At 51.9% G+C, this 65467-nt stretch overlaps 2 protein-coding genes and 2 long non-coding RNA genes across 10 annotated transcripts in view; 2 read left to right on the top strand and 2 right to left on the bottom strand.

Annotated features, from left to right (window-relative positions):
* Positions 1-4757, top strand: part of MTHFSD (methenyltetrahydrofolate synthetase domain containing) — a 25491-nt gene extending 20734 nt beyond the window's left edge. For all 4 annotated transcript variants that reach the window (XM_017543670.2, XM_017543667.2, XM_017543669.2 and 1 more), the window contains one exon: positions 3163-4757. In XM_017543670.2, the coding sequence (XP_017399159.1) occupies positions 3163-3633 (471 nt within the window). In that variant the 3' untranslated portion in view covers positions 3634-4757. The remainder of the gene's footprint in view (positions 1-3162) is intronic.
* Positions 1-5417, bottom strand: part of LOC108314673 — a 15405-nt gene extending 9988 nt beyond the window's left edge. Inside the window, exons 1-2 of the long non-coding RNA XR_001829593.2 lie at positions 5214-5417; positions 2193-2196 (exon numbers count right to left, since the gene is read on the bottom strand). This is a non-coding gene — a long non-coding RNA (uncharacterized LOC108314673). The remainder of the gene's footprint in view (positions 1-2192; positions 2197-5213) is intronic.
* Positions 5418-15503: 10086 nt separating this feature from the next.
* On the bottom strand, positions 15504-19341 carry FOXF1 (forkhead box F1). The gene is made up of 2 exons (XM_017543666.2): positions 18306-19341; positions 15504-16992 (listed from the first exon to the last, which is right to left on the bottom strand). The coding sequence occupies exons 1-2, from the start codon at positions 19279-19281 to the stop codon at positions 16832-16834; spliced, it is 1137 nt and encodes a 378-aa protein (XP_017399155.2). The 5' UTR covers positions 19282-19341; the 3' UTR covers positions 15504-16831.
* A 1808-nt stretch (positions 19342-21149) lies between these two features.
* LOC108314670 lies at positions 21150-59491 on the top strand. Of its 4 annotated transcripts, none has more exons than XR_005202652.1 (6): positions 21150-21186; positions 38411-38658; positions 46890-47004; positions 52692-52972; positions 54248-56064; positions 59008-59491. It is a non-coding gene; the product is annotated as an uncharacterized LOC108314670 (long non-coding RNA). The 4 variants fall into 4 exon arrangements; XR_005202654.1 differs by lacking the exon at positions 59008-59491 and having other exon boundaries at positions 54248-55016; positions 55555-56882; XR_005202653.1 differs by lacking the exon at positions 59008-59491 and having other exon boundaries at positions 46893-47004; positions 54248-56882.
* The last annotated feature ends 5976 nt before the right edge of the window (positions 59492-65467 follow it).

The raw sequence follows: 65467 nt of genomic DNA, 5'->3' as shown, positions 1-65467 counted from the left end.
GCAACCTCCGCCTCCTGGGTTCAGGCAATTCTCCTGCCTCAACCTCCTGAGTAGCTGGGATTACAGGCATGCACCACCATGCCCAGCTAATTTTTTGTATTTTTAGTAGAGGCGGGGTTTCACCATGTTGACCAGGATGGTCTCGATCCACCCACCTCGACCTCCCAAAGTGCTGGGATTACAGGCTTGAGCCACCGCGCCCGGCCCCAAGTTTCTGCTTTTTGAGCAGATTTCCGACTTTCAATCAGAAATCTTGAGAGTCAGATTTCGGATTCATATTTGAATATGAAGGGACAGGTTTTTTAACTTAAAGTTGATTTTTTTTTTTTTTTAGAATAGGATTAGTTATAGAAAGGCAAAACTGTTTCCTCACCTTTGATAAAGAAGCAAAATGTTTCACTTCACATGGCAAATTGACAGAATATAACAACTGGTCCTCATTGCCAGCCAGGAAACAGTAGCAGTGCCTGGACTCATGTGACTGTGGCTGTCCAGCCACCCCGTGGCACACAGGAGGCTCTCTGTCAGCTGTGGCAGGGACTGGGCCGGCTGTCCAACAGGCTGCAGACATGGCCAGCAGCTGGTGGAGTGGTGAGGCCGCCCACAGCCATGAAGATGGTTTCATTAGCGCTGGTGGAGGAGGGAGCCGATGCGAAGCCTAGTCATCCTTTCCCCAAAGCACTGCTGATGAGTAGAGCGATTTTACTTCAATGGAACACGCTTCACATTTCCATTCTGAAGACCCCCCTGTGGATGCCAGTGTGTCGGTGCCGTGGCTGTCCACTTAGCTCAGCACGTGTGGTTAAAATGTTTTCATTATTCCTCAGCAGATTGTACACTTGCTGGCAGAATACAAGAGCTCTCTGCAGTGCACATGGAAGGACATATTTATTTTCCCACGCATGCTTCAAAACATTTCTGCTGCAAAACCCAAGTGTGAAGCCTCGACCAAGAATGAGGTGCTACAGGACATAGATGGGAGGGGAGGTAACTCAGGGGGCAGGTGACGGGGCTGGGGCAGCTCCTGATGGACCCCGTCAGAAGAGCACTGTTTACCTGGAGGGTGCAGCCTGCCCCCAAACCCCTATGCCTCACTGTACCCCCTATCTCACCCCCACCCCACGGGATGCCCTCACCTCAAGGATCTTGGCACTGTACTCAGAGCCACGTAGCTTTGAGTTCTTCCAGATAAATGCATAGCCACACTTTTTCTCTCATCGTCATTGCAGCTTTAAATTTTATCATCTGTTCTCAATACTAAATCTGGTAATTTAAAACATTCTTCAAAATCAAGTGATGACCACTTTATTTTCAAATGTCTCAAAAGAACACAAAAGTCTGAAGTTTCTGAGAAGGTGGAATAGAGGTGAGGAAAGAGGTGGGGTTGGTTGGACTCGGGTTGTCTTTGAGCTTCCTTGGGCCCCAGAGCTTGTGTGCTACTGCTCCTTGAGTTGTCAGGATGGCAGAGGGCCCTGTGGAAGAGAAGTGCCTCTGGGTCAGGAAGGCACATTGTTGCTGTGCTCATGGCATAGACATGTGCTGTTTTCCCTTGTATGTAAACAGTGGGAAATGTGGGAGAAAGTCTTTCTTTGTAGAGCCTTTCTATGACAGCTAACAGTCTGTTTGCCGTTCAAGACCAAAATGAGGCCACGGGCCTGCCACCTGCCAGGGAGCACAGCAGCATGCCGCCATGAGACTCTTACCAAAGCAAAGGCTTTAACAGGAAGGGCAGGTTACTTTCCACCCAGCACTGGGAGACAGAGCCAGGTATGAGATTGCAGAGGACTGAGAGCCTTTAGGTTTGCAGGAACGCACTTGGCTGCTCTTAGGTGTGTGCGTATCCTTATCACTCGAATGTATTGATGCTTAACTTGGGGCCTCTGCACCTCTTGCAGTTTGGAGGCACATGAATGGTCTTTATCGACCCTGGGAAATTGTACAGAAAATTGTGGGTGAGTCATTCTTGGGAGGGGACCCCAGCTCCTCGCAAAGGTTCCTCTCTCACCCTGCCAAGGATAAGAACCATGGCTCTAAATTGCATGTTACTCTGAATGTCATGAGAACACTGATACTAGCTGAATGATTTAGTCTTGTAGAACAGTTGGCAGTTCTCTAACTCGTGCTGCCCCATACTGGGACATACTCACCTCTGTTGGAGGCCTGCAGGTGACCACAGCTCGCCTCTTGGTGACCATGCTCATGTGAAAGCTTGGTGCCCAAAAGAAAGATAAAAAGCATCTCTAAAGAATGAGAATTGTCCGAAAGGACTACGCAGTGTCTCTTTTCTGCACAGGGCATGGTGGTCCAGGTGTCACCCAACCTGTCCTGACCCATAGGCAGCTCCCAGTGCAGACTGTCCCACAAGGACAAAGTCTTCAGGTCTTCCTGGTTTAGGCTGCATCCAGCCAGTTCCAGTCTGTTCCAAGGGGCCCGCTGCAGTAGCTGATTGATAAGAAAAATCTAGATAAAGCCAACAATGTCCTTTGTCTGTAAGTCCCATACAATTGAGACTTAAGCTTTGCATAGTATTGCTGATTTCATAGCTGAATGACCCATGCCTAGGAAGTATTTTCAAAGCCGTGTTTCAGATTTGCCTTGTTTCTGCATTTTTGGCTCTGCATTGAAGGGGTTGACCCTTAAGTCATGTTCTTTCAGTGGAGAGGAGACCCTTGTACACCTCTTAAATTCCTCATCCCACCCAAAGGCACAGGTAAGGGGCAGACATGGAGGCAGTCCATATTCTTCCGGGGGAAGAGGGCCATTAGGGGAGTTGCCTTTTGTGGCCCTGTAATCCCAGTAATAGCAACTGAGGCACCTCTTCTGGGGAGGAGGCCTGAGCAGAGAGCCCCAGCTTCACTTTTCTGCTTCTGGGCCTGGAGAAAAACGGAGGCCCGATCCTGCAACCTCCATAGCATGTGGGCAGATGCTCTAGAGAGCCCCCGTGAGTGCTGATTTTCCTTAAGCCGGGGGTGGGGTTTGGCAGAGCTACAGACTGGTTGGCATGGTCTGTGAGACAGTGGGTGGGATGGTGTGAGTCCCATGTTCCTAGGGCTGAGTTAGACCATTCTGCATAGCTTGTGTGTGCAGCACAGCTGGCAGATGTGTGGCAGGTACCCCTGTGATTCTGTCCCTGAGAACACCTGCAACTGCTTTACTTTTCAGATCAGCCGGGAGATGATGGAGAAAATCCCAGTACTGAGGAGACTCCGTGCCCGAGAGCAGCAGGCTGGGAAGGATGTCACCCTCCAGGGTGAGCACCGGCATCCTCCGGAACCAGGCCGGCAGCAGACGGTGCCCTGGAGTGCTGGCAGAAGGCCCCAGGACACACCTGGGCCAGAAGCCAATTCCATGGAGGCAGCCTGTGGCTCCCCACTAGGGGAGGGTGCCCCGCTTGCAGCCGATGTTTATGTTGGGAACCTCCCCCAGGATGCCCGTGTGAGTGATCTGAAGAGAGCCCTGCGGGAACTCGGTTCCGTGCCCCTGCAGCTCACGAGGGAGGGCCGGCGGCACAGGGCCTTCCTCCGTTACCAGGACGCAGCCGCAGCCCAGCAGGCCATCTCCTGCTTGCAGGGCCTGCGCCTGGGCACTGACACCTTGAGGGTGGCGCTGGCCAGGCAGCAGAGGGACAAGTGACCTCATGGAAAGCCACAGAGCCCACTGCTGGTTCGCCATCCGCATCACCTGCCGCACCGGTTCCCGTGGCACTCGAGGCCTGTGTGGCGAGACGTGATGGAGCCTCTGTGTGAGCTGCTCGGGTCTCAGTGAATTCCCAGGACCTCCTGTGAGCTGGGAAGCCAGCTCGCAGTGCATCTCACAGCGCGCAGGAGGCTGCAGCCCCCTGTTCGTGCAGGCCTTGAGCCAGTTTGTATTTCCCTGGAGGGACACAGCAGATGGGCCAGGGACTGAGTGAGCAGCGAAGCAGGTGTGGGAAGTGTGAAGGTGATCTCGGGTTTGCAGGGTGGCCTCAACAAAAGATGGACAAAGGAGCTGGCTTCCTAGAGGCCATGACAGGGACCTCATGCTGGCACAGAAGGGTGCCCCTGGGCTCCAGGCTCCTGAGCTGGCAGCACTGCAGGGAGAGCTCCATTCACATCAAGCTCCTTTCCTTGGGCAGGAGCCCAAGGAGCTCCGCCCCTGGGTAAAAAGCATTTGCTGCAGCTCAGCTCCATTCTCAGGCCACACTTTGGGGAGCCAACCTCCCCTGGTCACCTCCCCAGCCACGCTCCTCCCTCTGTGGACACACACGCCAGGTCCTCAGCCAGCTGCCTGCACGGGAGCAGCTCTGTGCTGTGGAGAGACTGGCTCTGGGGGGACAGGTTTCATCCCAGCTCACATCACATTTGCCCAGTGCCTCATGTTTTATGGGTTTTGTTCCTCCAGTTCTGTTTCTGAAACACCAGCTGGAGTTTGGCTGAAGGGTCCTTTCTCAACAGAAGGCTTTTTGCAGTTGATCCTGGGCACCAAGTCAAAATAAGCATTTAAGCGGAGATTTTTTTTTTTTTTAAATGTATATGCTTTGAAAATTGAGTTTTTAGCCAGAGGGTTTTACTGAATGTTATTTTAAGCACCTTATTATGCCTCAAGAGGGGAGCCCTTGCGTGCAGTTAAAAGAAAATGTTCTCAGGACACTTGGTCTTCTCATTGAAAGGGCATTTTAAGGGCATTTTCTCATTGGTTTTACCATGAAAATCCTGTGGAGACTTTGGAAAGAAAATGCAGCCTTAGATTTGCTCATTAAATACCGGTTTCCTTTCCAAGCTGTCATGAATGAAGTGAGGGAGTGGAAGCGTCTGACAGTACCGCCCTGGGCCTGCTGTGTCCTTGGCCCCACCCCTGCCCGCACGGCTGGTCACGTTTGTCACTGGGCATTCGGCTCAGTGTCAGAGGCTGACTCAGCGCCCAGTTCAGAGGAGTCAGCTGGTCTCACTGAACTCCTCATCTTTTCTGCCTTTTTTTTTTTTTTTTTAAGAATACTTCTTTTATTGAAAGATTTTCATTTGTTTTTTGTTTACTTTTTCCCTGTGGATCTGCTGCCATTAGAATAGCAACTCCAGGAGAAGGGCCAGTGAGTCAGCCCCGCCTTGTCCACTCCCTGCCCTGCCCACAGCAGGAACAGCTCCTGCAGACAGGAGCAAGGCAGGACAGACAGGACTTGGGAATGGACCCACGGGACCGGAGAGGGAGAAGCTGGGTTCTGACTCTACCACTGGAACTCCTGTGTCCACCCCACCCTCAGACGGCGGCGTTCTACCAGTCAGGGAAGCCAGACTGCTGGGTTTTTCTGTCACTTTAGCCAGAATAATTCAGGCGTATTGATATACAGATAATCTGAAAGAGTTCCTCATTTTTCTATTTGTGGAACATTGTCTAAGAAAAACTAGAGTAAGCACCTAAAATAAAATCCCCCACACACGTCAGCCTGCACACCTTTCACTGTCCTGTCCTTCCAGGGAGGCCTGTGGGGACAGTTCTTGCTTCAATTAATACTAAAAAGGAAGAAGTGCGTAGAACAGCTTGTTTCTAGCTTCTGGAAAAGCATTCTCAGCTTCAGGAGGAAGCCCAAACCCCTGGCTTCCACCTTTCATGGCTCCACCCTGCAGTCCCACCACGCTGCTCAGGAAAACATGGGACACACCCGGCTGCGGACCCCAGGGTCTTCTTACCGTGACTCCACCCCTCAGGTGAGCGGAGGGCTGTCACACAGGTGCTGGTGTTCCAGGAGCCTGTATTAACATTTGTGTGGTTTTTTCACACGTGGTTTCCATGTGAAGTCAAGTCTGAGTGATGTAAGTAGTTCCTAATCGTTTCTCAGTAATGTAACAGAGAAGTGATGGGTGATGGAATAAGCACCCCTGAAACCTGTTCTTCAACGTGTTTGACACGTCTAGTCCTGCAGTTTGTTGAAACTGATGTTCGCATAGGGCCCCCTCTGTGCTGCAGGAGGACTCGGAGCCAGCAGTGTGGGCCGGCCAGAAGGCGGCGGCAGCAGCAGCAGCAGAATCGTCAGACCACCTTCACTAAAGCACCACTGGGATTTCCGTGGCATCTTTTCTAATGTTTGCCATTATGCATAAGTGAGTTTTTTTCTTTTTTTAGTATGACTTAAATCATTTTTGGAACAATAGGATAAAAACATTTTATAACCTTTGTCTCCTACTCCTGAAAGCAATTTCTAGAATGCTCAGGGTGAAGGCTTCATGTTCCACTTGCACAGGCAAATACGCCTGTTCTTGAGTCTGGCTCCACAGGCTGGGTAAGCAGCCCCCAGCACACCCTCTCAACTCTGTAGGGAGGAAAAATGCTCTCTCCAGTTTTGCCAGTGAAAAAACTGAGATGCTAAAGGAGGAAGTGACTTTGCCCCTGCCTGGTCCCACAGCCAGCTCTGGCAGAGCTAAGCCCAGTAAAGGTGACCTGCCCAAGCATACAACAGCCTGGTTCTAGCTTCTGGAAAAGCATTCTCAGCTTTAGGAGGAAGCCCAAACCCCTGGCTTCATTTCTCTTCCACCTTTAATGGCTCCTCTCTGCAATCCCACCACACTGCTCAGGAAAACAGCTGGGACACACCTGGCTGCTGACCCCAGGGCCTGAAATAGGGTAATCAGGGTAATTCCTCATCCGCTGCTGTGCAGTCTGGGGAGATCAGTTTTCCAGAAACAGATTTTAAGGCCCCCAACAGCATCTGCGCCAAGTGGACAGCAGGTGGCGCTGCCTCCTTGCAGAAAAACAGCCGAGCGCAAAAATCGCTGGGGCGGGTCACAAGCTGCGCTGGAGGAAGGACCCTGGTGCTCGGCTGCCTCTGCCCTTCTTGCTGGCAGGGCCACATGTCCCAGGCGGGGCCCGCTCAGCCTTTGGAAAAGGATTCTGTGACTGTGGCAAAAGGACACGGCTGTGCTCAGGAGGCCTGAGGGACTTGTCAGGGCCCCAGACCTAAGCCGGGGTAAAGCTAAGACTTGGGCCCCAGACTCTCTGCCCCCAGAGCTGTGCCTGCCTGTCTCATTACTTCTTTCTCAACCAGCCAGATGGGCAAAGCTGGCGCCCATCCTCGCAGCCCACTGCAGCCCCTCAGCTCTGGCAGCAGCTGCCCCCTGCACTCAGGGGAAGTGTCCTCTGGGCATTTTTGTCCCCGCTAGCTCTCAGCCAGTGGCCCCCGCATACCTCACCTCAGACACCCACATAGAGAAAGAAATGGATGGAGACACAGCACAGCAAATAAGAAAGGCAGAGAACAGCAGTCTGTCAGAATCACCAGGAAAGGGCCAGTGCAGAGATCACCATGAAGACTTACATTTTAGCAGAACGCTGGTGGGGAGGATGAAATGTCAGATGTGAGCAACGTTTAAAAGGCAGTAAAATCCAGGTGTAGGCATGGTGGCCAATTTAGCGTGAACATATGGGCCCCTCTGGCACCCGCAGCAGACATCAGTAGTGATCCCTGTGCCCCGCTCTTGCTGGCTGAGCCGCAGTGACTTCCACAACGTGTTAAGGCCCATTACCTGCTGACATGGACAGATGCAAAGCTTTCTGCCTTTTACCAAAGGAGCAAAGATGAAGGCTCCCTCCCATCCTCTCTTCCCGTCCTCCTGGGGTGGCCTGGCAGTATCCTCCCCCACAGGCCTTCAGGAAGCACCTGGCTTGCAGCTGACTCAGTTTCCAGAATTTTCATTCTCACAGCCCCTCCCCCCAGCTAAAATAACCACCTGAGGCTTGCCAAGCCCACTTCCCTCCATCCTGCTCCCTGTATAGATGTGTAAAGTATATGATGTGTGTATGTATAAAATATATTATTCAAGATATTAACTGCATACACATTTCACATAATCCTTGCAGTCACTTTTCAGAGGCCTACTTCGCAGCCAAGGTAACTGAACTGCGGAGAGGAGTCCGTGTGCCCACCGTGCCCTCGTGTGCAGAGAGAGAAGCGCAGACTGCCACGGCAGCTGACCACATTGAGCCAGCAATGCCCCCATGCCCGCCTTCGCTGGGGATTGTCCCCTGCTTGCCACCTGAGGTAGGAATAGGCAGACAAACCCAGGGGTGTTTTCTAGAAAAGCAGGGCCCTGTGGAGGGGTGGGCGGCTTCCACCGGATCACACGGTGCACAGGGCAGAGGCGCCGCGCTGGGGCCCAGGGCTGCTCGGTCAGAGGCCCCCGGGAGTCCCTGTCTTTTCAACTCAATATCCCTGATGAGACCGATGTTTAGGCCCCAACAGCATCTGCGCGAAGTGGACAGCAGGTGGCGCTGCCTCCTTGCAGAAAAACAGCCGAGCAAAAAAAAACGGATCCACACTTGTGGCCAGCCCACCATGCAACAGCCCCACACAGGCCTTGTCCTGTTGCTGGAAATAGCCCCGTATTTGATTGCATATGTAGATGGAGAAATTGAGGCATAGAGTATTGGCAGCTTGTTTCCTGGTGCATTTCAGAGATGCAGGTTCAGGGGATCTGGGAGCCCCTCTTCTGTCCCCCTCTCCCTGCCACCCACTGCCGCAGCAAGTCCCCTTGACTCTGCCAATCTCAGTGGTCATCCTGTGTTTTTACTGGAGACCATCTGGACACTTTTTCCCATAAGCAGAGATGTATGTCCATAAATTGCAAAGGTCGGAATGGAGCTGATGTGTGACCGCGTGGTGTGGGCATTTGGCACTCCAGATGGTTTAGCAACAATGAGCCCAGGCCCTTGAGTGCTGAATTGTGAGCAAATTAAACATCCCCACCCACGTTGGAGGGCAAATTAGCTCACTTAAGCCTTAGAAGAGTCCCAGGAAGCATGTACTACTGTTTCCATTTTCCAGATGGAAAGGTGTGTCTCAGAGAGGCTCTGTGACTCCCTAGGGTCTCACAGCAGAGTCGGCCTTGGCACCAAGCCCCTCCCTGCTGGGTGGGGGAAGGCTGTGCTCCTTACAAACGCCAAGCGTTCATCTCCTCACCACAAGCAGGGCCTCAGGGGTAACTCGAAGCCACCACAGCTTGTCAGAACAGAGAGCTCATTTAGTGGTTGAAGAGTGCCGTGTGGAGCCAGGCACACCAGGGTTTGCACCGTGTCCTGGCTGTGTGGCCTCGAAGTGCTTGCCCTCTCTGTGCCTAGTTTCTTCACTGTAAGCTCTTCACAGATCATTCACTGATTTAACCCTCACAGCAATGCTGTGGGGGCCTGCTCTGACCATTATCCCCAGTGTACAGATGGGGAAGCCGCGGCGAGCAGAAGAGAGACACCTGTGCTAGCGCACAAAGTTAAGAAGCGGTGGAGTTGGGACTCTAACCCAGGCCCTCCGACTCCAGTGGTCTGATCCACTAACTATATCCTTTATCTGCTCCTCCTGGAACCACGGGGTCTCTAAGTGTGCAGGGAGACCTGCGGCCAACAAGAATGGGGTTGGGAGTCAGTTTTACTTCTTTGTATCACTTTTCTAAAGTTTTATTATTTTTTTAAATTTGGAATAAGCCACATCATTTGTGTAGTTAGAAAAAGACTACAGTAACTGACCCCCTGACCAAAAAAAAAAAAAAAAAGTCAGTTACCCATTAACAGAGGTCAAAGGGTCTGAAACAGGGTAATCAGGTTTATTCTTCGCATCCGCGGCTGCCCAGCCTGGGGAGATCAATTTTCCTGATGAGACTAATTTTTAGGCCCCCAACAGCATCTGCGCGGAGTGGACGGCAGGTGGCGCTGCCTCCTTGCAGAAAAACAGCCGAGCGCAAAAATCCCTGGGGCGGGTCACAAGCTGCGCTGCAGGAAGGACCCTGGTGCCCTGGGCTTCCTCTTTTGTTTCCCAAGGGGGTCTTTGACCCTGAGCTCTCTCTCTGGGGTGGGCATCGCGGTGAGGGCCCCTGGTAAGTGAGCTGGTACAGCTGTCCTCCTGTCCCCGTAGACCATGTTTGCTGTGGCCTCACCCATCCTCCCCTGCCTGCCTCCCCTTGCCCTGCCCACTTTGCCGAGGGTGCAGCTCATTTAAGGTGATAAGCTTGCATAAAGGCTGCTTCACTTATGTAAGCCTCTCACATCAATGCTTTGGGAGGCTTCTGTACCTGGACAGAGACGGCGGAGACTGCAGTGAGGCAAGTATTCACTTATTTAAGCTTCATTGCTGTAATGCTTAAAAATAAGTGAAGAATTTTTGCTCACCCAAGCTGGTGACCCTGCGGAGGATCATGGCAGAAAGCCAGGACCGGCCAGTGCTTCCTGCCTCACGGAAACGTCATGCACTGATTGATCTACGACATGTTTGCGGGGAAGTATCCAAAACAGAAATGTTTCTGTCCTCTTCCAGGGACGTTTGCAGACTCAGCACACTTCCCCTGTCCCAAACCCAGACCTGCTGAGGAACATGGAGTCGGGGTCACAGGGGGGTCCCTGCTTGCTTCCGGTGTGCTGGCGCCGGTTCCCATAAGATGACTGCAGTGGCTGGTCACAGCACTACAGCACTTTGAAGACCCCTGTGTGTGGCACTGCTCTTCCCTAAGCTGCCAGGCCACGGGCATAGAACATTGTCCAAAATAAGCCAGAGAGGACGCCTGCACCTGCCCCAGCGACCCTGCCTGCTCTTCCTCTTGGCTGTCTCCAGCAAGTGTCCTGCGCTGTAGGGTGAGAGAAGGACCACCACAGGGACCCTGCAGACGCTGCATCTGGCCAGCTTTCTGAGTCTGCGCAGGACATTTGTGGTCGTCCTGGCCTTGGTGTCCTTGTCTCTTCATGGTGTCCACATGACTTCAGGTGTCCTGACGCTGGTAGCAGCCAGATGGTCCCATAGGACATGACCTTGTGTATTCAGCTGCTGGGCATCGTATGGCTTGGGCATCTGCTCCTAAAAGGACCACACACTTTCCCACCTCAATGCCAGCCACTATGCAACCACCACGTGCTCCCTGCCAGGGGACTGGGGCAACGGGGGACTGGCTGGTCTGTCTGTAATGACAGGTGTATGTCACCATGTCCATCACAAATCTATAGCTCCACGAGAGTTCCCCTCTGTCTGTCGTTTCATGCTGACGATGTTTAAGAGTTTAATTGAGCAATGAACACTTTGGAATCGGACAGCCTTCTAGCCAGAGTTGGCTCAGAGACGCCTCACTCCCGTGATGTTTCATGCTTGCAGGCACTCTGCCCCTGTCCACCCCCAAAGCACATGAAGGTATAGAATTGTCAAAGGCCTAGGTTTTGTCTCGGCCCCACAACAAGTCAGCGTCCCTTCCTGGATGGATGTGACTCCCTCCCTTGCTGTCCCACCCTGCCGGCCACATGGCCCAGAACATGCCTCAGGGCTCAGACACCGGCAAAGGGCCTTTCTACTTAAGCAGAGTCCAGAATGCTGAGGTATTGGTGCCCAGAAGTTTGCATACGCAGAGTGTGGAGGTGGCCACGGTGCTGTGTGGCCAGCCTTTCTCACCTTGAGCACCCATTTTCATCTGAAGTTTTTCTCTGCTGGTCTAAGGGGACCCCATGAAGCAAAGGAAGCTTCCACGGCAGGCCATGGTGGAACCCATGAATCACAGTTGGAGCTCTGAGAGGGTAAGTTGTGGCTGGCTGCTGGGCCAGCTCCCTGCCCTGCCTGCAGGCGTCCTCCTAGCTCAGCTGGAAGGCAAGAGGGGGTGTGAGAGCATGTGTTTGGAGCCCCCGAGCTCCCGTGGTCCTGCCCATTGCTGCCCCTCCTCTGGAGGCTGGAAGCCAGCAGAGGCTAAATCATGTACCCCGCGTCAACTTTCCTTTTTCCACAAGGCCTTTTGGATGGAGGCAAAGGGGTATCCAGGAGCTATGTAGTGTAATGGTGAGGGAAACAGGCTTTAGGGTCAGAAAGTACTGGTCTGAGTCCAAATTCCACGTCCTACCAACCGTGTCTGGAGCAGACACTGACCCTCCCTGAGCTCAGTGTCTGCCTCCGAAAGTAATAAGCCCTGCCCTTGTTACTCTGCAGTGTCTGTAGAGTAACAAGGACAAAGCTTGGCCAGGAGCGAGCGAGGGTGGTCTGGGGTAGACTGAGATGCCTGCGTGGGAAGAACGCCTGCTCCGGTCCGGCGTGCATGTGGTATGCCTGCAAATGTGGCCATGATGCCTGTTTGCCTGGCCTCCAAGTTCTCCCAACCAGCTGCTGCAAAGACACGGGGGCCTGATCCGGCAGGCGGGCAAGAGGGGGCAGCAGAGGCCACTCATAGCAGCCTTGGCCACTGTGAGAGAAGAGACCCAAACTAGTGCTCACCAGTACCGCCTGGCTACCTGAGAACCCCGTGGACCCCTGGGTCTCCCTCCAGAGATTCTAACCAGGAGCTGTCAGGGACCCCTCAAATCTGCAATTTAAACAGACACCCCAAATATGTCTGATGAGGGTGATATCTGGGCTGAACTCTGATAGTTACCATCAGAGGTGAAGCCACTGGGCTCAGGGGGCCCCTGACCTCCCTCTACCCCACGGGGCCATCCACAGGACTCTCAGCAGGGCTAGGAGGGTCAGTGAGGTTGGGGGATATTCTGGTGGCTGGTTTATGTTGGCGCCTCAAGCCCTAACCCACTGTGAAAATTCTCTCAGCATTGTGAGCCATCTTGCTTCTCCCTGGGAAGAGAGGGAAAGTCCGTGAAGATGGGAATTTAGCTGTCTCCACACTGGGATCAGAAGTCCCTGAGCAGAGGACTTTGTAAAATATGGATTTTTGCACCTCTTATGGTTTCCACACCCCTCACAAGCAGACACACACACCACCACCGCTCCACACTGACCCCAAGAGATGTGCAGGAGAGAAAAGCCGGGTCTGACTAGCCACTCCTTTCTGGGTACCAAGGAACCAGGCCACCCCTTGACTCCTTAGAAGCATCTGCCTTATTAACCCTGGCGCCCATAGGTCCACCAGGGCTGTACTATAAAGATCAGGAAACCGAGGCTCAGAGGTGACTTGGCTTACCCAGGCTGGGGTGGCCGCAGAGCAGGAGCCCTAGCTCCTCTTGCCACTGCTTTGAGCAAAAGCCGCCTGCTGGTGGGTGGCTGGGAGGCCTGAAGCCACGCCGTTGTGGCTAGTAACCCCCTCCGGCCCCAAAGAGAAAAGAGAATAGAAAGTGCACACCTCGGTGGCCCAGGCGCCACCGCATCAGAAGCTCACACCCCAGGCGCCTTCCTGCCAGGCGACTGACGCTGCTCGCCTGTCCTGGCCCTGGGGGTGAACTCTAGGAGGCTAAATCCCGTTTGCCTGGGGCTGAGGAGTTCGGAGGCCGCGCCCAGGCGCTTCTACTCCCTGGGGCTGCAACGGGAAAGCTGCTGAGGCTCGGGTGCGTCCAGGGCGTCGGCCCTTCGCGGGAACCAAGGCGTCCGCAAACGTGTAATCCACCCGCAGAAGCCTGCGGCGAGCGGCTCCTACCTCTGTTCCGGGGCTTTATTACAGCGGGGATTTCACGTCAACAGGCATCTTGGCTTCCCTGTTTCAGCGCAAAACTCTTAAAATATATGAAGAAATTGTGAATTAATTCTATGTTATTCCAGGACAAAAACCCCTAAGATCATACCGAGCTATTATGAATTTATTCTACATAGGGCGCCTCTGTGCTAGTGGATCCTTAGGGGTCCTTTACGCACGCACGGAGCATAATTTCGCACCAAACTCAGGAACCCTTTGCTTTTTAAGCTTGTGACTTGCACATAGTGGGCACGCTTTTGTGGCATCGCTCAGCGGTGGGAGCTTCACCCACGACCCCTGTGCGAGCCCAGCACTCAGTGGACCGGGAGGGAGATAACCCAGCCGAGCGCAGTCTCGGCGCTGCAGCCGCGACGGTGCGAAACCTCGGACTCGGGTGCAGAGGCAGTTTCGCCTAAGTTATCTGGCCCTTCCGGGCTTGCCTGGAGCCAGGATCTCCTTGCGGGAAGGCTGGACTTTCCCTCTCATTCCCAGGCCTCAAGTCAGGCCGGAAGACCGAGGCCGATCACGGTCCCCGGGCAGTCTGGGCCAGTTTTCCTGCACAAGCCTTCTAGATCTCCACAAGCCTCCCGCTCCGCTAGACCTGGACACGGGTGCGCTGGGAGATCCCCCTTAAGCGAAGGCAAGGAGACCAACAGGAAACCGGGCTTTGCCGTCCCCCAGGACCCTAGTCCAGCGGCACCAAAGCCACACACAACCAGGCGCATGGGGGACTCTGGCGCGCCAGGGCGCCAAGTGAGTGCGTGCAGGGACTGGAGACTCCGCAGAAGACAACCTGGGAGCGGGCAGTTGGGCTTCTCCAAATCAGCCCCACTTCCCCGGAGCCTCTGTCCTAACTGGGCCGCAGCCTCTGTGGGAGAGAGGAAGGGTCCCTAGCTCCTCTATCCTGCGAGGCAGACCGGACGGTGGAGCAGCGTTCCCGCGCTAGGAGGCCGAGGGAATCTTCTCTGCACTGGGTTTCCCGGCTCTAGTGAGAGGCGGAGGGTGCAGAGAAGGAGCGCGGGGCCAGGCGTGTGCGCCCAGCAGAGCCTAGTCTGACACTTCGGCCTGCCAGAGACCCCAAGGGATGGAGTCGCCGACCTTTTCCTGTTCCCTTTATCTCGATTTTATAGACAGCTGTTAGTTAGGGACATCAATTGCCCACGCTAGTTTATTGATAATTTTGATGTAACAGAGCACCGGAGAAATTACCCCCACGTCCAAAACGTCAAGTGTGAGAAGAACCAGGTTCAGAGACTCACGACCCCACAACGCAAGACACTGCGGGGGGTCTGGAAGGGCCGCACCAACAATGCGACTTACTGTGTTTTTTCACCTCCTCGGAATTGGAATAGAAAGAGGGTGGTCAGTGGAAGGCACAAGCGTTAAATATTTTTCCCCCGGAGGGGAGGAACTGTGACTTAGGAGATAAATGTTACAGGGTTGGAAACATGCCTGTCACTTTGCCCACCAAAGGCCCTTTTGCCTGATTCAGATTTTACTCAATTTTCTATTGGGGAAAACCAAGAACAAGGCGCCAAAAAACCAAACCAAAACAAGACAAAACCAACAGTTACAAAAATACCCTTAAAGTTGATTGAAGATTTATAACAGCTACAATAAGAGAATGAGAAAGTCTGAAACCCAAAGTAAAACTCTCATTGGTCTTGTAGTGGCAAAAAATATATATATTATGTACATGGACACATATACATATATGTCCATATACCCATACACAGATCTGTAGAGTATACGCGCACATATATGGTTTACTTGGCGTTCCCTAGGGGAAGGAGGACTACAGAGTTCTTTAAACGTTTGATTATTTCTTTAAAACAAGCAATGACATTTAGAGGGGCAGAGGGCTCTTCTTAAAAAACAGAAGCCAAGAAAAATAGTTCCTCTGGTCCAGATTTTACTTCAATGTGGAATGAAGAGTGAAAAGAGGGGGATTCGCCAAAAAAGAAAAAAGTATTCAGAATCACCCCGATTGTAAATTTTTAAAAGCCTAGAGATCCAAAGCCTGTTTTGTTTTTTTCTTTATTTGGGAGTCTGGAAGATATTTTGCAATCCCAATCCCAATAAAATACTCATGCGATTTTATTTCTAGTTGACACAATTTTAAAGGCCATGTACAAATGTTATACATTTTTATTTTTGTTTTTTTTTTTTAGGAAAAAATACACAAAAGGCAAAACATCCTCAAATGGTCCTTTTATACAGTGCAGAAGGAAATTAAAAATTTCAAATACGTGTCACAAATGCTGCACTCTAGCAGCGGAAATGCTAAAAAAAAAAAAAGGGTAGTCCTTCATATTATATATATATTTATATAAAACATATGGAAATTTGTTTTTACACAGATCTGTCTTTGTTTCAAATTTACAATGGATATCTAAAAAAAATTCTACACGGCAAATATTGCCAACAAAGTTACACCATTAATACTGATAAACGGAGGAGCCTATGCGGTGTTTCGATTATTAGGGAAAGAAAGTAGAATAAATAAACAGGAGCCTTGCTATAATTTTAAAAAGTGCCTTAACCTTTCTGCGTGCCCGCAATCCTGAATCCGCGCGGTCACCGGCCGTCCCAGTCCCTGCATCGCGCTGTGTTCGGCTCGTTCTTGGACCAGAAAGTTTACCGTAGAGGTTGAGAGAGAGAAAAATACCCACTGAAAAAGTGGAAATAAAATTCAAGACAAAACATAACAGAAGAGGCTGAAGCGAAGGAAGAAGAGGGAAATGGACGGGGTCAGAGGCAGAGGCCCGGCGGCCGCTCGCTTCGCGGCTCCTTCAATTTTCTGTTTAAAGACAAAGACGGACAGTGGCTTCCAAAATGCAACTTGTTCGCACAAAGATCCACCTGTGGTCCACGGAGGAGACTATGGAGGTGGGGAGGGAGATCCGGAGGGAGATCCGTCCCCTCTTGCTCCCCGAAAAAGACGGCTCTAAAGGGAGACTTGCACAGTCCAAGACATTCTTTCCAAAAAAAAAAAAAAAATTAAAAAAAGATAAATACTCAACCAAAAAATAAAAGTATTTGATAATGATTGGTCTCACATGTTTGCCTTTCTTCTAAAAATCTCCCCCGACTTCTGCCCTTGGCCAGGAAGGAGGGGGACCTCAGCAGAATTTCTGTGTGGATGAGGAAGGCTTTCCCCGGCACAGCACCGTCTCAGCCGGGTTCAGCAGGATCAAAAACGTTTATTATCGATGGCTGCAGTCCGATCAGACCCACCACTACCATTTCTTAACATTTTTGAGGGAGTGGGGAAGGAGATGCCAACCACAGCGCTGTGTCTTTGCGTTGGGGATTCCTTGCCAAAAATTCCGGCTGGGGAGGGGTCGAACCCTTTTCTTCTGCTGATGGTTATACCTCGAGAATAAAGCAGTTTCTTGTGCCGGTCCAGGGTCCCTGTGACCCGCCTGCCTGCACCAGGAGGGCTTGCAGCAGCAGCCTCACATCACACAAGGCTTGATGTCTTGGTAGGTGACCTGCTGGTGGTAGTAGGAGCCCCCGCCGGCAGAGTGCATGGAAGAGGACGCCATGGCGTTGAAAGAGAAGACAAACTCCTTTCGGTCACACATGCTGGGCGACTGGGAGTGATATCTTGGGATGCCTGCAAGGTGAGGTGACAGGAGGGGTTGAGGGAGCAGAAAAGCCAGAGTTCAGGTGGAAGAGCACAGCCATCTCCCCACCGTGTTCCCGGAGTCTCGGCATTCCCACCGTGCACCCCAGAAAAAAAACCCAGAACACTTGCCATGGCCTCCCTCCCGGCAGTGCCTGCCTGTTGTGTGCCTATCCAGCCTTGGACACGGTGCATGGGCCTAGGGCTTCTAGAAGCCACAAGGGAAGTGGTGAGGGAGGCCAAGCTCTGCCTGAAGACTCCAGGAAGGGCCCCTGACTCCCATGGCGGCCACCATCAAGGCAGCCACCTCCCGACCTCAGGCTTGGATGTCTGTGTGGAAGGAGAGGCCAGCGCCAGGCCAGCAGCAGGGGTGAGAAGAGGTTTCTCCATAGGACAGGGCCAGGAGCGGCAGAGTCCCCCGTGGAGAGGCCGCTTAAGTCCTCCAGGCCTGGCTCCTGCCTCCCGCGGCTGCTGACAGCTGACCCTGGACAGGCCCTGGTGAAATCACTCCAGCTCTCTCTAGAGCTGGGCCTGCAAGCTGTTGGGAGGGCTGAGGCAGAATCAGGGGGCGAGGCTGCTGCACCTCCCTTGGCAGATGCTTCTGCTTGTTGGGCCTGTTGGGGTATCAGGGGTGCTGGAGGTGTGGGTATCTGAAAACTTGGATTCTAAGAAACAAGAAATCCCCATGGCCCGGCTTGCAGCTCTGATCCTCCTGGGCCTGGCCATGGCACTGCCCTGCCCCCGACACCACAAAATGCCAGTAGACTCAGCTGTGGCTCTGCCAGGCCTAGTCCCCCGACAGTCTTGGGCTGAGCCTCTGAGTGCTGGCCGGACGGCTTCGGCTTCGGCTTCGGCTTCGGGCCTAACTCTTCCGCTCTGCCCAACCCCAAGCAGAGGCAGCTCTCCAGGCAGCCTGAGAGCCACCACCAGGGAGGGAGGGTCATCTGGCCAGGGCTAGGAGCCCTGGGTCCACACCAGCACCTTTCCAAGGTGTGAGGGGACTTAAGGGATGCAAAAGGACTTAGGGCACTGGGTCTGGGACTTCTTGCTAAGGAAGGGCCTACCTGGTCAGGCTCGGGGCAGCCCGCAGCTGGAGTTGGAACAGAAAGAGAAACAGATTGTCCCAAACTAGGGTCAAGAGCGCTAGTGACTCTTCAAAGGGGGAAAGGTGGGGCCAAGAGGCATCCTGGGGAGCTGGTGCCTCCCCTCAGCCTTGGGATAGAGGGGATCGATCCCGGCTGGGTCTCGCTGCCACTCAGATTCGTCTTCCCAGGGACCAGGGCGCCCTCTGCTTCCCCACTCACCTTGCAGCTCGGCTGGGGCGTTGTGGCTGTTCTGGTGCAGATATGGCTGCTCCAGGGAGTGCGTGGAGAGGCTGCCGGACAAGGGGTTGGCCGCGGGGTTACAGGGGGACAGGGGCTGCTGCTTGATGTAGGAGGCGCCGCTGTTGAGCGCCGCAGAGGCGGAGGGCGGCCAGGCCGCTGCAGAGCCGGAGTATACGGCGTGCGGCTCCATGACCCCGCCGGCGCCTGTGGGCAGCAGCGGGGAGGCAGGCACCGAACTGTCGTGGTGTGGGTACTCGCCGGCCGCCGTGCCGCCGCAGCTGCCCATGTACGAGTGGCCGCCGTTGGAGGGCAGGTGGGGCACCGAGTGGCTGGGCAGGGCCATGCCGTCCACATTGCCGGGCAAGTGGCCGTTCATCATGCCCAGGCCGCCCTCCAGTGCCAGGCTGTTCGGAGGGCACGAGAGGCCGCCGGCCGAGCCCTGGAAGCCGTAGGTATCCGGGAGGTGGTTGAAGCCGAGCCCGTTCATCATGCTGTACATGGGCTTGAGCGCCTGGCATTTCCTTCGGAAGCCGCGAGGCCGCCGGCGAAAGGAGCCCTCCTCGAACATGAACTCGCTGGCCGGGTCGATGGTCCAGTAGTGGCCCTTGCCGGGCCGCCCGAGGCCCTTGGGCAGCTTGATGAAGCACTCGTTGAGCGAGAGGTTGTGGCGCACGGAGTTCTTCCAGCCCTGGTAGGAGCCGCGGAAGAAGGGGAAGCGGCTCTGCAGGAACTGGTAGATCTCGCTGAGCGTCAGGCGCTTGGTCGGCGAGCTCTGGATGGCCATGACGATGAGCGCGATGTAGGAGTAGGGCGGCTTCTCAGGGCGCCGGATGCCGGCATTAGTCTTCTTGGCCTTGGACGGGCCAGACGACGCGGGGTCCATGGCCGCGCCGCCTCCCCCGCCGCCACCGCCGCCGCCGTGCGGTGGCTGCTGCTTCTCGGGCGCGGAAGACATCGGGTGGCTGCTGCCGCCGCCGCCGCTGCCGCCGCTGCTCTGCGCCGCGGACGGGCCGGGAGGAGGAGGAGGAGGAGGAGGAAGAGGGCGAGGGGGGGGAGGAGGGCGAGGGGGAGGGGGCTGCGCGCGCGGGGCTGGCTGCACCTCTGCCGTCATCGGCGGCCACTTCTCCCGAGCGAGCCGCGGCGCGCCCGCCCCCGCGCTCCCGCCCGCCCTCCCGGAGGAGCTGCTGGATCCGCCGGCGGTTGGCTCAGAGCCCCTCTCTCTTCAACTCCCGCCTCCCCCACCTCTCTCCTCCCTCTTTCTCTCTCGCCCTCCCACTAGGAAAGGAGCTGAGGCCGAGGGCAGCCCGGGCGGAGGCCGTGAGGAAGCTACCCCCGCCGGTATTTTTTGGGGGGAGGCACTGCCTCCAGGGCTTACGGTCGTGCGCCCCCGCCGGGAGCAGCCCTTGGTCCCCAACGGCCGCAGCGCTCGGCTCCGAGATTCCGGCCGAGGCCGCCTTCCCTGCAACTCCGCTGGGCAGCGTCTAGCCGGCCGGCGCAAGACCCTCCCGGAGTTCCCTCCCTCTCTGCCCACTTGGGCCCCCGCGTTGGTGGGCGCTTAAAGAGTCCCCACTCTCGCCGCCCCGCGGCGGCCAGCGGAATCCGCCCCGCCTCCACCAACCTGGCGAGCAAGTGTTAAGGCGCCCTCCTCCCGCGGTTCGGCCCCGGAGCGCGCTGGCCCCCGCCTTCCCTGCCCGGGCGGCGCGGAGGGAAACGCGCCCTGGGCCGGGGCCTTCCCCGACGCGCACAGCCCGGTGGCTAATTGCAGGCGCGGCAGCCGCCAGGTCGTGACCATCGCTAGCACAGCCGGCTCGACTCCGGATCCCCGCGGCCGGCCGGCGTAAGTTGCCGCGAGGGACCGCCTACCCAGTCTCCCCGCCCCGGGAAGGACTGCGCCGCGCCCGGGATTTTTCGGACTCGCCAAGCGGCGCGCGAGCGGGCGGGCAGCCGCCGGGGCAGAGCATAGGCGGAAAACGAAAGCGCTGGACGAGTCGCGGCCGCTCTGTCTCGGGCGCGGCGGGCCTGATAGGGGCGAGTGAGAACCCGCTGGCCCAGCGGCGACACAAACCCCACAGGCTCCGGAACAAGCGGCGCGCTCAGTCACTCACCCGTACGCGCACACACTCGTGCTCTTGTGTACACATTAGCACACACATACATGTCTTGATGCACATGCAAACCCGGTAAATTACGCAAACAGATGTGCAAACACACACATGCGTGTGTGCACACTCAGCTGCAAAGGGCGCGCAGGCGTGCGCATCCACTAATGCGCTCGCTGACACAGAATAGGCCTACAGGAGCTTAGGTTCGCAGTCATTCCCACTCACTCATACACATGCCACACTCGGATCTGAATTCACTGATAGTTTGTTGGCTTCCCCCACCCCCAACACACACTGAAAACCCGCCTATTTGGCCCTGCGGGCCCCATTTTCAAAGCGCAGGTTCCGATTTCCCGAGAGATGGCAAAGGCCCTGGCAGGAAGTTTACAGGGTTTAACGTAAACAAGTTGTGGGGGATTCTTTAATAATAATAATAGAAAATTCCGCGTGCGCTGGGAGGGAGCGGGGGAGTTGGCCTAATGCCCCTGTGGGCTCGGCCTGCCGCCGCCGCGGGGGCCTCTGACATTGCGCACCAGGCCAGGTTCTTGAGAGCAGACAGCGCGGGCGGGGAGCACGGGCCAGGGCGGCCCTAGCGCGCCTGGCTGCCAGCCCTCAGGGTGTTCCCATGGAGGCCTGCCCTTGCTACCCCTAAGCGCTGCGGTGCGGGCTGGGGGCGGTGGAGCCAGGAAAGGTGGTGCGGAGAGCCGAGCGCAGGACCGCGCCGGAGTCACTTCTCAACGCGGTGCGCACAGACCCAGGTGAGTGCTGCTCTCGCAACGACAGCTGAGCGCGGGGCCCGGCCTCTCCCTCCAGGATCCCGGGTTGGGAAGAGTGGGGCGAGGGGTGTTTTCGAGGGTCAGCGCGAGGAGCCTAGAGGCCCAGCCCCGGCGCGAGCTGCGGCAAGAGGCGTGTGCCGGGCTCGCAGCACTGTCCGCAGCGCGTTCAAAGCCCACCCGCCTCTCGGGTTTCTCCGGACTCCCTGTCCCCAGCGAACTATCCCCCACCCCACCTTCCTTGCTCGGACGCCTTCATTTTTCGGCAGGAGACGCGTTGTCGCCTTCAGGGCGCCTGGCACGTCCGTCCGTGCGAGGAGCTGGGGGGCTCGCCAGCGCAGCCTGCCCGACTGTGGCTTTCTCGTCCCCGACAGCCGCGCTCGCGGGAGAAGAGAGTCGCCTTTCCGGCGCTGCCCTTCCGCGGGCCTCTCTGGGTTTCCGCGCGCAGACAGCCTGGCACGCCCAGGGAAAGAGTGAGTGTGGGACGTGACTCGTGGCGTGTGATTGTGCATTAATGCAGGTAAATGCTCACTGGCAGACCCACTTCTACCTCACACAACCAGCTCAGCCACTGCGCAGACACGTTCGCACCGCCCACAGCCTCGAACACCCTTCCCAGCTACCCTCACACAGCTCGGGTGCCCCAACCCTCCGACCAACACACAGGCCTGCTCACCGGGGAGGGCACACCTTGGTTTAAGTGCATACCTCATGCACGCCTACATGTTTTGCACTGCGCGTTCGCCCACGCATAGCCAGGCGAGTGCACACACAATCATATGTACTACCGCCCCACACGTGCGCATGCGTCCACGCACACAGGTCCACGCACACGCGCATTCTCACATTCCCTTTTCTCCACATTTTTTTTTTTTTTTTTTTTTTAGCAAATGGCAGTTGCAGATGGGGAGACCCTGGCCTCTGGAGGAAAGTTCTGTTCCCAGGAAGGGGTGGCTACTGCCGACCACCAGAGCATATCTGGCCTTTAGTAGAGAAGTGAGCAGGGAAGGCTGCCCAGCTCTTAAGCCAGCAAGGGGTGCAGGGCGCACCCTGTGGCTGGGTTCTCTGAAAGTGGAAATAATATCTCCCTTCCGCTCGCCCCTCCCCCACTCATGTTGTGTGATCAGAGTGAGGGGGTCTCCAGAGCTTGAAGTTGGGGAGCCCTTTCCCAGCAGCCTTCTTCACTCTTAGGCCCTCTTCGGTTGGGAAAGGGAGGCAGCAGGTCCCATCTTTGGCTAACCCGGAGATCCATTTTTCCACCCTCCTTTCTGCCCTTTCACCGGCTCTGACAGCAAACCAAACCTCACAGGACAGCAAGTCCTGAAGCCCAGGGAAAGAGCAGGCCCAGTAGCCCAGGAAGTCTTGGTAATGCCAAAAGTGGAGGCTGTCCCCAACTGCTGCTGTCTACTGGGGGTGTATGTAGAAGCTGGGGCATGAGAGAGGAGATGAATGAGCTTCCAGCTCTGTAATTTGGAGGGAACCCCCTGAATTCTGGGGAAAATCACAGCTGTAGCAAGAAGGGCTTTCCTTCATACCCAGAGAAGGCATTCTCAGCTCTTAAAATGTCCCTGAGAGGTCTCCCTTAATCCCTTAATCCTACATTTTTAGGGTGGGGAAATGGAGGCCCAGCATGGACGTGGCTTGCATCAGCCAGCGCTGAGAGGTGAACATCTCTCCATCTCTCCTCTCTACTCCGAAGGACAAAATACCCTGGCGTTTCACTCTCCCAGGTGCCTCCGTATGGGCTGGGAGTAGAGAGAGCGGGGCTTAAGAATGCCTCTGCCGTTACCACACCACACAGCCCAGGCTTCCCAGGGCAGAGGGCCAGAGAGGCCCATTGGAGAACCGATGGTGATAAAATAGCAACGACAACTACAAATACTGTGATCATAACAGGATCATCTCCTGCAGCCCAGGCACCGGGCTCTGCTCCTCACTTGATGAACTGCCCTTGTCTGCTCCTAACCTTTCTCTTGGCTGTCAATCCTTTGAGAACTAGTCCCACCTGACCTCACCCCCAGAAGGTATATATCTGTGACATTCGTAGAATGATTTTGAAGTTTTCACCAAATGCCTGGAGCCCATCTGTGAACCTGTGATGCACTAACCATGAACACAGGACCCTGATTAAATGTCCTAAAGAGACCAGTTTAATATTCACCGATGCCCCTACCAAGTGATTATAATTTCCCTCCTCATTCACAGATGGAGCTGGGTGAGGGCACTCCAGGTCCTAGGTCACCCTGTAGAGCCAGTATTCAAACCTGGCCTGATGGCAGAACCAGGGCGTTAGGTGTCCTGACCATCGGGCGAAGCCCCGCTGCGCTCAGGGCAGAGGGGCCCCTCTACCGGGAACCACAAAGTCAGGGGTATTTGAACTGTCCCCACGACACAGGGATGACGCGAATCTCCCTGTGCCTTCGTTTCTTTATCTGAAAAATGGAACTAATGATGGTTCCTATTTCTTAGGGTGGTAGAGAGGGTGGACAAGCCCAGGCAGGGACAGTTTAGGTTGTTAAAACAGAAGCAAACACCCCAGGGGCTCCGCTCCAGGGACGGAGGAGAAAATGCAGAAGGGACAGAGATCGCGGGCAGCCTTTTGCTCTTGGATTAAAATCCACGAAGATCAGCCCCCTCCCACCCCAAACCAAATCTGCGCCCCAGCTCCGGCTCCAGGAATCCCGAAATTGGCGGAGTGGGGTGGGGGTGGGGGTGTAAAAACAGGCGCGTCTGCGAGGTCTCCCACTCCCCAGGCCTAAGGTATTTTTACTGGCTAATTGCTTAAGTGAAGCCGCCGGGGCCGAGAGCGCGCCGTAACCCGAGCGGGGAACCAGATCCTGCTCCCAACGAGCCTGGGCCGGCCACGCGGGCGGGGCTGGGGGCCCGCCGAGACCACCCACCGCGAGGGCAGCCGCCCCGCCGGCCGCCGCCACTCCTGCTCGGCAATAACGCTGGGCCCGCGCCCCCTGGCCCCTGCTTCCTCCAACTCCCTTTCAAACGACGCCTCCAGGTAGGGCGGCCAGCCGGGACCCGCCGCGGGCGCTAAGCGGGAGGGAAGCGGCCCGTCCTGGGGGCTTTGGAAGGAAGGGAAGGAGGATCCAGCAAGGGTAAAGGAAACTTCAAGCCCGGCGGAGGGGCACGGGAGGGATATTTGTGGGTGAAAATGCAGCCCTGGGGGCTAGGGGACGGTGGGGAAACATCAGGTCCAGCAGATGGATTATAAGATGATCTGTGTCCAGGTACCTGAGCGACCTCTTGCACACTCTAGATGTGCACACGTCATGCTGCTGGCCGGTCCTGTGGGTAGAAGAGTGTGAGGTGGGCATCCAGTGTGAGCGGCTGGGTACACAGAACAGCGAGAAGTGTGCACATACATCAGTCTCTGGGCAGGACATTCCGGGAGGATGTCAGTACCATGTGGTGGTTTCATGTGTAATGAACATTTTAAGATGTGAGCAATATAACTTGGTATGGAATCCAAATATCTGAGTACAAAATGAGGCACTTTCCCCAGAATATGAGGAAATGTGTGCACAGCATAATAGTATTATGTACACAGACTCCTGCAGATGTGTGCAGGATAGCATGCTACACACACGTTACATGTTACTCTGGGGGGTGTGGACCACATAACTCACTCCAGACACGGAGTATGGAAGGTTCTGTGAGCATAGAACCTAGGGTATACGTCGACTGCGCGTGTCCTGCAGTGGGTTGTATGCACGGTGCATTTAAAAATGTATGCAGTGCAGTGCCTGAGGGAACGGCACTCCACGGGAGACCCGTGGATGCCAAATGAATTCTGGCTGCAGCAAATTGCAAGGACAGGGTCCACGTGGTGACCAGCACTGTCCCCACCCAAGCACCAGGCCATGTTTGTACAGGGGTGCATGGCTCCGTGAAGGGAAGACTGTTCCGAGGTTACCATGCCGCCTGCCACGTGACTGTCGTAGTAAGAATGCAGTAATGCAGTAACTGCACAGCGAATGTTTAATGTTTTCGGACGCCTGCCTGTGTGCCCTGGCTAGGCGCCTCAAGGTCATCTCAGCTCACAAAATCCCACCACAATGCTGTAAGGAAGATTCTCTTTTTGATCTCAGGTTCCAGGGAAGCAAAATGACACTCCTACTCTATTTTTGTAGCCATCAAGTGACATTTACCTGCTTTGTGGCTCTGGGAGGGGAGTGCCGGCGGCGGCTGGTGTGGTGTGGAGATGCTGGGAAGGGGTGTGTTGGGTTCCCAGTGGGCCTGTAGGAGGCTGTGTGCTCAGGACATGGAGCCTCCTATCTGCAGTGGGCAGAGGGAAGACACAGGGGCCCGAGAGATGTGCAGAACTGGCAGCAGAAGAGGCCCGGAATCCTGGGGTCCCCCATGCCTGCAAGCTCCTGGCTTGAGCCACACATTTTGGCATACTGTCTTCACTTGTACCTGCTTCTGCCTGATCAAACCCAAACCAAGGTAGTCACTCAGTAGCAAGTAGCAAGCCAGGCTCGGGGCTCCTCCCCAGACTCTTCATGGGGGTACCCCAAGGTGAGGAGGAGAGAAAGGCAGCACCCTCTGGCCTGCCCAGCCCTGCCACACCCTCTTAGCACAGATGGGGCTGGGAACCCAACTGTGGGGACCATCAGGGTCAAGTTTGGGAGCAGCTGTGATGAGGGTGATCCCTGGCCCCAACCTCTGGCAATGAATCTCCTCTCAGCTGTACGGTACAGAGAGGTTCATAGTTTGGTTAAGAAAAAAAAAAAAACAATAAAAAATAAAAAGAAAAAAGTGCTTGTGCTGCGGCTGGAGCTTGCCCCCTTCTACCGGCCCTTTTACCCAAAAGCACACATTTTCCATGACGTTCTTCAATGAAATATTTGACAACAGTGCAGCTCAGGAATCTCCAGCCCTCTTCCCGGTGGGGTTTTCAGGAGATTTCTTGCAGCCGCAGTACATATGGCTCTCAGAAACAGAAAGTGCCTGAGACAGTGAGCCTCCCGCCGCTCCCTTGCTGGATGCCTGGCCCATCTGCAGCTCTGTCTTCCTGCATGGGCAGTGCCCAAAGCATCCGGATAGATTTTTAATCTCTGCTGCCTGGACAGTGGTGCTTGGAAGGATGACGAGAATACTTTCCTTACAGCATGAATGTGTGTGTATGGGGCGTGTAAGTTGCGGGGGGGTGTTGAAGGGGCTCCTAGAATTTGTTTCTGAGTGAAGAGTCCACACTGAAGGAGACTGATGTCAAAAAGAGGCAGCAGAGAGAGAAAGGCAGTGGGCCTGTGCCTCAGTGGCTCTCTGTGGAACTATAAGTCCCCCTGAGACGGGGCAGGAGCGAGGCAACAAAGAGAAGAGAGATTGGAATGTCACTGATTTCCAAAAGACAAACCAAAAGGAAAATATCAATTAACTTTCAGTGGGCAGGTGTTGTGTAGGTTCAGATATGAAAGAGGGAGGTTCAATAGGCATGTGTGCTCACCGGTGCCACAGGGGAGAGGGAACCAGAAGCCAGAAGGATCCCTGGAAATGGGGATCACGGAAATAGAGGTGAAAGGGGAATGCACTCAGATTTGTTTCTTAACCAAAGGCAACAATTTGCTCCCAGAAACCTGCCAATGTGGACACTCAACATGTGCCCATTTGTCTCCATTTACGGCTTGTAATGCTCTGTCTATTCCCATTTAGAGGATGTTGAAAATAATGAAATCAAGTTTTTGTTTTGCTTTATTTTGTTTTAAGGGAAAAAACAAAATCCACTCAGCCAAGCAGTGCCAGGCTTGGGAAGGGAGGAAGGGGCTTCACCATCTCAAAAGTGCTGCCCCCAGTCCAGGGTTCCCCGAGAAAATGGAGGTGCCTCCCTCTTCCCACACCCTCCTCCAAGGCTAGTTTGGGTCCTTTTTGTCCCAGCCGGGTTGTAGTTCAGCCACTCCAGGGACCCCTTGAAGGATTTACACTTGTGCGTGTGCAGACTTGCACAGACCCACCGGCCTGTTTTGTTTGTTTTGCAAAATCGATTGGAGAGCCAGCTCCTGTGTGCCTGGCGTAAGCAACATCGACACAGCTCCTGGGAAGTCAGGAAAGAAGAAAAGCTCAGAATGGGGCCAGGTGGGGCGTATGCAGAACAGAGGCACGGGGGGCAGAGAGATCCCCGCCCACCCCAGAGCGAGACCGAGAATGTTCCCTCATCAGAATTCAGAGACATCTAGAGGCCCAGGGATGGGGCCGAGGCCCCAAGAAACATATACAGAGATTGTGGGAGAATCAGGGACTCAGCACAGTGAGGGAGGCATGGATAGAGGGCAAACACGTGCAGAGAGACAGCAACACACACATACGCCCAGGCACATGTACAAACATGCATACAACACATACAACACAGAGAGCACACAAATACACACATAAGCACACACAGAACACACCCAGAGAACACACAAATGCATACAGAGGCATACACAGAACACACTGAAAACACACAAATACACAGGTGCACACAGAACACAAATACACAGGCAAGCACAGAGAACACACAGATACACACACAGGCATGCACAGAACACACACATGCACACACAGAGAACACACACATACACAGAACACATTCACATGGATGGATTTCCTTGGTTGGCTGCAGCGCAGACCCTGAGGAAGAGGTGGGGTTTGGGGTGACCAGAGCCTCACTCTAGAGGGTTTCAGCCTTGGCTCAGAGTTAAAACCTTGCTTATGCAGGAGAGGCCCCTGGGGTGGAAAAGGGTTCAGTCCTGCCGCCTGGCACTAGATCTGAGCCTCCCGGTGCCTCAGTCTCCTAATCTTACTGTGGGGATAATGTCAGTCCCCATCCACAGAGCTGATGTGAGGACCAGGGAAGGAACACCCCAAGTGTGTCACGCAGGGTCTGGCAGGGGCCAGGGAGATGGGCACCATGAACTCAAAGCATGGCAGAATTGTTAAACAAACAAATATAACCATAGTGATTGGGAGTGTGGGCCCCACCTGGTTAAGGCTCCACTCCACTGCTGTTCTGTGGGCCGGTGGCTTTACTTCTCTGTGCTTGGTTTTCCTCATCTGCAAAACAAGGACAATGACAGCACCTCCTTTCTGGGTGGCTGAGCAGATGAAATTCGTTAGAAATTGTTAGCCGCGGTCATTATTGTTGGGGGCACAGAGCCCCTTCAAGCCTGGCTGTTTAGGGTCAGGGCCTGGAGTGAGTGTAAGTGGGGAATTTAAGCTCTCCCGTGCTGGGGGATGAGTGCCTTCTCTGCGTTCTGGGAGGAGCCCGGGGTCAGCGACTGGCCTCCTTCAGCCCTTTGAGAACTCAGAATGACTTCTTAACACCAAGAAGATGTCATAGTCTCAGATGTAGCCCCCATGCCCTCCTGGCTGGGCTTGGTCCTCAGTCACCCTCTGCAGTCAACAGAGCCCTTCATCAAGCCCCTCCCCACCCCTGCGGACCGCATTGCACTGGCTGCCCCAGAGCTGGGTCAGAATCCCAACTGGCTGCCCCATCTGCTGTGTGGCCCTTGGCCAGCTTCTTAACCTCTCTGAGCCCCCTTTCTCTTTTGCAGGATGGCAAGAATAACAGTCCACCTTCACAACAGTCCACCCCACAACACCTAATAACAAAGTAACAGTCCACCCCGCAAAACCTAATAACAAAATAACAGCTTCTAGGCTGCGGTCTTGCATGGAACCACCACTCCTGAAATCAGGAGAAATCTGAGGCCTCGTGGGGAGGCCCTACCAACTCCCACCACCACTTCCCGGCCTTCACTCCCCTATAGTCCAGTTTCTGAGAAACGACCTTGACGGTGAGGGGTCGGGGTTCCGTCCTGAACATCCCCTGTACATCTGCATTCTCTGTTGCTCTTTTGCTGCGGGGTTGGAGGAGACGCTCATTTGCCCCTTGACTGCCCCTCCTTTGTGTTCATGGAGAGTCTTTACTGAAGGCTTTTTTCAAGTCATAGAATTGGAGCAGGAGGACTTTGAGCAAAGCGGCGCCCTTGGAGCAGCTCGAATTTAGCTCGTTGGAGGTCAGAGGGGTCCCTGTTCCCCACTCTGCAAAGCAGACCTGGAAGGGGAATTCCTTGGAGTAGGGGCCCTGACTGGCCCAGGCAGTATCTCTACCTGGGGGGTCACGGAGACTGCTCCACCGTGCTGCAGCCTAAAGCTACCAGCGCTCCTAGCAATGTAAATAACACGCTTGGTCCCCTTCTTAATGATGATTATTTTTGCCTCTCACTCAGTGCTCACCTTGTTACCAGCCAGCAGCTTTCTACTCTCTAGAATTTAAAAATCAAATGGAGGCAAAAACATAAAGTAGCCACTCAAATTTTCTAGCCCTTTTATTTTGAAATGTATTTTCTTAATGCTTGAAATACACCAAATCTTTAAACAATTTGATCACACACAGATTCTAGCACCTTTTCGTTTTTAAAGGTAATTTCTGTGGCTCACTTGGTTTTCATATATGCACTTTATTTCTCTACCCCAGCGCCAATTTATTCTCATCCTGGGGTTTTTTCTTAATAGTTAGCAATTAATTACCTGCAAAAATTCTATCCCTGACATGGGTAGATGCCTAAGGCCCCCTATTTTTAAAAGCATAAACCTCAAAATATTTTAAATAGTGTGTTATATGCCCAAGGTCCACATTGGTCCTTTCATCCGGCTTCTCCTCCCGCCTCCCTTCGCGTTTGAAAACCACTTGGCTGGCACTGTCAACTGCAGGCAAAGCTTTCTCTCCGCGGGGTCATTGTTTTTCCCCCAAAATTGAGCTGAGATCCATTTAATGCACCATGAAAACGAACTTAATTAGGAATCAAATTCGCTGTTTTGTGAGACCAGCGGTAAGCGTCCAACGCTCCCGCCTGCGCCGCGCCGGCGTTTCTCTGTGTTTTTTGGAAAGCCGCCTCCGCTGAAGTACGTGGCTCCAGGGCAGCCGCCCCTCCGCTGCCGCCCACCTGCCCCTGACTTCTCTCTCTCTCTCTCTCCTTTTTAAGCAGCCGAGGCGCACTCTGGTTTTGCAACTCTGACATTCTTTATGTTGCCTTGACGGAAAAAAAAATTGTCCAGGGCTGGCGTTCGGCCGAGGCGATGCATCTGAAGTCCAGAACATGCAGCGCGAGGACCTTTCAGCAAGGACCTGGGACCCCGGCGGGATCCGGGGACGCCACCCCTTGGGGGTGGCGTTGGGAACTGGCTGCAAGGCGGCTCGGAGGCCACCTTGGCGCCGGCAGCGGTGGGAGGGTGCCGGAGAGACCAGGCTGGTGCTGCAGTTCTCGCTCTGCTACCAAGCGCTCCTTTCCACTGCGGTTTGGGCTCAGGATGGGTCCTGCCCGCGTGAACGCCGTGTTTATTTTACCTTCACCAGCCCAGGGGAGGGGTGCGTGCCTGAGCACCCAGGGTCCAGGGGTACCGGAGGTGCAAATCCGAAAACTTCTCAGGCTGGGGAAGGGTCTTAGGGCCCCCTCCCACCACGCCTTGTTTGCACTTGTTTGGCCTTGCCTCTGTCAAGGGCGGATTCAGCCTGCTCTCAGGCTGGGGAGCCTCGGGGTGCCGGGATGAACCTGGGGCCGGCCCCCTTGGAGAGGCACCTTCTGGAAACCAAGGCCCCGAGTGTCTCCCGCCGGGACTGCCCATTGGGCGGTGGTGAAACTGCCCAGGTCCCAGGTATCAGGATCAGGCTCCCATCCCAGCCCCTGCCCGCCCCAGCCAGTAGGGGAGAGAGCTGAGGGTAGGAGGCCTCGGAGTTGTTCTCCGGATGCAACTTAGATTGCCACTAGAGGGTGACGCCTGGGTCGGAATCCGAGGTTCACGAATCTGGGGTGCCTTGAACGTGCTTCTCCCTGAAAAACCCAAGAAATGCACTTTACAGTGCGAGATTGGCTGGGACGTGTCTGCAGGGGCAACAGGAAATAGCAAACGCTACGGATTGTGTGCTAAGGGAGGAAAGGCAGATCGAAGGTCCATTGCACATCTCTACTAAGATTCAGGACCTGAATCATCCAGGAAGCCGGCTTTGTACTCCATCTGCCTATGCCAGTGTAGACGGAGTCTGAGGCCAGGGCCAGCTGATTTTCCATTGCAGTCCCCGAAATCCTCCCAATATTTAAATTTTGGGCGGGTGCAGGCCGAAATTGGGGGTCCAGGCGGTGCGGGGGTTGGGGGACGAGCAGACGTGAGACTCCCGGGTTACTGTAGTAAGCTCTATTTGGGGCGGGGCGCACCCGCGGAGATCCTGTGCCGCAGGAGGGACGCGTGCACAGGCATGTGGGGGTGAGGTGGTAGTGAGCCGGGGAATGCAGACCCCTGAGAACCGCCAGATGGTCGCTGCACCCACTTAACCCGGCGGCAGAGACCCCTCCCCATGATTACTCTTCCTACACCAAAAGCCCACCCTAGCAAGCTTGGGCCTCCAACCCTAGGCCGGAGGTTCCAGGCAGCGCGTCACCTCCCGCCCCCTTCCCCCGTCTCCGCCTCGCGTCCGGCTTAACGAAGACCGCTGCGGTTCCAATTCAATTAGCTCGCTGCAGAGGCCGCCGCCGGCGTCGATCTCCTCCAGCAATTAGGGCCGTGCCGGCTGTGGCCCTGGCCGGGGGCGGGGGCGGGGGCGGGCAGGTAAAGACCGAACCAATTTGCCTAGAGGATTTATCAACAAGTGGCTTAACTAGAATTTGCGTTGACAACTCAGCACCTCCGTCTGGGCTCCGGCGGCGGAGGGCCGAGGTGACAGGCTGAATGGAGCGGGGGTGGGGGGATGGGGGGCGTACTGGGAGCTGGGAAGCCCAAGGCTTCAAAGCCAACCCGAAGCCACCTCGGCCAAGCCCCTTGCCCGGCGTGGACTGAGTGGACCGCAGCACCCGGGACGCCGTCGGGACTCGGGGCGCGGCAGGCGGGCGAGCACGGGCCAGTGGGCACTGGACTGCCTTTCCCGACGAAGTAGGTGGCCATGTATATTTTTGTTCAAGTGATGTTTATGTTAATGAAAAAAGGATGGAATTACAAACAGCCAGCCGATCGCGCCGCGGCCGCCGGAGACTCGCCGCGCTCTGGTCCCAGGCCCAATCAAAGAGCGCGCGCTCTCGGCCGCTCGCTCTGGGACCTCCAGCCGAAACCTTCTCCCCCCTCCTCTAACTGGGTGAAATTGTCCTGTCCTCTCCCACAACTTTCACCAAATCGAGAACTCTCTGTTTGCAATCAGCCCCCTCACCTCGCTCCCCTCACCAGCCCTCGGTAGCGCAATCAGATTTGTGGATAAGAAAAACCGTAATTGAAGTCCCGCAGCTCCTTTTTTTTTAAAAGGAGCACTCAGATAACGCTTCCGGGAACCTCGGATGCGGCTAGAACTCAGTCTCCCCTCTCCCCTTCACCTCCCTGCTCATTTTCATTTTCACTTTTTTTCTTTCTTTTAAATAATATAATCAGCCCGGATTTTGACATTATTTCCTGGCCAGCTGCCCTTTCTCCCCTCCACCGGGGGAAAGCAATGAGATTTTCTAAAAGCCCCATCCAGCCCTTCCATCCCGAGAGAACATTTTTCCTCGCCCCCTTTTCCGGAACCCACTGCCGTCTTTTCCTCCGTTGATTGGAAAGGACCCTCCTCCTTTGCTTTGGTTAGAGGAGAACCGCCAACAGAGGAGACAGCCCGACCTGCAGCCGCGGGAGAGAGTCTGAACCACGCGGCTGGGTGACCTGGGCCGTGGCTGTGGCCCTGGGACAGGGTCGTTGTTCCCTGGGCCAGGACAGCAGGGCTGATGTGGGCACCGCCCTTCTGCCAGCCCAGCCCCGCGCTTCCAGGTCGGGTCTGCTTACCAGACACCGCACAGCTGCGCCTCCACAGACAAGGTGGAAAGGAGACGCAGCGGGTGTCTGGTCCAGTGGAACTTTCAGGGCTGTGTCTGATATTTTCCTAGCTGACCTTTGCCTGGGGAGACTTAGGTTATCCGCGCTGTTTTCCCTTGTGGTCTCCATAGTCTGCTTGTATCGATGCTGCTTCCTCTCCTTCTGGCCAGTTCTGCCCGGGTGTGGGTTTACTGAACCTGGGCCGCCTGCAGAAGGAAGGTAGGGCCCGGAGAACACCCGGCCTGGGGCTTCCACGGGGAAAGCTGGACCTCCAGGCAACTCTGGGGCGCCATATCCCATGTCCTGTTCTGAATCTCTGCTTTCCCTGTTACTACAAAGGAGACCGACACCGCTTCAAAAACACTTTGAAGGCCATGCTCACCCACCTGGTAATCGGATTAGCACCCCAGCGGTAAAGAGGCCAGTCCATCCCAGGAAACAAAACTTCCACAAGGAAGAGGAGACATTGAGGAATTTGTGTTCACAAATGCACAACAGAGATAGTTACTAGCCGAAATTAAAGTCCTGCCTGTAAACTTTCTCCCCACTGGAAGGAGAGCTGTTCTGAGGTTGGTTCCTTCCAACTCCGAGGCTGACAAAGTGACAATGCTCACAGTGTGTGGAGTGAGTTGCATGGGCATTTCTTTGAGGACTTTCTCCCACTTTCTCATCTGCCACCTCAGAGGAGACCAGCAGACCCCTTGGTTGGGGACTGGGAGGTTACTGCCCCGAGTCAAGGGTCAGCCTGGGGGCTGCTTCCAGGGCCTTGGGTAACAGGGTGTGTCAAGCAGGGGGAGGGCTAAGGACGGCGTTTTTAACTCCCGATCAAAGGATATTGAAGTGGAAGGTGCAAACCTAGATGTGTAGGTGCACTTTTCGGAATAGCACTATAATAGTTTCCGTCAGATACAGCAAGTCCCTAACACATCTCCCTCCCAAATGAGAACAGCCCAGACAGAATGAAGTGCACCTAAGTCACAGTTATCGGGCACCCCGTTCTTTCAGCCGAGTATGATTTGTCAAACCCGTGCCTACCGCTGACACTCCCTTGATGTGTTGTGTAGACTTGACGTTGAGCAGCCCAGAGAAAAATCTGAGAAGAGACAGGGGTGGGTCGCTAAACGCCGGCGCAGCCCTAGGCCTGAATGCGCCCCGTCTCCTCCAGGCGGAGGAGGCCACAGGCTCCGGCTGGCCGGTGTTTTCCGTAAGGAAGCACTGGAGTTGCAGACCCGGGGTGGGAGCCCCCCCAGCTGGGCCAGCCGCCATGCTCCGCTGTGAGCGGTAATTTGTCCACCAGCATGGGTTTCATTCTCTGAATCACCTTCAGCAGGTGTCAGGGCTGGGTCTCATTCCCGCTCCCTCTAGGCCTTGGCCTGGCCGGAGGGATAGACACAGATACGCTTCACACCTGTGTTTAATATGTCCAGCCGGTGGGAAGACATGTGCCCAGGTAGCCGGCCCTGCGTTCGTTCAAGGGGGTGGGGTTGGCGTTTTCTCTGGGTGCTTTGAAAGGAAGGCCGGCAAGCTAAAGAGGGAGCGAGTCTGGAAAGGGGCGCTTCCCAGGGGTAAGGGGCTCCCTAATCCGGCCACACCGGTTGTTTGCCAGGAGCAGCTCTAGCCATAGACTGCACCCGGCTGCTCCAGGGCGCCTGCGCCTTCCCGCATCTCAGCTCCCCTGGCGCTGCGGGAGCTGCTTTCTCCACCCACACCACTTTCTCTGGGGCTGGCAGATGCCAGATGCTGAGCCCTGAACTCGCCTGCGAGCTGGTAGGGCCCCTTCCGAGCGGCCCAGCCATTTATTCCATCCTGCAATTAAACCCGAGGTCAAATATCTCCTTAACGACGCTATCAGGCCAGTGGCTCATTATGGCGTATATTTAGCCAAAAAATATGGGTTGTAGTTAGGAGGAGATGAAAATTATTGTGTTCTGGGAATGAATCCTTTTAGCAGAAACCAGAGCTGTTATTTCCCACGAGAGCTAAGTACAGGCTCAGTCTTCTAGGCGGCCCCAGCAGGATCAGCCGCTTTTCCAGGCCCTTTCCGGCTGTGCCTGAGCCCCCCGCCACGGGCCTGGCACTGCCTTTTGTGCCACTTAGCGCACAAGAAGGAGCTGCACCGGTGACAGAGGAACAGCATGATTGTGGAGCCTTAGGGGCTTTGGATGGTGTCCTGTCTCAGTTCCCAGATTCGGAGCTTCCTGCAGCCGGCTTGCCTGGTTTGTGGTGGGAAAGACTTTGGCAGGATGGTAACAAGATGTTGTGCTAGCCGGGTCTTGCTGTGGAGCTATCTCAAGCTTGGTAGAGTCAGTACATCTGGCTTCTAGGGAGGCTGTACTTCTGGCTGCCATGGGTGGGTTAATTAACCTCTCCACTTCACTAACCTCTTCTGTGAAATGAGGGAAAGGCCGTGGCTTCTCCCAGAAAGCTTAGGAGAATTAAATCCGATGTTTGATGTGAAGCCTGTGGCCCAGTGTCTGGCACAGAAAAGTTTAGTCCATGGTGACTAAATGACAAAATCACGATGATGCTGATAAAAATAAGATTTTGGGCTGCTGATAACGAATGAATGAAACCAGTCATGTAAGAGGCTGTGATTTGGAGTCCAGGATTGGACAGCCTCCAGTTTGGGTGGAGCTCAGATCATCCCCAGCTGTGCCCACCAGCCTGGGTAACTTTTTTCCCTTGCACAGGATTCCCACTTGCCTGCAGGGTTGGACAGCCACAGGTTTAGGAGGGGGGAGCCCAGACTCTCACCCCAGGCAGTACCTGCCCCAGCAACCTGCTCAGAGTTGCTGTGATTTGCTGAGATCCTGCTGGTTGGTGATCGGCATTGCTTACCATGAGTTGCTCACACAGGATCTCATTTTCTGCTGCCACCCCCCTGCCAACATCTTGGATGTCGAAGTGGCCCCAGTTGGAACCAGAGGCCTCCAGACACACCAGCAATGCTTGGCTTCACCCAGGCAGTGCTGGGGGGATGGGGATTGTATGGACAGGGACATCCCCAGATTTACCCTCTCAGGAAGTGGCCGGGTGACCCGCAACCTACAAATATTTGGAGAAACCAGATGAGGGAGTCCCCAGTCTAAATGTTTGCCCAACGCCTCCAAGGGGGCAGATTCTTTATAAGGCTAATGGGCCCCCCAGGCAGGACAGTTGTTTGCTAGAGGAAAGTGGCCATGTCCCCTACCCCCACTGGCCAAGGACCAACTTGCTTGGCTTCCAAGCTGGGCAAGACACCAGACCTTCCTTCCCTCCCCTATATATGTCCTGCTTAGAGATTCTGGGAGTTCCTGCCAGTTAGATGCGGGCTGTGCTGGGACAAGGACAGATTCTTCAGACCCCTTCCTCTGGATCCAAACACACACACAACCCCCAACAAGTACCCTGACACTACCTTCTTAGGGCAGCCTCCTCATGTCCATCTGAATACAGAGACAGCAGCGAGTCTTGGGTGGCTTTCTGAATTTCAGTTCTGGCAGGGAGAGGGGTGCCCGTGGCCCTTTCTGGAGTTGCCTGCGTCTCTGAGAGGGAAGCACTGGGTGGCAGTGCTTTGTGCTCATGGCCATGTCCTGCTCCATCTCTGGGTCTCTGTTTCTTCTTCTGGGAAGTAGGGATTCTTTGTTAACTCTTTAGAGACCACGTCTTCTGCCTTGAGCACTTGATGGAGCCATACTTCTCAGTTTAGTCATCTTGTCTCTCTCTGGGTGTCACCTTCGTCACCACCACTGCCACCTTCGTGAAACACACACCAGTTGCTTCACAAGCATTTAATCATCACACCTCACCAAGGCAGGTAGTATTGTCCTGCTTTTCCAAGTGAGGAAATTGAGGTTCAGAGAGGTTGAATAACTAGCCCAGGGGCACACAGCTAGTGAGTGATGCCACTCTTGTTACCTCTCTGCATCCTTGGTGCTCGTGGATTGGTGATTAGGGATCTCAGTGGGAGAATTTGTGCTAAGGTGAGCCTGGCCCCCAGGCTTTTCTGATGGTTCCATGGCTGGGGCAGGGGTTCAGGGGAAATGCAACACGTTGACTTCTGTAGATCCGCCATTTAACCTAGAGTTTCTATTAAATGTTGCTGCAAGATGTAACTTTTGTGGGTCGATTATTATAAATGTGTGGGTTATTGCTATAAAAATGTGCATTCAGGGCTTGAGTTTCATTGGGTTGCATCCTTTATTCCCCAGGAACTCCAAGGGGGGAAGATAGGCTGCAGGCAGCCACAGCCTGGACAGACCCCTGGGTGCCTCCGCTCATCCTCCTTACCCGCAGGTGCGCCTAAAGCTCCAGCTTAGACCAAGCTGGGGTTGTGTCTGAACCGGGCATTGCTGCTCAGAACTGGCTTCCTTGCTACTGTTCAGGTTGTTTTGTTGCTGGGAGGGTCCCCCATCTGAGATGACAAATGTGACATATACTCTTGGAAGCACTTGGCCTGTTGGTCACAGCAAGAGAATCTACCACCCAAAGGTTTTATTTCATTAGAAGCTTGTTTACCGTCTGGTGAGCTGGCTGCTCCGATGAGGAGCTGCCAGTACAATACCCTGATTGTGTCCTTCATGACCTCAAAATTGCAGTTCTTAAGCAAATCAGTTCTTGCTGTGAGAAAGGTTTTCTCTATGCTGCTTCCCCTCCAAGAGTGAGTTTGAATGCTTTCCTTGTGTCAGGCTCAATCAAGCGGTGGAGGAAATAACGGGAGATACAGGAGGATTAGCCTTGCTCAGGCCACCTTTTCCCTTTGGGGATCATACTTGCGCCTGCTCCCTGGGTTTAACACAGACGCTTACAGCTGACCCACAGGGAGCCTGGCACTGGGCACAGCCAGCCAGCGTCTGGCCGCAGGGAACCCCCACTCGGTTTGGAAGGTAGTGTTGTGATGTTTGTGAGGCACTGCCTGCGGTCAGGCACCAGCAGAGTGCTGAGCCTGTGATCTCACACAATCCCCGAAGCAGCATCATGAAGGGCACTTCAGATGAGGACCTGGAGGGGAGGAGAGGTTGCGACTCACCCAAGGGCGTACACCAGTGGGTAGTGGAGCTGCGTCTCATGCAGGCATTTGATTCCAGAGCCCAAGTTTGCAGGGCGCCTGGTGTGTGCTCATTGCCACCACTGACATTGAACATGAGATACAGGGCATGTGTGCAGGCTGAAGGAGCATCCACAGTAGCGCAGGGGTTTGGGGCCGGACTGGACCGTGTTAAGCTAAATGACTGAATCTACACATCACATTATGGTCAGCAGTGGACTGCAGAGCACCCTAGAATCACTCCTGAAGTTCTAACAGCTGTTTTCCAAACAAAAGAAAGGACGGGCATGCCTGTTTGTCGTTGTGCTTTAGTGCTTGTGACTCATCTGCAGCGTCTGTTCCTCATAAGAGCACTTTTCCAAATAGGATTTGTGAAGAGGTGACCCAAATTTAAAGACAACGTTGGATGCAAACCGATTTGCCAGCAATTGCGTCACCATCAAAACCAGCTCTGAACGTGTCTTCCAAAGATACCAAGTGAAATACGTACAGATGGGATTTACGTCTGAAAAACCAGAGCAGGAGTCCATGGGAAGGGACGGAGGTGGAACAGGACTGGACCAGAGCAGAACTGGACTGGTAAGTGGTTGTTGCTGAGTACTGGGCAAATGGAGGTTGGTTATACGATTTCCTTTACTTTCACATAGTTTATTTTTTCTATAATGAAAACAAATTAAAATCATCTGTCTTGATCTCGTGGGGGGCCAACGTTGCTGGATTTTAGAGTGGGACAGAAAGCTCTCCAAAACCCAACGTTGCTGGATTTTGGAGTGGGACAGGAAGCTCCTTAATTACAAAAGAAGGCCAGGCATTGTGGTGCATGCCTGTAATCCCAGCACTTTGGGAGGCCGAGGCAGATGGATCACGAGGCCAAGAGATGGAGACCATCCTGGCCAACATGGTGAAACTCCTTATCTACTAACAATACAAAAATTAGCCGGGTGTGGTGGCACGTGCTTGTAGTCCCAGCTACTTGGGAGGCTGAGGAAGAAGAATCACTTGAACCCAGGAGGCGGAGGTTGCAGTGAGCCGAGATCGCGCCACTGCACTCCAGCCTGGTGACAGAGCAAGACTCCATCTCGAAACAACAGACAAATGGAAAAACAAAAAACAAAACGCCCCCCAAACACTGAGAGGAAGGGGAGGGAATCCTGGACATTTAAAGCAACAAAGAAACTTGATATGGTCTTGTCTCCTCTCAATTTACAGCAAGAAACTGAAGACCAGAGCGGGTGAGGGGCTTACCCAGTTGGTACAGTCACGCTGGTCATAGCACCAGGACTAGATTTCCTAACTGACATAGACCACCGGTCCTTTGTAAAACCATGTCATGCAGCAGAAAAACCTAATTTTGTGTTTGCTGTTTGTCTGGCTCCAGTTGGGCTGCTAAAACAAAGTATCATTGACTCAGTGGCTTATAAACAGCAGACGATTGTTTTCTTACAGATTTGGAGGCTGGAAGTCCAGGATCAGGATGTCAGCACTGCTGGGTTCTCTTCCTGGCTGTGGGTTTCCATCTTGTCGTGTCCTCACATAGCACAAAGAGCTCTCCAGGGTCCCTTTTATAAGGGCACTCATCCCATCATAGGACGCCACCCTCATGACAGAATCACCTTCCGCCAAGCCCCACCCCCCACACACACCATCACATTGGGGGTTAGGATTTCAACATAGGAATTGTGGGGACACAAACATTCAGTCCAAAGCACTGTGAAGTCAGTAAGACAGGCAGCCAAGTAAGTCACATGCAGCATACCTGGGTAAAAAGGTGAGCAGCACGGCAGCCCCCCTGGACATTCCAAGTATCCAATATCTGGTTTGTGATGAGAGCTTCTAGGTAGTGAGCTGGAATTTTTCATCTTCTTAGGATGTTTTGGGATTTGCTGACATATCTGTAGATATAGATGTAGATGCTGTGACTGTACATGGTAGGCATACCTCTTCATCTTTTCATACACCTCAGATGGTGGCAAGGACGTGACTAACACACCACTGGAGGTGTTTTGAGAAGATGGGATTTGATACAGGGCATGAGGCGCTTCCAAAATCATTGGAAAGGCTGGCAGAATGTGTTCTACCCTGGGCTTCCAGAAATGACTCTAGGAGCCACATGGGATTGGCACCAAAGAGCTGTAAACCAGTGAGCGCCAGAAGGTCGCCACTGGAACTGCTGGGTTCAAGAATGCAAGCAAGCCGGGTGCAGTGGCTTATGTATGTAATCCCAGCACTTTGGGAGACCAAGCCCAGGAGTTCAAGACCAGCCTGGACAACATAGGGAGACCCTGTCTCTACAAAAAAAAAGAAAAAAAAAATGTCAGACTAGCCAGGTGTGGTGGTGAGTGCCTGTAGTCCCAGCTACTTGAGAGACTGAGGTGGGAGGATTGCTTGAGCCCAGGAGATTGAGGCTGCAGTGAGCCATGATCACCCTGCCGTACTCCAGCCTGGGCAGCAGAGTGAGACTTTATCTCAAATAATAATAATAAATAAAATAAAATGAAAAGTAACACAAACAACTCTGGCTGCAATCCAGGGTCAGGAAGCCTCTGTTCACTTGTTCTTTGGCACCCCAAGGTGCCTGGATGCTGGAATGCTACCACAGAAAACCTTGAGTTTCTATGCTGTGACACTGGCTGGTCTCGGCCTCAGGTCTCCTGTGCCTGTGTCTTATTGGCTGAATCTCATTCACCTCCAGCCCCTTGGTTACAAGGGAGCCTGGAAGTTCTTTTTAAAATTCGCTTTCTAGACTAAGAAGACACATCCAAAAAGGGAGTGATCGTGCCACTGCAACCCAGCCTGGGCTACAAATTAGCCGGGGGTGTGAGCTGTTTCTTCCTGCGCCTCGTCCATTTCATATCTCCAGTACCTAGCGCAGTACCAGGTACACACTATACTTCAAAAGGAAGCAGTAGTCTGCGTTAATTTTCATTAGTGCATCCATCTATCTATTGTCTATTCTTTCAACAGGCATTGCCCTTGTGATTAATGAGGAGCTGTCATTCTGGGTGGAAGGGCAGACAATAAGCAACATGAATGGGCAAGTCCACAGGAAAGATGGTTTCAAATAGAGCTAAGTACAATGAAGAAGGTAAACTAGGTAAGGAGGTAGAGAGTGATGGCAGGAGGAGCACACCTGCCCTGGTGTCATTCGAGCCAAGGCTTGCATCAAAAAGAGTCAGACAGGAAACGGTGCAGAAGAATGTCCTAGATAGAAGGCATAGTACATGCAGAGGCCCTGGGGTCATAGCAATGTGGTGTCTTCCAGGATCTCGGAGGAGGCCAGTGTGCTGGGATTGGGGGAGCAGAAATCTGAGAAAGCAGAGAGGATGGAAAGTAGGGGTCGGAAGAGTGGGCAAGGGCTGTGGTGATCCTGCCAGGCTGTCGAGCCAGGAAAAGCATGCATTTTATTTTAAAAGGGATGGTTAAGCATTGAAGTGTATTAACGAGAATGACATACTCTGTTGGTGGTTTAGAGACCGTGTTTGCAAACTCTTTGATGCTTCTTCTCTGGATGATGAGGTCTTGGACTCCTTCCCTTGAGTTGAGCAGGCCTTTGAGATCTTTTGGATGGCTAGACTGGCAGAAATGACACTGTGTGACTGTCAAGGTCAGGTGAGCAGAGAAGCTTTTGCTTGGGCCCTTTCTCAGGATGCACGCTTTGGGAGCTGCCTCGTAGGGAGTCCAGCTATCCTGAAGCCCCCATGTAGGAAAGCCCATGTGGAGAGAACACAGAAAGGTAATAGAGAGTTCCAGAAGCCTGCCACTCTAGCCTCTGCTGTTTGGGTATTCCCAGCCCAGGTGCCAAACAGGGCAGGGAAGAAGCCTTCAGATGACCCCAGTCCAGCCCTCCTTGAGGACTGAGTACATGAGAGATCCTGAGCCAGAGCCATCCAGCCTTGTTCCTCCCAGAATTCCTGACCCACGAGAACTGTGAGAAGTAATATGACTGCTGATTAAAGCCACTGCGTTTTGGCATGATTTGTTACAGTAATAGATAACTGGAAAAAATTTTAATTTCTATTTTAAGGTGGACTTTTTATTGAAACATCACATACATACGGAGAAGTCCACATATTGGCTCAATGAGCTTTCTCAAAGGAAACACTCTACGGGCACTGTGCCGATGCAGACATACCATTTCCATCCTCCTGTCAGTGCTCCTCACAGCACTCACCTTCTGACTTGGAGCCACCGAGAGCGTCCTGCCTAATTTTGAACATGGTGTAAATGGGATCATACAGAATGTGCTTGGCGTCTTTCACTCTGTGCTGTGTTTATGAAAATCGCCCAGATTGCCACATTTATTCCTTTTCACCCCCACGTGGTATTCCATTGTTGTTGGACACAGCCTGTTTATTCCTTTTACTGTTGAGGGAAACATAGTTATTTCGAGTTGGAGACCATCATCAGTAGTGCTGCTGTGCGTACTCTAGGATGTCTCTTGGCTACCTTCTGCATGTATTTCTGTTGGAGATAGTTTCAGCTCTCTCTAATGTGTAACAACAGACCATCCTAAAATTGAGTCCTTAAAACAATAACCATTTTCTTTTTTCTCAGGATCTGGTGCATGGGATGGGCTCAGCTGGGTAGTTCTTCTGTTTCATGTGATGGTACCAGGGCTGCAGTCATTCAGAGGCTCAACTGGGCTGAGGGTTCAAGGTGTCTTGCTCATGTGGACATCAGTGGTGCTGGCTGCTGTTGGGAGCTCTGCTGGACTTTTGAGCAAAACTCCTCAGTTCACCTCTTTGTGTCCTCACCATGTGGCTTAGGTTTCTAACAATACAGGGGCTGGATTCTAAGAGGAGGGAAGTAGAAGCTTCCAGCCTTCTTAAAACCAGGGTTCAGATGTCCCAGGCCATCACTGTATTGACCGGAGCATTTAGAGGCCAGCTCGGTAATTTTTCCATCTCTGGGCAGGAGTGGTGGCATGTGCTGGAGGTAGGGGTAGCATTGTTGGGGACCACTTTTGGAGCTGTGTGCCAAGGAGTAAATTGCTGGGCTGCATTCTACCTGAGGACGTGCACTGTGCTTGCTTGTGGAGAGCGAGTTGTGTGCTCAGAGTCCACCAGGATTTAAGAATCAGCTCTGAGCCCTGCTTCCCTTGCCTCGGCCTGAGCCATTGTGAATCAAAGCCTCTCCCTCTGCCTGCATGCAGACATGCCAGAGGAGCTGGCTTGATTTGGGTCCTAGGCTCCTGCTTGTGGGTTGGATTCCAGGGGCATTCTGCATCCACAAACCAGACTGTGGCAGGTGCAGCACCTCAATGGAAATGACCCACACTTCACCCTAAAGACAGATCCTGCTGTTCAGCAACAATGTGAGTGATGTGGTGACAGCTCCTCACATTTGTCCAGCATGAAACCATTTGCAAATTTCTTTTCGGTACACAGTCCCATTAGCCAGTCACATCGCCATGACAGCTCCTCAAACACCTTTTGGTTTGCAGTTGTGTAGCTTAGAAGTAGGGGCCTGCACAGCTTGAGGACGTCACAGGAGGAATACACTTTGTGCTTCGAAAAGTTAATTATGGGAATATCCTGCAACCTGCTGCTCTGAGCCTGTGCACCTCGGGTTTTTCCCCACAGGTGCTATGTATGAGGATATTCATCAGCATGTGGTTTGGGGAAGCCTAGCACTGGAGGCCACCTAGGTGGTCCTTTCCAGGGGAGTGGGTAAGAGCCCCACAGTGCACGCATAGGAGGGAATCCTGTGCAGCAGTGAAAAGCATTGAAGGAAAGGTGTGTTCTGTTTCCTGCTACAGAACTCACCCTTGGCCGGGCTCTGTGGCTCATGCCTGTAATCCCAGCCCTTTGGGATGCTGAGGCAGATGGATCATGAGGTCGGGAGTTTGAGACTAGTCTGGCCAATATAGTGGAACCCCATCTCTACTAAGATGACAACAATTAGCTGGGCATGGTGGCATGCACCTGTAGTCCCAGGTACTCAGGAGGCTGAGACAGGAGAATTTCTTGAACCTGGGAAGCAGAGGTTGCATTGAGCTGGAATTGTGCCACTGCACTCCAGCCTGGGTGACAGGGTAAGACTCTGTCTCAAAAACAAAAACAAAAACAAAAAAACCCAAAAAAACTAGGGTAGAGGCACTAGAGCACCATAGATACAAACTCAGACTCTGAAGGTCAGTGCCCGGGTTCAAATCCAAGCCCCCTTGCCAACTGACCATGAGTCCTCCAGGTCACCTGACTTCTGTGTTTATATCCTCAAAGGTAAGTAGTCAGGAAAGGGGGCTTGCTGCATGGATTGTTGACACTCTGCTTCACAAAGTGTAGTCCCCGGAAACAGTGAGGAGGGAAGGGTCCATTTAGAATCCTGAGTACCAACTGCTGTGAGTATACCAGAGCCACTGGCTAGTGACACCTAACTCGGACTTGGTGGGATGGCAGAACTGGGGTGACTGTTACATTCTACGACAGAACAGATGCCTGTTGTCCTGGATTTTTATCCAGCTTAGACAAAGATGGGCAAATAAAGTAATTTAGAAGATGATAGAGACTTACACAGAGAAAGGGCACAGATAGAGGCACAAACAGGCCACGTGATGGTGGAGGCAGAAATTGGAGAAATGTCTTTGCAAGGTGGAGAATGCCCAGGATGCCTGCAACCCTGGGAGTGTGAACCTGGAACTCTCTCTCCCTTAGCGATCTTAGAAGAAACCAGCCCAGCATCACCTTTTGGAGCTCTGGCCTCCAGAACTGCACAAGAAAATGTTTCTGCTGTTGGGGGACATCCAGTTGGTGGTCATTTGTAACAGCAGCCACAGAAAAGGAATACAGATTTAGGCATCTAATTTGCGTATATAGATGTGTATGTACATTTGTTAAATACAAGATAAAGCATTATAACTCAATGGGCAACGATACCACTGATTCAATTGTGTTGGTTAAAAAATGACAGATATCATCCACACATTTTATGTGCTGATAATGAGAAAAATCCAAGACTACATAGAGTTTCTCTTGTTTTAATTATTTTATTCTTTTAAACAACAATGTGGCTAAAGCAAACAAATTATTTTTTTTTCATGAAACAAACAGAAAGGGTTCAATGCACTTAAAGGATCAACCATTCCCACCAGCTTGGAGACAGGGCTGAGGTTGCAGGCAGTGATGTGTGTGGTGTGCATCTGTGGGGTTTGGGGTTTTGCTTATTTGGAGTGATGGGAGTAGGAGCCTTTCCGAGAAATGCATACCCATGAGCTAGTTCCTGGGCCACAGTGCTGGCTCTCTGCTGACTGGTTTATGGTACAATCTGGGTTTAGGGGCAGCTTTGCTGCAGGCAGGAGCCTCGACCCTTTGGAATAAGATTCCACTCCTGAGACCCCTTCCGTCCTGGAGACTCAGGACATGCAGGCTGGAACCTGCAACCCTTCTGTGTCAAGCAAACAGCACTCGTGCCTTTGAAATTCCTCAATGTTTCCGGCACACCTGCATTTGGGAACACTGCTCTCATTTTTCTCTGTGTGCTTATATACTTACTCCTCCAGAGTTCCAGCATGTCAGACTATTGTCATCCTCATTCTACATGGGAAACTGAGGCACGGAGAGGTAAAGTCACTTTCCCGCTGTGGCACATATAGGATTAGAACTCCAGAGCTTCACCATCCAGCTGAAGGAGGAGGAAGGGGGCTTAGCAGCCTGGAAAGGGGGCTGGCCCGCTGAACTCGCCCTTGGCTTCATCTCCACCTGTACTTGGCCGGCTCCTTTTCCCCTTTCCACCTTCCTGGGCTTCAGTTCAAGTGCCATTTCCTCAGAGGGGCTGTCCCCACCCCAGGGTGCCCTCCCCACCCTCGCTGTTCCTCACTGTGCCTTCTGCATGGTACTGTACTTGTCACTGAAGTTATCCTGCTTCTTTAGTGTCCAGTGCCCCTCTGGTCAGGGTCCTGCGGGCAGGGAATATTCTTTCTTGTTCCCAGAGGTTGTTGCCTCCGCAGCACTTAGCAGAGTGCTGGCTCCCAGGTCCTGGGTCTGTGTCCTCATGGACCAAGCATGCAATGCCAGTGGAGACACATGGGACTTGGGCCCCAACCTCAGCTGCTGACATTTACATCCACCTGTTGAGTGCCAAGCACATCATGTTTAACCCTCAGTGGAATGAGACATTTGCCCCATTTCACTGTGAGAAGAGGCCAAGTCGCCTTGCCCAAGTCACACACCAACAGGTGAATCGAGAGTCAGGCACCCCTGACTCCTGAGCCCCAGGCTGCAGCCTGGCCTGAGGGCTGGGAAGACTTCAGGAAATTCCAAGGGAACAGTTACTCTTCTTGTTAGGAGTCAATAGCCATGAGAGCAGGTTGCTGGACGCCTGGGATCTTGCCATCTGTACGTTTAGACAGAGGATCCACAAACGAGGCAATAGGCCTGAAGTCACCCCACAAATGTGAGTTCATCCAAGCAGGACACCCCATGAGAGGGAAGTGGGTCCTCCCCCTGCCTCAGCCCTCAAGAACAGGACAGCAGGGCAGAGGAATGAAGAATCCCCATCCAAGGGCTCTGCGGAGCTTCCTCTCCATCCCTGAGCCATCTCCTTGGGCCTCTGGTGAGCACATGTGCAGGGGACACTAGAGCCCTATTTTCTTTTAGGCCACGGTGGTCAGGTCTCTCCTACAGTAGCTGCAAGTGCTTGGTAACTAACACGTTGCTTGAATGTCTGACTCCTTTTGCATTTCCTTGAGAGGCAGCAGTTCACCCCAGGAAGGATTAGGATGTTATGGTTGGAATGCAGAGAGAAAGGGTTTGATTTCCAAAACAGGCTATTTGAGTCTGTGTCATCCCAATAGCCCCGGTGTCTTGAGAAGTCAGTCCTGCATTCTGACCACCTGCCCTTTCCATAGCAGGAGTCAAGACCTCTGCAGCAGGTCATGGCGTTTCACAGAACCCGCAAGGAGAGGAATCCATGCCTGCACCTGTCACGGGAATCCTTCAGAAGGGAAGGCTGAGAGCAGCAAGGTGAGGCTGGGTGGGCGTGGCTGGGCAGGGTGAGGCTGGTGTTCTCAGGGTTGAACCTCATGGGGTAGATGCAATCTGAGAACCCAGGGGTGTCTGAAGACGGTGGGACCACCAGGCAGCTACCCTGGACTACTCGTCCATGCTTTTTACATAGAACCACACTCTCCTCTGCAGGAGGAGACAAAAATGTCCAAGGTGGCAGAGAAAAATAGTCACCATGGTGCAGGGGAGTGCCCTGGGGCGGCCAAAGAAAATTCCCACCACAAACTTGGTGGCTTAAAACAACAGAAAGTTATTTTCTCATAGTCCTGGGGGCCAGAGCCTGAAAGCAAGCTTTCAGCAGGGCTCTATTTTCTCTGGAGTCTCCAGCGTGGCTCCTTCCTGCCTCGTCCAGCTCCTGGTGGCTCCAGGCACTCCTGGGCTTGTGCAGCCTTGCACCAATCTGTCTCTGTGTCTTCCTCTTCTCTCTCTTACAAGGGCACTGTCATAGGACTCAGGAACCTCCCCAAACATGGTGATCTCATGTTGGGATGCCTAAGTGGTAACATGTGCAAAGACTCCTTTTACAATGAAGACCTCATGCACAGGCTCAGGCTTAGGATGTGGCCATCTCTTCTTGGTGAGGGGTAGTGAGTGAAGGCTACTGTTCAGCCTGCTACACCCAGCGATGGCTGTTCCATGCCCTGCAGCTGCACTGAGATGGCAGAAGCTGTTGTAGGAAATTCTTCCATTTTCTTTTCTTGGAAAGCAAAACCAGTGCAGGAGGAGAAGAGGAGAGAATAGGAGATGTGTCTGGAGTATGGGCTTGGCTGCTACCATGCAGATCCAGAAAAGCACAGATCTGAATGAGAGGAAACTAAGTCTCGCTCATTCACAGCACTCCAGGTGTGCAGTGTGCAGGGTCAAGTGGTACTTCCCTGTGCCAGGGATCCGAAATCTCTGTCTTTCTGGTTCCTCTGCCAACCATAGGCTGCTGTCCCCATCTGCATGGCTCACCTCCAAGTCCTCTTTCTGACCAAAGAGAGAGCTGTCCATGGCTAATGGTGAGGTTGGTGCACACTGGCACGGCTGAGAGGCTCCTCCTGGTGCCATGTATTCTAATTGCCTGTACTCTATTGGTTGTTCAACGTTTGGGCGGCCACCCCTAGTATATCCCTTCCCTTGAGGGCATGACCCAGAAATTATACCTATCACTTCCTCTTCCACTCACACCCCATTGGTCAGCGTTTGGTCATATGACCACAATAGCTGCAAGGGAATCTGGGAAATGTAGCCTTTATTGGTGATGGCCATTTGCCTGGTAGAAAATTCTAATAACGGATATTAGGGAAATGGATAACTGGGTGATAACAAACATTCTCTGTGAAGGAGGGGTCTGGCTTTCCGGGACTAGGCTCAGCATCTCCGACTCTTCCACTGACTGGGATATTGCTGGAGAAAAGCTGATAGGTCTATGCCTAGAAAAGCCTTGGATCTTATGGTGGCCTGAATTCGTAGAGAAATGTTTGCTACAGTGCCTAGCACCAAAGTGTACAATCGATGCAAAAAAAAAAGCCAGGGGTAGCGACTCATGTCTGTAATCCCAGCACTTTGGGAGGCTGAGGTGGGAAGATCAGAAGGTCAGGGGTTTGAGACCAGCCTGATCAACATGGTGAAACCCCATATCTACTAAAAATGCAAAAAAAAAAATTTTTTTTTTTTTGGGAACCAGGCTCAGCATCTCTTATTTGCCACTCAGCAAGTAAGAGCATGTGCTAAGGGCCAGACCATGTGCTAAATGTGCCAGGCATCATCTCTGCAGCTAAGCAGTGTGTGATATTGTGGATAGACAGACACAGACACAATGATATCGCGCTAAACTGCTATGCTAAAAATAATGTGAACTGGCCAATAAGGATATGAAAATAGGTCCAGCCTCACTAGAACTGTTGAGCAAATGTGAATACGAATGCCCCATACACCTTTTCTGGGTGTATATCTAAAGGAACTGAAAATGGGGCAGAGCTCAGTGGCTCACACCTGTAGTCTTACCTACTCAGGAGGCTGTGGAGGGAGGATCTTTTGTGCCAGGAGTTCATTGCTGTAAGTGGGCTGTGATCACACCGCTTCATTCCAGCCTGGGTGATAGAGATAACCCATTGCTTAAAAAAACAAGAAACAAAAAGACAGAAACTGGATCTCGAAGAGATATTTGCACACTTATATTCACAGCAGCACCGTTCACAACAGCCCAGAGGTGGAGGTGACCCAAGCGTCCATTGACGGATGAATGGCGAAACAAAAGGAAGTAACATTTTTCACCCACTGGACTAAGTCTGTTATTGCTGAGAGTATCAGCAGCTGAACTCTCCAGGTTAAGGAATTTGGGAACAACCTTAAAATTTTAAATGCGTGAATCTTGTGATACAGCAGTGTCTCATGTGGAAGTTTTGAGAAACGAAAGGAGGTGACGATTTGGCTCAAATGAGACAGTGGAACCCCTTAGCACTCTGCCCAGCAACCAGCTAGCACTCAAGAAGCGGATAGAACTTTATCATTCCAACAGTGATGAGAAGACCTCCCCTCACACCTCCCACCCAGCTTAGTCATAGGAGTGGTATTAGCAATCAGGGTTTCCAGAGAAACAGAATACACACACACACACGTGCACACGCACACGCACATGCACACGCACACATACACACACACACCCAGGTTCTCATGGCTGTGGAGGCTGGCAAGTCTGAAACCCGCAGGGCAGGCCAGCAGGCTGGAAACCCAGACAGAAGCTGATGCTGCAGTCTTGAAGCAGAATCCCTCCATCCCAGGAATACTTGGATTTTGCTTATCAGGCCTCCACCTGATTGGGTGAAGCCCACCCACACTGTCAAGGGTAATCTGCTTGCCTTAAAGCTGACTGATAGAAGAGGTTAAGCACATCCACCACACACCTTGGTGGCAACATTTAGACGAGCGTTTGATTGAATCACCGGCACTAGAGCCTGCCCACGCTGAGATATAAACCTGCCCATGGCAGGGGCCAAGGTCAGATCACGCTGTGCCTGATGGGTCCCTCTTCCCTGCAGGCCCAGGCTCTGCCTGTGTCTGCCGTTGGGCCCAGCCTTGTAGCACCACCACATAGGGATCTGAGGTGCTGACTGACTCTTTAAGGTTTTTGTCGTTCTCTAGGTCTGAGCTAATCAATGGGACAAAAAGTCACAGCCTTGTGGCCTTTCAGCCACCTGGCAAGCCTACAGGTGGACAGCCTCCTCCAGAGAGTGGCACCTTGCCATGGGTGAAAGAAGGGCAGGAAGGGAGGATGAGCAGAGCAACACCTACTGGGCATTTATTATGCACCAAAGGGCTGGGCGCAGTGGCTCACACCTGTAATCCCAGCACTTTGGGAGGTCGAGGCGGGCGGATCACAAGGTCAGGAGTTCAAGACCAGCCTGGCTAACATGGTGAAACACCTCTCTGCTAAAAATACAAAAAAAATTAGCTGGTGTGGTGACAGGTGCCTGTAATCCCAACTACTCATGAGGCTGAGACAGGAGAATTGCTTGAAACCAAAAGGTGGAGGTCACAGTGAGCTGAGATCACACCACTGCACTCCAGTCTGGTCAACAAGAAACTCTGCCTGAAAAAAATAAAAAAATAAATAAATATTATGCCCCAAGGGCCTTTAACCCACTTCAGAGTATTAACTTCTTTAAGTATAGAGTTAGATACTATTACATTATTACACCCATTTTACAGATGAGAACACGAAGATCCCCAAATGTCGGGTAACTTGCTCAGGTTTTCATGGCTAGAACAGGGAGGGCCAGGATTTGAATGCATGCCCTCTGGCTCTATCTACACTCTGTTCTCTTGATCCCAGAGTACATGCCATCAAATGTCACTACCTGTCCCTGTGTCAGCCTTGGGGCTGACAGCTGGGAGCAGGACACACACCCGGGAGCCTTTGCCTCAACCCTGAATTCCTCTTTTGACAAATGGAAACCTCATTCCACTCTTGCTGATGCATCTCCTTATCCAGAGCATAATATAATCCTCATCTCTTTTCTCTGGAATGTTGGGAGAATTTGTGTCTGTCAAATGCTTTGGAGAAATGTGAAAAGAATGTTTAAAATGTCAGATCCATTTTTTCAAAAAAATCAATTATATGTTTGCCTTTGGGATAACCCTAAGACAACATAAAATCTCAAACTTTCATCCCACTGGAGTGAATGAAAATAATTACTCTGTTAGGTTTTCAGTGATCATGCAATTGCCCTGGATTTTGGATTCAAATTCCAACCAGTAGAGAACTGTGATCTTGGAGAGAATTCTAAAGAAATGCTGCAAAGGCACAGGTCTGTTCCAAGGCAGGGCCCGGGCCTTGGAGCCAGCAGAATCTTTGCAAGTGGCATCTGCAGTCACAGCAATTCTGACAGCTCCTCTGGAGGGGTTGGTAACTAGACTCTCTGCAAACTGGAAGAAATTAGCTCTGACCACAGACCATCTGACAGACCCGTATTTAATAATACTTCCCAAATGTGTGAAGCACTTAGTTTTAGAATAAGAGGAAGAATGGAATCGCCTGGAACTACAGATTTGAGATTTGTTCTGACCATCACACCCTTTTGGGAGCCTTGCTCCTCTGGCAGACAAGAGGGGTGGCCGAGGCCAGGTGCTGCTCCCTTGTGGCCCCCACGCCGGGGCTGGCCTGTCTTGGAGAAGGGTGACATTGAAGCTCTGTGCCCTGCACCCCTGGCCTTCTTGAGGTTGAGTTCGGGTCTGCCTGGGGAAGGAGCCCACTTGCCAGCTTGGGCCTGGAAACGTGAGTCTCCACAGATTCCACCAGGCCGTGGGGACGGCTGCAAAATTGCTCCCTTCCTTCTCAGCTGCTCCTGGACAGCTCCAGGAGGCCTTTCCGACAAGAGAGCATTGTGCCCCATTGGAGCCCTCCCCTGACACAAAGGGGACCTTTCACGGCTGCGATTGGGGAGGGTGGGGACCTCGAGGCCCACTCATTAACCAGCTCTGGGCACAGTGGCTGTGGCTCCAGCTACTGCTACCTGGAACGGGCCCTCCTTGGAGACAGAGCCTTTATTTGACTTCCAACAGGGAGCTCTCCTGAAGGAGGCCAACTTGTCTGCCGGGAAGAGAAGTGGTTGTCTACTTACCAAACATGATACAAAAGGCTCACATATCCCTTCCGGAATAAGGACTCAGAGGGATAGATGGGCTTATGGTGCGAATGGTTTTCAGAAGTATATGCAAGAGATTGACAACCCTGGTTGCATCTGGGGAGCTGGGTAGTGTGCAGAAAGGACAGGAGGGGAAGAAACTTATACTCTGTCCTTGTGGACTTGGGCGTATTGGACTATGTGAACAAATATCTAATTCAAAAATATCCTCACCCTGCAAAAGGCTAAATATATACTCCCCTCTCAGAGACAGAGGGCGGGTGGGGATGGGAAGTCCTGCTGGCTGCCCCTGGAGGCTGGGCATGGCACGTGTGTGTGTGTGTGTGTGTGTGTGTGTGTGTGCACGTGCCTGTATGTGTGTATGAGAGAAGATCTAAAATGTAATTGCTTTCAGTGGAATACAGCCCCACTGTGTAATTAAACCAGGGGGCTGTCGGCTCCCAGAGTTTAAGCGGCTTCATGTGCATTTGGTGATTATGCCCCTCTCCTTGGATAAAAGTGCTGCTTCTATTTTAGCCATACAAAATGATTCCCAGACCAGGATGAACGGTTACCTTCCCTGCCTACCTCGGCATGAGGCTCCCTCCAGCTGGCAGTCCTAGAAGGCTTCTAGTCGGGCTTCTAGTCGGTGCTGGGAGGGGAGGTCAAAGAAGAGAAAATCCAGGAACCTCTGCCACCGCCTCGACCAGAGAGACAGCATCGCAGCTCTGGGTTTGTCTGGACTGCCGGGGCCACTGTGTGCTGCGTCATCCAAGGACTCCCGTGCTCGGCTGAGCCAGTCTTCTATTGCTGCAGGCGTAAGTGTCCCTGCTCTTTGATCCACCGCTCCCCTGTGGTTTCTTCTGTGACCCATGGATGATTTGGAAGAGTGTTCCTTAATTTCCAAGTCTCTTGGGATTTTTTTCTAGATATTTTCTTGCTGATTTCTAACTTAATTCCATTGTGGTCAGGGAACATATTCTGGACATTGAGTCTTCTGCAATGGATTACAACTCTTTTCATGGTCCGGCATGTGGTCTGTCTTGAGGAATGCTTCACATGCACTCACAAAGAGTGAGCATTCCACGATTGTTGAGTGAGTATTCTGTACGTTCTGTTACGTCAAGGTGCTTGCTAGTGTTGTTCCAGTCTTCTGTATCTTCACTGATTTCCTTTGCCTGCTTTGGTCAACTACTGAGAGCAGGATTTTAGCATCTCCAATTATGATGGTTGATTTCTTGGCTTCTCCTTTTTTACTACAAAAGTTTGCTTTATGATATTTTCAGGCTTTGTTATTAGGAATATACACATTTACCTATTCACATAGGTTAATGTACATATACATGTATATTTATTAATCATAACATTAACAAATATACATAAATAAATTTATTAACATACATTAATATGCATTAATTGATGCATATTAATACACAAATATGCATTTATATATTAATGTATAGTAATATACATTATACAATTATAAATTAAACAATATATTTTTATATATGACTATTAATATACATTAATAAATATACAAATAAATATATAGCATTAGTAAATATAATAAATAAATATGAATATCTTATTAACATGTAATTAATAATGCATTATTATAACATTGTAGTAATACATAATTATACAAATATATAATATAAATATAAAATATTTAATAATATATTATAACATTAATAAATATTACTGTTTTATTAATATTTAATCAATAATGTATACATGGATGAAATTATGTATACATCATATATATCTGATATATATGTACATACAGTACACAGACACACGTACAGAGAGAGTTCACTCCCATCTCTGTGCTCCATTTACTCTGTTTTTAGTATCTCCTCCTTTCTGCCCCCTTCCTGGATAACCACTTCTTTTCTTCTGGGATTACTTTATGCACATAACAGAAAATGCAACTGCAGTGGATCCTGAACAATGTGGGTTTGAACTGGTTCAACATGGGTTTGAATCCACGTATCCATTTACATGTGAATTTTTTTCAACCAAACAAGGATGGAAATATAATGTTCATGGATGCGCACACAGAGGGCTGACTGCTGGCATCGTGGGTTCCACAGGGCCAGCTGCAGGACTAGAATACGCACAGATTTGATATATTCAGGGGTCCTGGAACCAAGTCTCTGAGTACAGCAAGGGGTGTCTGAATATATATTTTTCCTCCGACACGGAAGTTAGTGCTTCATACACACCCTTTTTCTTCCTCCTAGCAAGGTACTTGGTACTCCTTCCCTATCAGCCCCCAAAGAGCTTCCTCCATCTTGGCGGCAGCTGTGTGAAATTTATACCATTTATTTAACCAAGCCCTACTGACTGACCTTTGGCTGGTCACACACACTGGCTGTTACATCATGCAGCCTCTGTCTGTCCCACCTTCCAGATCCCCACCACCCTGCTTTTCTTGTCCCCACACCACACCCCAACCCAGGAACCAGCCAGGTAAAGGGAGGACCCTTTCTCTTTAAGAAGGTGGAGCAAGAGGATGGTGGTGAGCAGTCATCATTTGACATTTTCTTTCTTTCGTGCACAGATGCCTTGGCATTGTGTTTGCTTGCATGCAGCTATGCCCTGCAGCCACTGTGGAATGCTCGCGTAAGGAGCCCTTCTCTGCACATACCCCGACACCGTGATGGCATCTTGCCTCTCCCCAAGGCACTGCAGTCTAGTGGTCAGAAGCCCGAAGCCCAGCTCTGCCAGTAATGTACTGTGTGCTCTTAGGTAATCACCTTGCTTCAGGACAATGGAATAGTAACAGCTAAGCCATGTACCCGGCACTACTAATGAGAGCATTGCATATTTAGCCTTATTTACTTAAAACAACATTTTGAGGTGGGCCACATGATTTTCTCCATTGTGTCTTTCTGAGTCACAGAGAGGTTAAGTAACTGTGCAGGGTCACACAGCTCAGCAGAACTGAGATTCACTCTTAACAATCCGGCTGTAGGTTATCACGAGGGTTACATGTATCAGTGAGCAGAAGGTCCTTGGACAAGGACCCAGTACATAGCATGTGCTCATTAAAGCTTAGCTGTTGTCATTAGGACTTGCCTAAGGAATTGGAATATGGCTGGTCTTGCCTAGGTGGGGAGGAGGGAAGACTGAAAAATACCATTCACACTTAGAAAAGTCAAAGATTCCAGTTTACTCTGTCACTTTTTTAAAAGCTCTGTATTCATGGGAGAGGAGGAGGAAGAGCAGCTCCCACTGGGATCAGGTGGGAAGTGAGCCCGGGTCACCCTGTTATTACAAGCCCCGCCCAAGGAGCCTGGCTTCCCGTCCGGCCTCCGGGATCATGCTAGCACGGGGCTCTGTCAACGTGAAATGTGCAAATGATTTGGCGTCCCCCCTCCCTTGCTTTTCTTTGCAGCAGACAGAGAAGCAAAGAAGTTAGCGAGCTTGTTTTGGCAGAAGAAAAAACACAAAATGCCCAACCACAGATTCTCAAAAATATTGCTATGCACTAATTTTGCTAACATGTTAGACAGCCCTCGGATCTAGGCAATCTTGTTCCTCGGCTGGGAAGAGTTCCCGCAAGCCATGTGATCCCAAATCCACCCTAGGGATAATGAGAAAATCAGTTCCGGCCTTCCCTGGCCTTCCAGCCAAGCTGAACCAGGGCATCCCCTGATGCTTCAGCCCAGGGCCCACCCAGAGGATGCTAGCTGGTGTGCAGAGGCCTCAGCCCTGCCCTCCTGGACTCAGGTAAGACCCAGAGGTTTCCATGACCTCAAAATAATTTATCAGACAAAAACTCACTGCCCAGGTCAAAGTCACAGCACCAGAAAGCCAACTGGAGGGCAAAGACAAGGCTCCTTGTTGCCACAGTCCCCTGACCCTTCAAGGTCAGCATCTCCGTCAAAATAGGCTCAGTACTGAGGTAAGAAGGAGAACATCACTGTTAAGAAGGTAATGAGTCACAAATGCTATTTTGATGGTTTTCTTTGAAAGAAATACACATAACCAAACCAATTTTAATTAAAGATCTTGTCTTTGTAATCAGGCAGCCACAAATGAAGGCAAAACTGCTTTCATGTGGCATAATATACACAGAGCTGAACTAGTTTTCCCATAAAAGGGCAGGTTCTTTTTTTTCAAATAAGAAACTAGTTTGTTCTTCACAATACGGGGGATGCAACAGAAAGCTGTCTTTTGCAAAGTATAAAATTGCAAATCCTCCCATAAAAGCCATGTGTTGATGCTAAACCAGTGCGAACATTTGCCAAATGAGCATGCCAGCCAGGATTATCCTACCCTTTGAGATTAGACATGTGATCCTGATTTTTAAGTGAAAAATGCAGCCCAAGACCAAATAAACATACCTACAAGCACATCGAAAGCTCAAATGGTTGAGAAATGATTGGAACACACCCTGGTGTGTATTTCTGAGGAAGAATCAACGTGAACATGGAAACTGATGTTTTGAGTTTTGGTTGTAAAACTGCAACAGAAGTGAAATACCGCCCCTAACTATGTCCACTGAAACTAGTGAGGAGATAATCATTTTCAGTTAAATATGCATGTAATTTAATAACCCACAGAGGGCAAATACATTTGAGGTGGCCTGAACACAGTTAGGAGTTCTTGCTTATCAGCAGCGTTGAATCCTGCCTTTATTAGAGAAAGTTGCCCTGTGACCTGCTGTACCCAGAGGGCAACCTGGAGACCACTCCCCCATCACACCACACTCACTGGACTCCTATTTAAGTATTTTCAGGCAAGTGACTGTCTCTTTTTTTTTTTTGAGATGGAGTCTTGCTCTGTCGTCCAGGCTGGAGTGCAGTGGCACGATCTCGGCTCACCGCAACCTCCGCCTCCTGGGTTCAACTGATTCTTCTGCCTCAGCCTCCCGAGAAGCTGGAACTGCAGGTGCATGCCACCACACCCAGCTAAGTTTTGTATTTTTAGTAGAGACTGGGTTTCACCATATCAGCCAGGCTAGTCTCAAACTCCTGATCTCGTGATCCACCTGCTTTGGTGTCCCAAAGTGCTGGGATTACAAGCATGAGCCACTGTGCCCGGCTGACTGACCATCTTATAATGATCTTACAAGTACTGAACTGTATTATCTGGTCATAACCAGAGCACATGATGGGACAATAGAATATATGAGTGAAGTTCTAAATGCAAGGTAGCTCTTATTCTGTGAGTGACAAAACTCAGTCAGCAGATGAGGCCGGCAGGAGGCATTGGTGCCCTAATGCTGGGCAGCACTAACCACCTGCATGGACTGTGAATATCTGTTGGGTCCTTCCCATATCTGGTCTGTTCTCATGTTTGATTAGATCCTGGTGGTGAGAATAGCAAAATCAACTCTCATTACTATCCCATTTGGGGAGGGCATGAGTTGAGTCAGAGAGCGTTATCCTTTCTGTATTGTCACATGATGCACTTTATAGAGCAGCAAGTGTCCCTGTGGGGGATCCACAGCCACACGTCCTCATTGGCTGCAATGTTCAGTGTCCAATATCTACTGCCATGATCATTCTCATTTTTACACCCACAAAGCTTCGTAGAATTCTAACACCCCAGGTCAAAGTGGAGGTTTTGGACTCAGAGAGGGCTAGATTCCACCTCTGACATCAGCTGTGGGACTGTTTTTCCATCTGTAAAATGGAGACAACAGTATCACCTACCTCACGGTGTTAGTAGGATTATTAAACAGAATTTTGACCATAAAACCCTTAGCCTGCTCCCTGCACAGGCTGCATGTGCTCAGTGAACTGTGGCTCTCTTTCGTGCTGACTTCACTATCAGGGAAGGCAGAGGACTCTAACATTTGCATACTAAGTCCTTTTCTGATTTATAAGCCACGTTTTTTTTTTTTTTCTTTTTTTTTGAGACAGATTCTCACTCTGTCACCTGAGCTGAAGTGCAGTGGTGTCATAATGGCTCTCTGCAGCCTTGACCTCCCAGGCTCAAGCGATCCTCCTGCCTCAGTCTTCTGAGTAGCTGGGACTGCAGGTGTGCGCCACCATGCCTGGCTAATTTTTGTATTTTTTGTACAGATAGGGTCTCACTATGTTGCCCAGGCTGGCCTTGAACTACTGGGCTCAAGGGATTTGCCCACCTCAGCCCACCAAACTGCTGGGATTATAGGTGTGAGCCATTGTACCCCACCATATAAGCAGTTTTAAAAATGCTAGAAGCTTTAGTCATAGAATTACCGTATGACACAGCAATTTCACTCCTAGGTATCTACCCAAGGGAATGGAAAACATATGCCCACATGAAACCTTGTCATAAATGTTCACAGCAGCTTTATCGACGATGTTCAAAAAGGAGAAACTCCCTAAATGCCCATCAGCAGGTACACAGATAAGCAAGTTGCGGTCTATGCACACAATGGAATATTATTCAGTCATAAAAAGGAATGTGGCACTGATCCACGGCTACAACACGAGTGGAAAGCTTCACTGGGAGTGCAGGCAGCCAGACACAAGCATGGATGCCGTCTGCTCCCACTTGCAGGAGGGATCGAGAGTGGTCAGATTCAGGAGACGGCAAGTAGATTTAGGGTTATCAGGGGTGGGGGAGGAGGAGATGAGGAGCTTTCATTGTTAAATGTTTATGGAGTTTCTGTCTGGGATGGTGGAAATGTTTGGTACTAGATGGCGGTGATGGTTAGAAAGCGTTGTGAATGCAATTAATGCCACTCAATCTTACACTTAAAAATGGCTAACTGGCAAATTATATATATATATATATATATATATATATATATATATATATAATATTTATATATATTTTATATACATTTTATCACAAGTGTTTTGTTTTGTTTTGTTTTTTTAATGTGGTGAGCTGTGATTTTCCTTTTTAGGACAAACAAGCCCGTGTTCTTCTTGTGGTGGCTTAATACACACTTCAGCCCCTGTCACCTTATGGCCAAGCCGCTTCTTGTCTGAAACACAAGCACAGCGTCTGTCAGAGCCAAGGGGCCACCTCGGAGGTGGGTTTCTGCAGAACCCCTAGCCTGGGTGTTTTCTACTGACCACGCCCCAAGGAACCTGCATGGAGCTGTCTGCTTACACAGATGGACCGTGACCACTGTTCTTCAGGAATACAGACTTGCAGACCTGGCATGCTTTTGTGAGTGGAGACATCTCTGCACAGAAATCTTACTGTTGTGCCTGTCCGACCCTGGTCTCCTCTCTCCAGTCTCCCGTGCCCACATTCCAGGCTGTTCTATGCACTCCTTTCTGGAATGCCTGGGAGCATCTTGAGACCTTGCTGGATGCAGGGCGGCTGAGCTGCACTAGCCATGTGGGTGGTCTGCTCGGCCTCAGGATGGGCCCTGCCCACAGACTGAGTGGGCATTGCAGGCAGGGTGAGGGCTGCTGGCGGCTGCCACCAGTTACCCTTTTAGTATTTTTTTTTTCAATACACTTAAAAAATGTTCGCATAACTTTAGGTTCACAAAAAAAAATTGAGCAGAAACTATAGAGGTTCTACATGCCCCTTTCCCAATCCCCCCACCTTCTAGTTTTTTCTATTATTTCTATCTTGTGACACTTTTGTTACAATCGATGAGCCAATATTAATAGGTTATTATTCACTGAAGCCCACAGCTTACTTCAGGGTCAGCTCTTGGGTCTGCACATTCAATGGGTTTGGACAAACATATGAATACATATGTCCCAGCCAGCTGTGATGGCTCACACCTATAATCTCAGCACTTTGCGAGGCTGAGGCAGGCAGATCACCTGACGTCAGGAGTTTGAGACCAGCCTGGCCGACATGGTGAAACCCCCATCTCTACTAGAAATACCAAAAAATGAGCCAGGCATGGTGGCGCATGACTGCCATCCCAGTTACTCTGGAGGCTGAGGTGTCCGGGAGGCAGAGATTGCAGTGAGCTGAGATTGCGCTATTACACTCCAGTCTGGGTGACAGAGTGAGACTCTGTCTCCAGAAAAGAAAAAAACAAGACATGTGTCCCGATCAGAGTATCGTACAGAGTAGCTTCGCTGCCCTGAGAACACCCTGTGGTCTTCCTATTCCCCCCTCAACCCCAGAGACCACTGATATTTTGACCATCCCCATGGTTTTGCCTTTTCGGAATGTCGTATGGTTGGAATCGTGCACTGTGTAGCCTCTGCAGATGGGCTTCTTTCACTGAGCAATATGCATGGAAGGTTCCTCTATGTCTTTTCAAGGCTTGATGCCAACCTGTCTTGCAAAGTGGCTGCAGCATTTTGCATTCCCACCATCAATGAATGAGAGTTCCAGTTGCTCCACATCCTCACCAGCATTTGGTGTCATCATTGTTTCGGATTTTAGCCATTTCATAGGTGTGTAGAGGTATCTCATTATTTTAATCTAATAAACATCTTATTGAAGAATAATGCACAAGCAGAAAACTTCGCAGATAAAAAGGAACGGCTTTTTCACCAGTCACTCACTGGATACAGCCCAGTGTCCAGCACCCAGGCCAAGAAACAGACACTAACAGGGTTCAGTGACCCCCTCAGGACCCATATAGATCCACTTCCAATAATTCATCCTTGTCTTAGGTAATTTGTCTCAGGAAAGTAGAGAGAGAGAGAGAAATCAAAAGACAGAGAATCTCACAGAATGAATGAATGAATGAATGAAGAAACCAATGAAGAATAACAGCAGAAATGTCAGCTCTTTATGGTTGCATGTATTACTACAAATAATTCTGGAAACATGTTATTTACACAGAAATAAAAAGAGATGTGTTGATTCCGTTTGACGACAATGAGGCCCCCTGAGGCAATGGATTCATTTATTTGTATGAAGGCTGATATGATAAAAATGATTCCTCAGAGCCATGCACAAGATAAGAATTCGGAGTTGCTGGTGCTCCTTTGGCATGTGGCCAGGACCTCCCTGGCCAGTGTCACTGGATGCACCAGCCGTCTAGCCCAACACCCAGCCTGCCATGGGATGGCCTCATCCTGGCCCCTGGCCTTCGCCCATTCTTTGGGTACTTGCTGGCATTCTGAAAGGGGACAGTCTGAACCTAGGGAGAGGAGAGGGCTTAACATCTTGCTGAGGAATATGTCAACCATGGGGGCAGGAACACAGGAAAAATCATCCAGTCCTGAGCCGAGCTGAGAAGCATCTCAGCAAGGCCAAGGTGACTGGTGAATTTCTGCAGGTGCAAATTTTCTAGGAGCCTAGAATCAGGTTTTTACTAGTCTATAATGTCAGAAGTCTAGGCCAGGCATGGTGGCTGACCCCTATAATCCCAGCACTTTGGGAAGCTGAGACTGGTGGGTCACTTGGGGTCAGGAGTTTGAGACCAGCCTGGCCAACAGGGTGAAACTCCTTTTCTACTGAAAACACAAAAATTAGCCAGGCGTAGTGGCAGGTGGCTGCAATCCCGGCTACTGAGGAGGCTGAGGCGCCGTGGCCTGCTGTGTAGGTTTCGATTATCCTCAGCTGGAAACAGCGGAAACCCCAGGTCACAGTAGCTTCAAGAAGGTAGGTTTTGTGTTTTTCTCTTTCACACTAAAGTCTGGAGGAAGGCAGGCCAGGGTAGAGAGTGCATCTCCCTCGAGCCGTCCTGAGATGAGGCTTCTTCTGTCTGTGGCTCTACCATGGGGGGCCTCTGTCCCCAGGAACCTTCTCAAGATTGGCCCCTTCAGCCTCAGCCCTCACATCTGCCATTTCAGCCAGCAGGACAGAGGAGCGCTGAGAGGGGGAAGCCCAGGGGCCTGGGCCCACTGTGCTTCTGTTTTTGAAGGAAGGGTCCCCCACACCGTGTGTAGTCTTGTCGGCCAGGGTGCAATCACATGGCCACAGCTAGCTGCAAGAGAGGCAGGAAGTGCAGTTTCATGCCTGGGTGGCCACATCCCTGACCAAACACAGGTGTTTATTACTGTGGAGTGACAGCAGACAGGGTGGGAAGCCACGGTCCTGGCACACCATCCGTGCACTCCTAGGGTGCAGCTCGGCGCCAGAATTGTTAGAGGTTCTCGGTAAACAAGCAAAGCTCGAATGAGCGAATGAGTAAATGAATGAATGGCCAGGTGGAGCCTTTCAGACACGGGGCTTCTTTCTGGAGGGGGTCTCGCGGGACTGCGCGTCTCTGAAGCGGCCGCAGAGAGCCCTGCTCTGACTGGAGTGTGTGAGGAGGGCTTTGGCCGCTTTGGTTGAACAGAAGCCCCGGAGTCGGAGGCATGAGGCGGCCTCCAGGGAGGGATTATTCCTCCCCCAGTCCTTGCCTCTCCCATCTGAGCATCCAGCCGCCGCCTCTGACTTCTGCAGTCCTGGTCCTGCCCAGCGTGTCAGCAGGTAAGCCCGTCCTTGGTCTGCATTTCATTTATCCCGAGTCAGCGGGACCCTGCTTTGCAGACAGCTGTGAAGCAGGATCGTCTTTTACAATCCAATTAGCAGCAGACCCCCCAGACAATGGGGAGGCTGGAGGCCGTTGCAGGGGAGGTCAGGCTGCTTGGTATCTGGAGAGAAGGAAAGAGACAAGGGGAGAAGGGAGGGGACGGCGACTGGATGCCCTTGCAGGGGCAGAGGAGGGATGCTCTTGAACTTGGCCAGACCAAGAATGAAAGAGGCAGGAAGGGTGGCAGCCACCCACACACATTCCCCATGTGGCTTCGCAGCTACGACTCCTTCAGCTCTTCTCGGAGCCTCAACACGCTAAGGACTTGTGTTCCTCTTCCCCTGGCAAAAAAAATGGGGAGGCATCTTTGTCTACACCCTCCACCCCCAGCAGGGGTAGCAGGGAGAGTAATCTCCTGAGTGCTGAAAGGGACTTTGAAGCTTTCATGCCGAAACTCCTCTTTTGACGGAAGAGGAAACTGAGGTACAGAGTGAGGTCCCAGGAGAGGTCGGGTTAGATGCACGACCTCTTAACTTCCTAGTCACTGACTGAAATTATTAGGTCCCCCCAGAAGGGCCTGTTTTGAGGGACTTGTCATCTTGCCTCCATGACGTTTGGACCATGAGCAAAGTGCGGTATTGGATGTCAGGATTCCACCTGCTCCCCATCGGGAGGCTCTGCGTGCCTTGCTTTATTATTTCCTCCACCCTGTTTATATCATCACAGGGAATCCTCTGAGCAATCATTCCTCCTCGAGATGAGGAAACTGAAGTACCAATGAGTCGATAAGTAACTTCCCTGAAAAAAAAAAAAACACCTTTCAACCCTGGGACACCCCACCTGGTCTGCTCTGGAGGCTGCTCCGGCTCCCCGGAGGCACTGGCTTCCTGCATCGTGGCGTTTTTTACGGCTTTTGCACCCCAGGCAGCTTTTCCTCAGCTGAATACTGGCATTAAAGTCACCAGGAAGGCATGACCAAGAAAATAGGCTCCTTTGAGTCTCAAAGAACTGAGTGACCTGCCTCCCTCAAAATCCTACAGAGAAGGCTGGACTGAGGGAGGGTAGTCAGCCTGGCTTCCAGCCAAGAAGGGGGACACTGTGACTGCAGATACTCTGTGTTTCGTTTTTTTTTTTTTTTTTTTTAGGTGAGTCTCGCTCTGCCATCCAGTCTGGAATACAGTGGCACGATCTTGGCTCACTGCAACCTCTTCCTCCCAGGTTCAAATAATTCTCCTGCCTCAGCCTCCCAAATAGCTAGGATTACAGGAGCCTACCACCACACCTGGATAATTTTTGTATTTTTAGTTAGAGACAAGGTCTCATCATGTTGACCAGCCTCCTCTGGAACTCCTGACCTCAGAAGATCCACCCGCCTTGGCATCCCAAAGTCCCGGGATTATAGGCGTGAGCCATCACACCCGGCCTAAGCTTTGCATTTAAAAAGAAGTTTAGGTGGCCAGGCGTGGTGGCTCACGCCTGTAATCCTAGCACTTTGGGAGGCCAAGGTGGGTGGATCACCTCAGGTCAGGAGTTCAAGACCAGCCTGGCCATCATGGTGAAACCCCATCTTAAAAATAAATAAATAAACAAAAAATAAAATGAAGTTTAGGTTTATATACTGATCACCTTCTTGCAGGCCAAAATCATTATTTTAAAAATTCTAAGTCAACTGAAAAACCTGCTCCAGACCTACAGGTCCGATGTAGCCTCCTCTATCAGTAGCTGACCCGAGACCCCCAGCCCAATGCCCCGGGTGGTCTCCTCCCCACCAGGACTGGGGTGGGTGTCCCAGCAGGTCTCCTGGTTTAGTGGAACAGGCTTCTGAACTTGACCTCTTGCTAATTATCCCTCTGGTGACTTGGCCTGGTAACTGCTGCATTTGGAAATAAATGTCACACTTTTCCTACATCTGCTCCAAATTTGCATTTCAGAAATGAGAGCCCCGAGTTATGTGGTATTATATGGCAATCCGGGCCGGGCCTTGGAGTATGGAACTGATTGGATATGTTGCCTAAATAAGAGGAGTTTCAAGCTCTTTCCAGGAAATTGAGTGGAACACCAAAACTGACATCCAATATTAAATGTTCTATTGGTAGAGCTGTTATGTAGAGTTCCCTGGCATCCAACATCTGGGAGCAAAATTTAAAAATGGAGAAACTGAATACCTGGTTGGAATGATGCTCATCAGAGCCGAGAAGTTAAAATATTACTGTATACACTCCCAGTCAGGCCGCTTGTAAAGGTAGAGCTATTAAAATATGATTAGCTGAGCTGTATTTTGCCTCAGAAATGTCATACACCATTAAAGTTGAGAAGACTTTGATGCACATACCCCTGGCAAAGGCTCTGCCCAGTCAGCATCAATGGACTCAAGAAGGTTCTCTGCAAATATACAGTCTCACTGAGTGAGAGAGAGCCCAGGAGCCGCCCTAGACGGCAGAACGCCTGTGGCTGCTGGGACACCCAGCACCTGCGATTTCGTCTGGCCAGGCTCACCAGCGTCTCACTGTGCGATGTTTCTGGCCAGGGCAGGTTCACTGAAGTGTGGGAGATTGGGCAGGACTCACTGCAAAATTTAACTGTGCACCAAAAACCTGGAAAAATAATACTTTAATATTAAAAAAAGATCAAACAGGCAAACTGCTGCTTGCTGCTACTGGCTAGACTGTTATGAGAAAGTTTTCTTGAAATCAGGGCCAGGATTTGGGGGTGGGGCAGCAAAGCAGGGTCGTACAAGGTCAGGGTCAGGTTCTGTGTTTATTTACAATTTTAACATTTTATTCATTATAGTTTTTTCTGGTATTAATTTTGATATAAAAAATTATCACATTCAAGACCAGCCTGGCCAACATGTTGAAACCCCTTCTCTACTAAGAATACGAAAATTAGCCAGGCATGATGGTGCACATCTGTCATCTCAGCTACTTGGGAGGCTGAGGCACAAGAATTGCTTGAACCTGGGAGGCAGAGGTTG

The sequence above is a fragment of the Cebus imitator genome, unplaced genomic scaffold (assembly GCF_001604975.1).
Source record: "Cebus imitator isolate Cc_AM_T3 unplaced genomic scaffold, Cebus_imitator-1.0 Scaffold159, whole genome shotgun sequence".
In the NCBI taxonomy this organism is placed as follows: Eukaryota; Metazoa; Chordata; class Mammalia; order Primates; family Cebidae; genus Cebus; species Cebus imitator.
This window is presented reverse-complemented; position numbering and strand designations above follow the sequence as displayed.

What these genes read in the sequence shown, in the direction of transcription:
- FOXF1 (XM_017543666.2), bottom strand. Translation starts at nt 19,281, where the DNA reads ATGTCTTCCGCGCCCGAGAAGCAGCAGCCACCGCACGGCGGCGGCGGT. An exon ending in CGCCCCAGCCGAGCTGCAAG is followed by an intron (nt 16,993 to 18,305) that starts GTGAGTGGGGAA and finishes CTCACCTTGCAG; the next exon opens with GCATCCCAAGATATCACTCC.